General features: G+C 37.3%; 1 protein-coding gene and 2 long non-coding RNA genes across 8 annotated transcripts; 1 reads left to right on the forward strand and 2 right to left on the reverse strand.

Moving 5' to 3' along the window:
• Nucleotides 1-4,711: 4,711 nt before the first annotated feature.
• LOC137032259 (hemopexin-like) lies at nucleotides 4,712-14,487 on the reverse strand. 2 transcript variants are annotated; one of them, XM_067403964.1, is made up of 10 exons: nucleotides 14,353-14,487; nucleotides 10,870-10,892; nucleotides 10,489-10,614; nucleotides 10,212-10,369; nucleotides 9,829-9,982; nucleotides 9,426-9,638; nucleotides 9,191-9,283; nucleotides 8,956-9,086; nucleotides 8,693-8,840; nucleotides 4,712-5,038 (listed from the first exon to the last, which is right to left on the reverse strand). In XM_067403964.1, the coding sequence occupies exons 1-10, from the start codon at nucleotides 14,415-14,417 to the stop codon at nucleotides 4,812-4,814; spliced, it is 1,338 nt and encodes a 445-aa protein (XP_067260065.1). In that variant the 5' UTR covers nucleotides 14,418-14,487; the 3' UTR covers nucleotides 4,712-4,811. The 2 variants fall into 2 exon arrangements, with proteins under 2 accessions (XP_067260065.1, XP_067260066.1); XM_067403965.1 differs by having other exon boundaries at nucleotides 4,978-7,953.
• Nucleotides 14,488-21,171: 6,684 nt separating this feature from the next.
• Nucleotides 21,172-23,038, reverse strand: LOC137032564 (uncharacterized). Of its 2 annotated transcripts, XR_010896712.1 has the most exons (5): nucleotides 22,912-23,038; nucleotides 22,334-22,390; nucleotides 22,122-22,205; nucleotides 21,823-22,029; nucleotides 21,172-21,688 (listed from the first exon to the last, which is right to left on the reverse strand). It is a non-coding gene; the product is annotated as an uncharacterized lncRNA (long non-coding RNA). The 2 variants fall into 2 exon arrangements; XR_010896711.1 differs by having other exon boundaries at nucleotides 21,823-22,205.
• A 3,644-nt stretch (nucleotides 23,039-26,682) lies between these two features.
• On the forward strand, nucleotides 26,683-33,113 carry LOC137032515 (uncharacterized). Of its 4 annotated transcripts, none has more exons than XR_010896689.1 (7): nucleotides 26,683-27,105; nucleotides 27,218-27,369; nucleotides 31,223-31,531; nucleotides 31,660-31,717; nucleotides 31,815-31,893; nucleotides 32,104-32,156; nucleotides 32,283-33,113. It is a non-coding gene; the product is annotated as an uncharacterized lncRNA (long non-coding RNA). The 4 variants fall into 4 exon arrangements; XR_010896688.1 differs by having other exon boundaries at nucleotides 31,223-31,276; nucleotides 31,367-31,717; XR_010896686.1 differs by having other exon boundaries at nucleotides 31,223-31,717.
• The last annotated feature ends 38,976 nt before the right edge of the window (nucleotides 33,114-72,089 follow it).

Genomic DNA, 72,089 nt, shown 5'->3' on the forward strand with positions numbered 1-72,089 from the left:
GTGTATTAAAAAATAATGTATTTATTTATTCTTATTTTTATTGTATTATATAATCATAATTTTGTTTATTGCTCATTTAAAGGCAGTACTGTACAAGTCATGCCAATTAAACTAATTTGAAGTTGAATTAGAGAGAGAGATAAACGGACAGTAAGTAGGCTTTTGAGTAAATTAGGCTGTTTCATTGGCAAAGTGACATTTAAATAATATTCATATCGACACATTTTTTTTACCCATTTTACGCACTATTCTGTTCTTAAGAAAAGTGGGGGGAAAGCGGACTTTGAAGTGCGATTCACCCCGGCGCGAGGAGGGCTGACGTAATTGGAGAGCGACTTCAAGTGCACCCTCTCCGTTTCCCAGTGGAATGAAGCTCCCATCTCAAGACACTTCGCGGTCTACACTAACCCACAATTCATTGCGCGCCGGTGACTACAGGAGTTCAGGTGTGAATTCACAAAAATGTAAGATATGCCCCGTGTTCACCAGTATCTAAATCAAACTGTAATATCCGTGATGTCCAAAACCTCAGTTTTTCATAAATAGGCCTACAATATTTGTCTCTGAGATGGAGTGCAGTTGAATAAAATCCTAAAGAGCTATACTTTTAAATGTATACTTAAATACAGCTTAAATACAGAGTAAATGTATAAATATTAATGTATTTTCACAGTTAACGTTTCATTTAACATAAAAAAACAAACAAACAAACAAACAAGGTTAACTAGTTGCAGACGATATAAAGTTTAACCATACATATTTTGGTCCAGTGTCCCGTCGTGAAGCATGTCAAAACCCAATAGAAAGTCATAAAACTTTAAAATGCACACACAAACATCAACTGTCAGCTGCTGTCACACAGCCGCTAGCCATGTAAGGATGTTCGGCTCATTGTTTCCACGTCTGGGATTGGGATACTTACACTTGTGCTCTGATACACTACTTTTGGGATGGCTTTGTTGTGCAGACCTGGCAACCCTCCTCTCCAAAACCCCACCCCTTTCATGCACTTCGAAGTGCGCGGCCCCTGAATTGGGACACAGCTTTTGTGACAACTATTCCCGGGAAAAGACAACAGCTGTCTGGCGATGAGAAGCGAAAAAGAAAAAAGCCCTAGATGAATCCCGTGCGTCTCTTTCAGGTATGTTCACAAACATGAAATTTTTGGCTATTTAAGTTTGACATACGTTTAACGCAGCGTTAATATTTTGACCACCAGCAACGCATCTGCCTGATTTGATACTAATGCAATTTATGTCATATTATAATTTCAATTATTTTAATGTGCTATTGCGTTTTTTTTAACCATGGTAACGATATCTGTAGGGATACAGGAAGAGGCGCATTCCACGAACGCGGATCCATGAATCCATTATTAGACAGTTTTCAAAGGATGCACGATTCATTAAAACCATTTAAAAATAATAATACAGCATTGCAGTCATTCTTAAATCTACACTTACACAGGAGAATACATAAATAAAAGTTTAAACCCTCGCTCTGAGTGTGCATGCTTAGATGTCCACATATTCATGTTGAAGAAATTGCAGTGGCTGTAGCATTTCTATCATAAAGAAGTGGCTGATTATTATTATTATTATTATATTATATTTTTAATTTTGCTGGTTGGCCAAAAACAAGGATTTGATCATGCTGTGTAACAACAACAATCACAAGGCTTTTGGCGCCCTCTGCAGGCATTTGTTATACAATATTATGTCTTCTAACATTTCAGGGGAAAAAACGCGATGCATTTAAATATACAGTTTAGCTTGTTTTGGTTAATTTAGAAGAAATCTACAAATGCAAACAGACGGAGGGTAGGCTTAAAACAAACACCATCTAAATGTGTATTTTTTCTTCTATTAGAGTAAAAGACATGGAAGAAAAAATAGACCAAAATCTTGAAATTGTCCACTGCATGAAAGAAGTATTCCAATAACACCAAAAGAATTAAAACGATTTACTGGTTTGTGAAAAATAAACAAATTATTAATGAAAATGTCCCTCTCCTCGGTGTAGTCATTTATTCTAAATATATATAGCTACTTGAAAATAGTAGAAAACATGCTCTTGTGATAAACCTAGTGAATACCAAAGAAGACCCTGGTCTCTGTGTGAACTGATTATTTTGTACAAATCTGTGAAGTATGAAGCAATTGCGTAATGTATACGAGGCGTGGCCTCGTAATTCCTGTAGTTACAAGATTCTAGCTTGTAAAAAGCGTTCACGTCCTCGTAGAGCTCGTAATTACAGCTTGTAAGATGTGAGTTTTCTGAAAGCTCCCAGATGTACCACGTGGCCGCTGTACCACCTGACCGCTGTAGATTGATTTATTAGACATTGATAGTGGTGCCATGGAAATGCATAATTCCCAGTCCAAGGACCAAAAGGACATGAAGAGCTCCGAATGTAACGTCACGTGTTGTCATTTCAAGATTCCGGTTAAATACGAGGTGACGTGAATGCAGCTTTCAATACATGATCCATGACGTCATCAGTCGCTGCCCAAGTACTGTTCCAATAAAGTGCCCCAGGGATGACGCGTTTTTGTAGGCCAACCCGGAAGTTAGCGGCGCACGGGTTCCCTCGATCGAAAGCCTATTCATTTTCCCCATAGACTTTTGGAAAATCACAGAAAATAAGCTCTGTGTTTAACAAAGGGTTATGACACTTACACGTTTTGTCTATAAAGATAATCTTTACAAGTTAACACAACATTTATAGATTTTAAAGCCTAAATAAAGTCGTCAGATATAAAAGGCTAACAGTAGGCTATAAACGGACTACAGCACACCATGGTCGCGGATCAACGTCGTCACCACCAAGCGTCCTCAAACTTTATTTAGAAAACAACTCTATTTAAAAACATGCTCGCTGATTATGATCTGCGCTGTGTATAAATACTGTCCAAATGTCCTGTTTGTCATGATGACGTCTAAAGTCCCCGCCAAAGGAAGTAGTCCCTTTTAGCAATTTGTTAGCAACCGCCGATTTTAAGACACAGTAAAAGTTAAAAAAAAATCACAAGTGGGTTATAACAGGTGTGTTTTATGTCATAGATCAAAACGTGAAAGTATTTAGAGGCTTTGTTAACCACAGACCTTATTTCAGGTGATTTAGCAAAAACCCATTCAAAAAACCCATAGACTTTACGGCGTTGGAACCGGAAGTCCTAAAATGCTAACTCGCTTCCGGGTTTTGCCTACAAAAACGCGTCATCCCTGGGGCACTCTATTCAAAGTTCGCATCTAGCCAAGTAAAGTTCAAATCCCCGGATGTGTTCTTGATCCACCCCTTTTATCGAGGATGCACTGAGAAGTGACTTGTGCAGACTTGAGACAGCCAGGTATCCCAGAATGCGTCTCGCACTAACCAGCAAGCATCAATAGTAAAGGAGAAAACCCACATAATTTAAACATATTACTGTTATTATGTCATGATATGTAGTTTTAAGAGTTGTGTGCTGGTTTAAAGCTCAAATTTGTGGTTTATTAATAAAGATAGCGCCTTTTTAAAAAATTTAATCTGACATTGTCGGAGTTGTGAAATCCAGGCGATCACCGGACGCTCAGCGCTCATGAACCCAGCCGAGAGCAGCTTTACCTCGGCTAATCCTTCTGATGTTTGCTGCTGACTCCGTTTTGGCTGAGGGCAACGTGACGTTTCGTAACTTTATATATGGCTTTTTAACTTTTGTATCCTACTAAAGTGCTGATTTTGTACGCTTGACTGAATTGTTTGCTTTATTTCTTATTTCAGTGAAATATATTTCGTGTAGTCCTATTTTTTTTTTTTAATTCCTAAATTATTCTGTTTTTTTCCTGTGTTGCAGGTGCATGATGTGTGAATCCTAATGTTTTGTTGATGCAGCCATTTGCGCATACAAAGCGAAATCCCTGGGAAAAAAACAAACAAACAAACAAAAAACATTTGTGGTATTTTAAGACACGCATCTATTCTAATTTAATTTTAATTTGACATTTTAATAGTGTTGTTTAATGGTTAATTATCGGTTAGTGAGTGATTGTCGGTCAGGAAAATAATCTAGATGTTCTCATAACAGTTCTCCACCAGATTTACTATGCTGCACACGCAAGTTCCCGCTGACTAAAATGCTTTCGTACACGAGCTGAGACCTGACGTGAGATTTGCCACCACTCACGCTCATGTTGATAAATGCCAAATTTTGCGTGGAAATGAGCGTTCGCACAGTTTTCTGGCGTACGATCTTTTGATGAATGAGGGCCATGAAGTTAAACTTGTATGAAGTTCTTTGTCTACCGGTTGAACGGGAACAAACTCAATTGCATTTGCAATATTTTGCGTTCATATTTTTTGTATATATTTTATAGTTTTCACAAGATAGTTTTTTTTCACATATTCATTTTACATGATTTTATATAATTTTATTCACTGGTTTGTTAAATACACACAATATTGATTGTTATTGTGATTGTTATTACTGTATTATGTTTAATACAGTATCTCTTCAGTTAAAAGCAAAAACGCATACTGTCCACTTAAGTGGACAATCTCTTTGAAAAATATGTGTAAAAAAAATAAAAATTTCCTATGTTGTTTTACATGCACTAAGAGCAAATCCTGACTGAGGTTGTCATAATTCATGCATGAGAGGGTTAATTTTCATTTTGTGTTGTTTTTGGCCATGCTAACACCCTGAGTGGACAATGAAGATTCAAAGAGATATGCAAGACAAGTATCATTTTTATTAGTACAATAATAGATGCAGCAAAATCATTAGCTTATAAAAATGACTTGTCATCAGAAGCTGTTGCCTTGCCTAGCCTCAGGCTTCACAGCCAAATTTTTCTGGAGAGATCTTATGAGGTTCAGGTCTGATTTTGCTTAGAGCTAGAATCATTGGGGTTTCATATGAATAGTATTCTGGACCAATAAACACCTTCACACCATCAGTATCACAGAAGCCAGCATCAATTTTAGGGAAGGGAATAGGTCTCTCCTTTTTAACGACTCGGGGTGTGGCCACAAGATCAACTTCATACATATTATGACCTGAGGAGAAAAAATCATGCAATTATCATGTTGGAAACTCAGAGACACAAGAGAGCAGGATCTTAGGTTACTTATGTAACCCCAGTTCTCTGATAACAGAAGTGAAGTATCACACTATGGGAAACGCCTCAGGTGTGACCAATCCTGAAAGCACGGATTACACCACTTCTGTCAGCTGACAGACCAATCATGACAGTGATGTGGGAGTCCCCCCTCCCTAATATATATAGCTGCTAGCGGTCACCAGTTCATTCTTATCATATCTCTTCTCTGTGCCGCTGCAAGGAGGGAAATGTGGTGAGATGCCTCACTTCTGTTATCAGAGAAATGGGGTTATGTAAGTAACCTAAAGTTCTCTTTCAAACATTTGTTCGGTATCTCACTATGGGATATAATAAACTCCTGTATTGCAGACATGCTGTCTGAAGCAGACATGTCAACCAACTCAGTGATGTATGTAACAAACACGAAGTCCGTAACTATTCTCTAAATAGAAGGGGAACCTATGTGAACAAAAACAAAAAACACCTCAGAAACAAGTGTTTTTTTTTTTTTTTTACACACTTTGGATGGAATGAGACAGTGATGACTCTGTGACAATAAGTCTATAAAATTGAAGAAGTGTGAGGCGAATCCCAACTTGGTGCCGCACATATGTCCTGAACTGACACACCCCTAAATAGTGTTCATGAGGTAGCCATATTCCTGGTAGAATGAGCCCTCAGCCCCTCCGGAGGACCGAGTCCCATGCATTATAACCTAATATAATAGCTTCCACTAACCACTGGGACCAACGCTGACGTGAACTAGATTTACCCTTATGAGAATAAGCCCATGAAACAGATAATTGTTGAAACAAATAACTGATTACTCTTCCTTAGTGATTTTGTTCTGTCCACATAGTGACGCAATGCACAGACAGGGCCATGAAGCTGCTCACTCGGCGGATGGAAGGCCAATAAATCCGTCCGTTTCCAGGGGAGAGCTGATTTGCTTACTTTAGGCACAAACGCTGGATTAGTTTTGAGAGTTACTCTCGAGTAATCCATAGCAAACTGCATACAGGAGTTATGAACCAACAAAGCATGAAGTTCAATAACCCGCTTTGCGGTCGAAAGAGCCAGTAATAAAGCAGCCTTTAGCGAAAGGAGCTTTAAAGCAATACTATCTATAGGCTCAAAAGGGGACTGAGATAGTGCATTTAGGACCAGAGACAGACCCTACGGCAGAATCAGTGGCTTTGAAACCCTGTTCAAATGCAGCTAGGCTGAACCTCTCCCACAACTCACTCACCACCCTAAAGAAGGAGAGTCTATTCTCCGTAAAGAGGATTCCCTCTGGAAATGAGATCCACCCCCACATTCATTATTCCTGGGACATGTGTTGCCAGTAATGTATGGAAATGAGTTTTTCCTCCATTAATCCTCCGTTAATCCTCCATGAGTTTAGGTTAATATGTTTAATTTGATATGCTGTGAGCAGTGAGGTGGCATTCAGGGCTCTGACAGCCAGGGCAGATGAGCGGTAACTCTTTTGAAAAAGCATGCTGGGACAGCTGGAATCAGCTAGACTCTTTCATAGACTGTGATGAAGTGTTTCCACAGTTATCAACATTGCAAATCTAGTGAAGTTTTTCATATTTTCATTTTTTAAATGAATATACATTTATAAGGCTATATTTTGTGTTATATTACCTTGTCAGTAGATTATAAAGAATAAATTAAAACTGCCGCATGAGAGTTTCTAATACAACGGCTGAGGAAGTGGTGACAAGTTTCACATCCTCTCTTCTGACTGCTGTAATCAATCTCTCTATATTTTTCCTTCTTTTGGAAAGTCATGGAAATGCTGTCATGGATTTTATCTTTTGCTATTGGAGCAAATGGCAACACAAGAATTATATTTGCTGTCATCTCCTATTCACCACCACACAAGGCCTGTCAGAGCCACTCTGGCATGTATTATGGTTGTGCTTTGGGGGACCTGATGCATAGACTTCAGCCCTGCCAGCACCCCCATGTTTCCCTGTTCCCCTATGACTCTGTGGTCCCTTGCTTCGCCACATCCACATGTCATGTTCTGCCTGTCTTTGCTGTTGTTTTAAGAATTTTAGTTTGTTTCTTGTTCTTGTTTCCCCTCTTGTTAATTCTTGATTGTTTACAGGTGTGTCTTGTTAGTCTATTACCCTTTGTGTATCCACCTTTTTTATTCAGGTAAGAACACACACCGCCATTTGTAAAATGAACATGTCTGGTTTCCGGTTACTTTTTTAGTTTTACAAAACAGCTCTTTATGCTGCTTGATACTGCAAACTGGTATTTCTTACTGTTGCAAGCAGGATGAGGCTGAGGGCCGTGAGAATGGAGCGAGGCTGGTGTCATGATTGATAATGAGCTTCACCTGCACGCCACATCGGTCTCGTATCACATGGAGGAACTTCGGCCAATGCAACGTGGATTGTGTTCTTTATACTTCAGAAGCTCCTCTGTGAGATACAAGACCGTCATTATCAATCACGCCACCGGCCTCGCACCGTTCTCACAGCCCTCTGCCTCGTCCTGCTTGTCACATACCCTATCACCCCTTGCAGGCCGGGGGGTACACAAGACTGCGCTCTACACCCCACAAGACTGCTCTCTACATCCTCCTCCGCTCCCTCATGGATGGCAGCCGCCTCCACAACCCAGGCGGCCGGCATTGAGTTTGTCCGTCCCCCTGGCAACTCACTCCAGCCCACCGCCTCAAGCGTCCATGGCGGCAGACTCTGCTCAGTCAAGCTCGATGGCACCACGGATTCCCCACAGCAGCGAGGGCTTTTTGACAGCGCATTTATCCTTCCTCCCAGGGTTTGGCACCAATGTAAGAAGGTATGTTGATAAGGAAGAAGGAAGCGGGAACCGTCGAACGTTCAAACACTTTAATATCAAAATAAACAAACACAAAACGAATGTAAAGCGGCAGCCCCTCACAGACGACTGTCGCACAAACATAAAAGTAAATCCCAGGCATGATCCCCTCTCATCCTTCACTGTCGTCACATCTTCTTTTATCCTCCGTGAGATACGAGACCAGTGTGGAGTGCAGGTGAAGCTCATTATCAATCACCTCATCCTGCTTGCCACACTTACCATATTATTTTAATGTATTGTCTTAATTATAAATACGCTGGTTTGTACCACAAAGTTTTACAGTTTACTGCACTTTAATATTCTGCTCGTTATTTCCCTATAGCGGCTAATAAATTGGAAATCTTGCACATTCACAGAAAACACCTTACTTCCATGTTGAAAAATAAGGTGGATATAAACCATTGTGTCCTGTGTTCATTGTCTGGTCTTGTCCATTCATAATTGTTTAGAGGTACTCTGTTCTGTTTACGTGGTTTCCTTGTTTCCTGATTACTGTAGTTTTGTTATTTGATTATTAAAGTACATTCCTGCATTTGGATCCTCTCTCTCATCTCTGAGAATGTTACAGAATTATTGCATGACACAGTAAAGCTGTAGATAGAAATCACTGTAGGAAGTGAAGGGGACATTACCTTTAAATGCTTATTAGTATTACATTCTTCGCTCATTTTGTCTTCACAACATCTATGTACTGTATATATAAATGCTGATAAATGATCTGAGGAAAATCACATATTGTTCCTACCTTGTACAAATTGTACAGTGTGCTGTTTTGGACACAAAAATGCTGCATCCACAGGACCACTGATGCCTAGTTCTTCCTTCAAAGGTTTAGGGTAGCCCTCTATGAGAGTATAATGGGCTGCTGACTTGTAGATATAGACTTGATCACCCTATTCACATAAAACAAAAACAAAAAAAATCTGTCACCACATGCTGAACACTGCCTCTTTGAAATTGTGAAAAAAAACTATTTAATCATTAGATTCTTTTGCGTATTGATTTTACCTGTATGATGTACATATTATCACCATAAGTAAAAACAGCATCCACTCCACCAGAAATTTCCTTCCATAACCTTGAAATAGGGAAATGGTGACTGCCATCTCTGTGTGTGTCCAAACGCAAGTACATTGCATCTGTAAGTATAGTATAGTTGAAGTTCTAAAGTGTTTAAAGTTTTGCATATTAATAAGAAAAAAAAATTGATAAATGATACTGTATTTAACAAAAGCTGAATTACCACGGAATGCATATGATCTCCCTTTATCATCTGTGGTGAGAGCATTCAGCTTGACCTCACTGCAGAGTAGTCTTCTTGCACCACCTCCATGACCTAAGGAACAATTTCGACTACACATTGAGTCAAAAATTCAAGATAAAATGTAATCTTTAAAAGCAGAACATATAATAGAGATATACTTTGTGAGTAAGAGGAAAGCTCAGAATGTACATGAAAACAGAGCTAAGTGGCTCACCAAATCCTTTACACCTCATGAAGTAGTTTCGAACATCCTTAGGATATGTTCCTGTCATCTCCCCAGAAACAGGATGGAATCTAGTGAAGTTGTAACCATGGAAACAGTAATAGTGCTCTAGCCAGCGAAAGGCAGATGTGCAGTTTGGCAAGTGTGTCCACATCTTCTTCTTAACTGTCTTTGTCTTGATATCAAAGCTGTAAGTTTCATTTCCTGAAGATGTTTGTGTTATATATTAATGGGCAAATCACATATAAGCAAAGTAACAAATTCTGAGCACACAATGCTAAGGTATACACATAATTATATACTAATTATTTAATAGATTGTTAAAGCCACCCAATCTTTAAAGAATTCAATTGTCATTGTTGATGTGAATGTAGAGCATATATGATTCAATAACCTTTGAAGAACAGCACTGAATCAGTAATGCACTCTCCTTTGGGACACTCTACAGCAGCATCTAAGTGGCTGGGGATACCAGGAAACTCCTGCTGTATCTCTAAAGGGTAGCCATTCTCAAGGGTGTAGTTGTAAAAGCTAAAGACTTTGTCATCCTTAATAGAAAATTAAAAACACTCATCAGCATTGAACTGTGTGCCTGTGGTTATTATATTATAAACTGTAGGCTTGGGTTTGCACTGTGTAAGCAAATATTTGAAAAGTTCTTAGCTGTGCAAAGAAAAAATTAAAGTTGATTTCAAATTGTTTTGATAAAGGTACTTTCTTTACAGAAACAGTCATGAGACAGCTATTGAGGTACTATATGTAACTCATGAAAAGCACCAGAAAAAAGTAGATGTGGTCATGGACATTGGCATCATCTTGATGGTGCATGCGGAAGGCTGCATCAACATGACCCAGGTGATGATAGTCATCCAGTTCTTTGAAAATACTGCTTGAGATCTCAGCTGATCCCGAGAAACCTTTCCATAAATGGTCACCTGAATTTGAAAAATCAGAATCAAGAATGCAGAAAAGAAAAACTTGACCTGGAATGGTCATGTAAGGACATTTCTAAAATATGGTTAGGAATAATAAAATATGTATTATCAAAGTAGACCTTTGAAAAAGAAAGTGTTTCCTTTTTCATCGGGAGTGATGGCATCAAACTCAATGCCTTTACACCGGTCAAGTTTGGCATCATGGTGGTCCTCTCCTTTAGGATCTGAATGTCTCTCAGGGGCATCTAAGATGATATGATTACATGATTACGTGATTTTTTCATTCATGACATCTAAAGCATGCAGTAGATCAAGAGTAATTATACTGCTGTTATGTTTGTCTATAAATTGATGGACAACACATTTAACCCTTAACATACCATCAGCATAATAATATAATAGTAAAAACTCCAGTGTGGTGAGAAGAATTTAGCAATTTTTCAAAATATCACCAATGTCAGAAAATCTGAAAAAATGCAGTGGTAGATTTTCAGGCTTACCTTTTATCATGGCATCATGGTGGCTGAAATAAAGAAAACAATTAAAATGCTTTAAACTTTTAAGCTAAAACTATAGGTTATATGACATTACCCATAAAACAAACATGGATTAAGCAAGGACAAGCTAAATTGCATGCTTTTGCAAATTGCTGTCTACTGATCAAATATTAAAGGATTAGTTCACTTTCAAATGAAAATTACCTCAAGCTTTTCTCACCCTCAAGCCATTCTAGGTGTATCTGACTTTCTTCTTTCAGAGTTATAGCCTATTAATAAATATCCTGATGCATCTAAGGCAGTGGTTCTCAAACTTTTTTCCCCAGTGGGCCGCACAATGGTCCAAGTGCAAGTCTCACGGTCCGCATATAATTTACATATGACGTCACCAATGCAAACTAATCAGATTTAATGTTATGGTATTAGCAGATAATACTATTATTATACCAAGATGTTGCACACAATAGATAACAATTAAAAACTAACTTACTGACATTAGCTTTACAATAATAATCAGTAATGCTCAATGAACACACAAACTGTATATACATCACTTTAAGTTGCTATTTAATTCTGTATGACTGTATTCTCTTCAACAGCATCGCAATAGTCACCAAACAATCACATAAACGCCTTAATAAGCAAATGTTACTCAGCTCTTTTTACAAACAACACTGAGCGCACTGTAGGCTAATTACAATCTCTGACGATATCAAGTATTCTGTCATGTCGCAATCCCTCGCGCAGCATCGGATCCGCGAGCACGCGCAGAGTTGGGCTCATTCCAGCCGCGGGTGCGATGATGCGGTTATTTTTACAGATTTAAAATACATCAAACAAACACATCGAATTCACAGTTCAGTCTTTTGAAATTGTAGGTTTTGCTTGTCAAGTACTTTACTACAGAGCAAACAGGAAGGCTGCCCATCTTGCTCATTTGGCCTAACAGCAAACTGATTCTTCCATTCTTCTTACCTTTGCTGCTGTTGCTGCGACTCTTCTTGTTCGCATGTGTTCCTTCATTTTATCTTCCACATTTAGCTTTTCTCCTTTAATAACAAATTTGACCATTTTGAGGCTTAAATTTACAAAATTAATGGCTACTGTTTGAATTCTTCCTAAGCGCGCACTTGTGTTTGTTTTGTTAACTGAGTGATTGCATCATTAGCCTACATTGCCTGATGTCTGAAAATAATGAATGCTCACCAAAATTATTTTATATGACAAATAAAGCATTATAGCTAATTTATATTTATTTAATTCACTTTAATTTAAATTTTAAAACAAAAATAAATTGTATGCTATTTTTTATTATTATTATTATTATTATTATTATTATTATTATTGTGGTTGGCATATCGCGGGCCGCATTTACATTTGTGACGGGCCGCAGGTTGAGAACCACTGCTTCACACCCATTCAAACGCTGCGTCCAGTTACATCAAAAGTATATGCTCACTGGATGTCATGGCAACTGAATCATGGAGGAAAACTTTAAATATCTCGCCTTCACTTTAATTTCGGACCATCTCCAAAAAGACATAAAACACTAAACAAAAGATTTTGACATGTGTTTATCAAAGTAGGAAATCCAGATTTTTAATCCCTTACACACAATTACTGCTGTTGAAATATGAAATGGAGGTGGGTCCGGATTGAATTCCCTCCGGGTCCGGATCCGGACCGGAGTCCGGACTTTGAGAAATGCTGATCTAAGGTTTATAATGGAAGTGAACAATGGATGGATGCACTTTCTTGAGCTTTATACTCAAAGCAAAACGTATTCCACACAGCTCCAGGGGTTTAATAAAGGCCTTATGAAGTGAAGCGATTCATTTGTGTAAGAAAAATATCCATATTTAACAAGTTATAAAGTAAAATATCTAGCTTCTGCCAGACCGCCTTCCGTATTCAACTTAGGAAGAAAGCATAACTGACGTTGTGTCAGTTAAGCTTTCTTCGTAAGTTGAATATGGAAGGCGTAGGACGTAGCGTAAGTGTGTTGAACTGTGAGAGGCATTACACTTTTGAATATGGAAGGTTGTCTGTCAGAAGCTAGATATTTTACTTTATAATACACAAATGCATTGCTTCGCTTCAGAAGGCCTTTAACCCCCCAGAGCTGTGTGGAGTATATTTTGCTTCAATCCTTTAAAGGGTTAGTTCACCCAAAAATGAAAATTCTGTCATTTATTATTAACCCTCATGTCGTTTCACACCCGTAAGACCTTCGTTAATCTTCAGAAAACAAATTAATATATTTTTGTTTAAATCCGATGGCTCCGCGAGGCCTCCATAGGGAGCAATGTCACTTCCTCTCTCAAGATCCATAAAGGTACTAAAAACATCTTTAAATCAGTTCATGTGAGTACAGTGGCCCAATATTAATATTATAAAGCGACGAGAATACTTTTGGTGCAGCAAAAAAACAAAATAACAACTTATTTAGTGATGGCTGATTTCAAAACAATGCTTCAGAAAGCATTGGAGCATTGTGAATCTGTGTGTCGAATCTGCAGTTCGGAGCGCCAAAGTCACGTGATTTCAGCAGTTTGGCGGTTTGACCCGCGATCCGATTCATGATTCGTTACACTGATTCATTTATGCTCCGAATCTTCATGAAGCAGTGTTTTGAAATCGGCCATCACTAAATAAGTTGTTATTTTGTTTTTTTGCTGCACCAAAAGTATTCTCGTCGCTTTATAATATTAATATTGAGCCACTGTACTCACATGAACTGATTTAAATATGTTTTTAGTACCTTTATTGATCTTGAGAGAGGAAGTGACATTGCTCCCTATGGAGGCCTTACGGAGCTATCGGATTTAAACAAAAATATATTAATTTGTGTTCCAAAGATTAACGAAGGTCTTACGGGTGTGAAATGACATGAGGGTAAATAATAAATGACAGAATTTTCATTTTTGGGTGAACTAACCCTTTAAGGTATTTGTGCACTGGGCTCTGAAGTGAAGGCAGCAACATAAATAAAAATGCTGATGTGAACTTTAATCAGTCAGTATCTGTGTTATTGATTGTTCTTTGTAGTGTTCTAGACCAAATTTAAACTTATAAGCAAACAGAGGTTCATGGAAATAGACTGGTCACATATGAACTAAAATAGTTTTTCATAATCAGATTTATGCATCACAAACAATGATAGGCCAAATTTTAAACTTACAAGCAAACAGAGGTTTATGAAAATATACTGGTCAAATATGAACTAAAATAGTTTTTCATAATCAGATTTATACCACAGAAAGCTAAGCGTTGTACTGTATGTAAGAGCATGGATAAAATGTTTTCTAAAGGCTATAAATAACGCATAAACAAGTTTTGAAAAAGATTTAAAACCCTAAGGATACAGTACAAGAGTGCTGTGATTAAGGTAATACTTGTTATGTTTGTACCAATGCATTTGAGAATCTTTAGAAAACTATTTGCAGTCTTTTCTAGATAGAATGTGATATTGTATCAGATACTCACACTGGAGCTGCGTTGCTCAAAGCTAGAGCCAAGCATACATACAGAGAAAGAAACACCACTGCCATAATGAGCTGTTCACTTTATCCAGGCTAGCTGAAAAGGCACTGAAGTCAAAGGCACTGAAGCAGGGACTGCAGTAGGCCTTTATAGTGGTGCTTTCAGTGGGTGGATGCAATGAATGTTGGAGTGTGAGCTGTAATTTTTTGGTAAACATGACGAAATTTACTGACAGAGCTGGCCAAAACAGGGGAGAAGATTCCATTATTACAAAATCCCCATTTTAGATAATCAATCATTAACCCTATTAAGTAATAAAATAAATACAAACATGGCATGTGTCCCCCAAGACAAAGCAGCTTACAGTAAATGCAGTCTTTGCAGCAGCCCAAATTATTATCCAATATAATCTGAAAATCGGGCTTTTGAATAAGAAACTTGACCCTTGTCTGACAATAGACAGTTCTTTGGAAACCTCTGTCCCATATAAACATTTTTTTCCCCCCTTTTATATCTTTGTTTTTTGTTTTTCAATTCTTTAGACTTCAACACACACACACACACACACACATACTTGTTTTTGTGAAATGTGGGGACATTCCATAGGCGTAATGGTTTTTATACTGTACAAACCGTATTTTCTATCCCCCTACACTACCCCTATCCCTAAACCTAACCCTCACAGGAAACTGTGCACACTTTTACTTTGTCACAAAAACTCATTCTGTATGATTTATAAGCCTTTTGAAAAGTGGGGACATGCTGAATGTCCTCATATTTCACCTCTTTTTGTAATACCTATGTCATACCCATGTCATTATACACATTTGTGTCCTGATATTTCACAAAAACAAGTACACACACACACACACACACACACACAGGTTTGTTTTGCTTTCTTAGTGAGGACATTGCATAGACTTACAATGATTTTATATCAGGTCAATTATATTTTCTATTACCTAACCCAACCCACTCCTAAACCTACCCATCACAGAAACATCACAGAAACCACTAGATTTGAATAAAAACATATTTTGGTTGATTTTAAACTAGTGAGGACCAGTCAATGTCCACACTGGTAGGTTGTGAAAGTATTTCACAATATAAGTAAGGACATTTGGTCCTCACAAGTTTAGCCAAAACAAGTTTTTTTCCCCATTTTGTCATTATACAATGAAACAGGCTACCTGTTGTTTTACAATTTGCTATATTTGCTGTAATTTAAATCTCCACTATTAAATTTACAGGGAATTGCTTGTATAAGTTGTTACACTCTTCATAACTCCAAAACTAGAGGCTCTATCTCAAAAATCAAATAGCCACTTTGTGTGACTTCTTCTTCCATAGTCAACTTCCTGGTCACATGGGGTCACGCTCTAATCTGAGGTTATCACAATTTTCTTCTTTTTTAGCTTAAAAAGTAAAAAAAATGCACTTTAAATTTTATGCAATACAACTTTGTTAGGTATGAATGTTAAAATGTATTATTTTGCACAACATAGAGGAGACAATAACGTGTCTTTTGATACTTTAGCTGAAGTGCTATGTTGAGCGAACCATGAGATTTAGCCAACATTAGCACACATGTCAGTTTGAGGCAAGTCGTCACATGTGACAACTTGCCCCAGTACAAATAAACACATAGAACATGCTCAAAAAAGAGGTTCATCATGTTAAGTCAGTTATGAGATGTTAAGTCAGTTATCAGAGAAAGTTTGAGTTTAAAGTTCAAAGTAAAGTGGTCTTGCCACTTAATGTGTTTTGATTGAAATATGTATTGTTTGGATTGAAATAATTGTTTTTCCAAATTCTCTAGGCATGATTGTTCTGGTTTGAATTTAAAAATTAAAATCAATAATAACAATTAAGTAGTTGTGTTCTTATTTTTAGACAATCTAGTATGACAACTTACCCACCAATGGGGCAAACTGTCACAAGTGCACATTCTCTATTCAACAGTCTACAACTGAAAATGTATGTAATGAATACAACATATGTGCCCAAGACTTCTTTCTTTCAGTTGCTAATGTATTTGGGCTAATTGCTAAGGTGTTGCTAGGCAGTTGCTAGGGTGTTCTGGGTGGTTGCTAGGCAGTTGCTATGGTAACCTGGGTGGTTGCTAGGGTGTTGCAGGGCAGTTGCTAAGGTACTTGGGGTTGTTGCTAGGCAGTTGCTAGGGTGTTCTGGGTGGTTGCTATGCGGTTGCTATGGTAACCTGGGTGGTTGCTAGGGTGTTGCTAGGCAGTTGCTAAGGTATTTGGGCTAATTGCTATGGTGTTGCTAGGGTGTTCTGGGTGGTTGCTAGGCGGTTGCTATGGTAACCTGGGTTGTTGCTAAGGTGTTGCTAGGCAGTTGCTATGGTAACCTGAGTGGTTGATAGGGTGTTGCTAGGCAGTTGCTAAGGTACTTGGGGTAGTTGCTAAGGTGTTGCTAGGCGGTTGCTAGGGTGTTCTGGGTGGTTGCTAAGGTGTTGCTAGGCAGTTGTTAAGGTACTTGGAGTGGTTGCAACGGTGTTGCTAGGCAGCTGCTAAGGTGTTCTGGGTGGTTGCTAGGCAGTTGCTAAGGTACTTGGGGTGGTCACTACGGTGTTGCTAGGTGGTTGCCAGGGTGTTCTGGGTGGTTGTTAGGCGGTTGCTATGGTAACCTGGGTTGTTGCTAGGGTGTTGCTAGGCAGTTGCTAAGGTACTTGGGGTGGTTGCTAAGGTGTTGCTAGGCAGTTGCTAGGGTGTTCTGGGTGGTTGCTATGCGGTTGCTATGGTAACCTGGGTTGTTGCTAGGGTGTTGCTAGGCAGTTGCTAAGGTACCTGGGGTGGTCGCTATGGTGTTGCTAGGCGGTTGCTAGGGTGTTCTGGGTGGTTGCTATGGTAACCTGGGTGGTTGCTAGGGTGTTGCTAGGCAGTTGCTAAGGTACCTGGGGTGGTCACTATGGTGTTGCTAGGCGGTTGCTAGGGTGTTCTGGATGGTTGCTAGGCGGTTGCTATGGTAACCAGGGTGGTTGCTATGGTGTTACTAGGTGGTTGGTAGTTGTCACAGATAGTTACTATGGAGTTTCTATAGAGTTCCTGGCGTGTTCTCAGCCCACTTTAGCACTTAGCTAATCACTATTAGCATGTAGCTATTCACTGCTAGCATGTGTAGCATGTTGGAGGTCCAGTTTGCTAGCATTAGTCAAAAGAGCCAACCACCATGTCTCTATGATGCTCTGATGCAGAGATATAGGTCTCGCTAAACGGTTGCTAGGGTACTCTGTTTGGTTGCTAGGGAGTGGCTTGGCAGTTATCAATGATGATGATACTCCAAAGTCTGCTTGACAATATAAACCAACCCCCATGTCTTTACGATGTTCTGATGCAGAGATATAGGTCTTGCTAAACGGTTGCTAGGGTACTCTGTTTGGTTGCTAGGGAGTGGCTTGGCAGCTGCCAATGATGATACACCAAAGGATGCTTGCCAGTAGGAATGATATAAACCAACCCCCATGCCTTTATGATATTCAGATTTGAAGATATCCCTCTATGCTTTGGGTTGCTAGGGTGCTCTAAATGGTTGCTAGGGCGTGGCTATGAAGTCTTTTAGGTGATTTGTGATTGGCCATTTGCTACCTAGAGTCAAATGAGCCCACCCTCATGTTTCTATGACACTTTTATCCAAAGATATTCCTTTGATCTTTTTCAATGGAAGTCTATGGAACTTGTTGCTATGGTGCTTAATATGGTTGCTAGGGCGTGGCTTGATAGCTTAACACTAGAACTACCAAGGCAGTCATTTTGACCGTTTTAAAGATTTGCAATGTAATAACTTTGTTGAAATAAAACCCATATAACTACAGTTCCATGACTTTTCTTAAATTAATGTAAATTTTATTTTAACATTGTTATTTTATTAAAATTACAAAACACAAAAGAGTTCTGAGTATTTCTACCTTGAATGGCCATAGCGGTCAATTTGACCACACATATTACAGGCGTTGTATCTCCTCAGTGCTTTTTCCCGCCGTTAAAGATGTGCGTAGCCGTTGCCTAGCAACCTTTCTCTGGCAGTTTTGTGTGCTTTTGCTAAGCTAAAACTTAGCTTTACCGTCAAAATGGCAACAAGAAAGAAAATGACTGTCACTGAGGTTTTATCCTTGCTTGAGAACATTGATGATGCAGAGTCTGATGGAGGAGCAGAGAGCGATGTCTCTTGGTCTCTTGACAGTTCGTCTGACACTGATTCTGAGAGTGATTCAGAGATAATTCCGGTTCGTAAAAAAAGATTTTCTAGATTTCATTAGAGGCTGCATAAAATTGTTTCCGATTCGTGTGGTCCAAACATTTCCGATAATGCTAAAGCATTGTAAACTCCAAAAGTCAAAATGTATTGAATAAAGACAGATGTAATCATTTCCAAAATTCACAATATGTTTTTATCTAACGAAATATTCTGCTTCATTTTATATTTGTTGACATTTTGACTTTCAAAAACAACATTTTAACTGCGGTGAAAAACTTTGATCTCCAGCTTGCCGGATGCAAACTGCGGAAAGCAAATTGCGGCATGCACTTTTGTGGGAGGTCTAGTAGCTCTTACACAATAATATCACATACATATTATATTATGTATGCTTAAATTACCCCACATTTTTCATAAAACATGACCATAGAAGCTTTGAAGTAAATATAACATGACAAAAATGACATTCACTGCTGTCTGGTATGAACAGTCAAAATGACCGCTATTGGCAGTTCTAGTAGTTATAGAATTCTGGTAGTGCTAGTGTTAACAGTGATCCTGAGAAACTGATTGGTTGTCTGAGTGAAATGAGCCCGCCCCCTTGTCTCTATAACACTGTGATCAATAGTGAGTGAGTGAGAGAGGGCCTGCGTGTGTGCGTGTGTGTGAGAAAGTGACAGCTGAAATTCAAATTTCTGAAGATTCCGCCATTGAAAGTAAATGGGACTTTTTTGGCCGCTTTTTCGCCCCCTGTGCGAACATCGTTGGTCCAATCGCTTATAAAAGTCATAGCACACCTCTCCTCAATGAGCCGGTCGATTTGATACCTCCTCATTCATGGGTCTAGGACAAACGCTGCGGGAGGAGTAGCGCGCAGAAATAAAAGTGGAAGAAAATGAGTGTGTGTGAGTGAGAGAGAAAGGCTTCTAAGGGCCTGCGTGTGTGAGTATGTGTGAGAAAGTGACAGTTGAGAGAGACGGAATGTTCGTGAATTTGAATTTTTCAATGTAAGTCAATGGGACTTTTTTGGCCGCTTTTCCGTCCGCTGTGCGAATAAAAGTCAGAGCACACCACTCCTCAATGAGCCGGTCGATTTGACACCTCATTCGTGGGTCTAGGACAAAAACTGCGGGACGAGTTACGCGCCGATGAAAGTGTCCAGAAGAAGAAGAATAATAAGTATGCAGAAGAATAAGAATGGAGCTTTGCCTTTGGCAAGCACCATTAATAATAAGTATGCAGGGGCCAGTTGCACCAGGGTAGGGTTGCACCAGCCGTTCGTAAGTTCTTTCTTAAATTGGAACGTAAAGTCCACACTAGTGGCTTAGTAACTACTAACTAGTTTGTAACTAACTCTGTACTTTATTCGGTTGCACCATTTGTTCTTAAGGCAGAACGTAGCTAGTAGCTCGTAAGGTCTCCGTAAAGTAATGCGTAGTCGCATAATATGACGTTTACCTTCAGTGATCCTTCAAATACAGGGGCAGAAGTTGTTGAAATTCTGTGAATTTCAGTTTATCCTTCATTCTGACTTATTTTGCCTCACGTAGCTAACAGTAAAAATAAGTTCCCATTAAATATAATAGCCTAGTACTTAATCATAAATGTTTTTATATGTAAATAACATTCAGAAACTGTATTTAAAACTAAATTAATAAGGATCAATAAAAAACATAAGAAATTACATTTATTGATTATGACTGATTTTATTTGACATGCACAACACGGAGTGATAGGACCAATGCACACAGCGGCGCACTGTTTAACGGGTTCGTGTTGAAGAGTGTCTAACAAAGTAATATTTTCACATGATCATCTGTCTCTTAAAATTTAAGAGAGTGTAAATGTCAGCAGCATCATATAGGCTATGTGTAAAGAATGAAGTCTGTCAGGTAAAACAAGAGCTTATTGATGCAGTTCAATCAGTCTGCTATTTTATTCCAACCGTTACTCCTGATAGGAGGCTTCCGTAAATATTTAGTGTATACGTAGAGTTACGCTTCAACTAAGTTTAATGGTGCAACACAAAAATATTTAGTAGTGCGCAAGTTGTAACTTAGTGCCCATTTACGTCAAAACTAGTCTACGTTGTAACTTGCGCACAGCTGGTGCAACTGGCCCCAGCTGTGTGCAAGTTTATAAATTAAACAAATAAATAACTTTTATGCATTAGGATGTATTCAAAATATTTAATCTTGTCATGTTTTATGTGTATATAATCTCAAACTATCATGTATACAAACCCATATTTTTTTTGTTTTTTGTCATTATTATTTTTCATTGTTTAAGATACAACCATGGTATTTTCCCTGATCTTGTAATTGTAGATCCTGCAATAAAAATAAAGATATGAGTGACAGGTGCACTAACACCTCACAGCACCAGTAACTCAACCCTACCTAGAGCAGTTTTCCTCAGTGTTAGCAATGTCTGAAGCCAAAGAAGACATCAGCAGCTGCTCGAAGATCTCGCCTTTGGAGAAGACTGATTTTATACTCAAAAAATTTAAGTATAACTACTTAAAATTAAGATTACTCCAGAATGAATTGCTCTGCTAGCACATCCCAACACTTATACACAATAACAATGATAAATGCTGACCAAAACTTAATTATATAACTTTTCATTTTACTTCTTTAGTAAAACAAGCAAAATGTAATGTTTTGTCATATGACAGCTGTGCATGAACACACACTAGACAAATACAGCTGATATGAATATATCTCAATTTACAGTTAATTCATGCATTAATTCATTGCTTGATAAAATATATACATCTAAATGATAATAATAGCATAATTAATAAAAAAAAAGTGAAATACAAGTAATAAATACATATACAAGACAACAACACACAAAACAAAGCTTTATTCAAATATATTGATCTAACAATCAGGTATTTACAGTCCTGTTGTCATCTCAACACAGCTGTGCCAATTCTGCAGCTTTATTCTGATGAAGCAGCTGGTGAACACCTTCATCATCATGTCCCTCACTGCTGCTCTTCTCAATGGGGACATTGTTGATCCAGAGGATGAGGAAAATGATGATGATGATGATGATGGACCCCTAAACCCTCAACCTTGAAGCAGGAGTGGGAGAAGATGTGCGGGACAATCTGCTGCTGCAAACATTCATGTGTTCTCCATCAGCAGATTAAAACATTTTACAATTAATTCATGTCAGCATTCTGTTTCTTGACATATTTCATTTCATATTTTTACAATTACTTGCTAATTTTTGTTGTAGCTTCATTACATTTGTGGTGTGGTGGGCTAAACCACTGAGCTGGTCAGCAGAAGGTTTGCTGGTTTGATCTGTGCAGCGTCTCCTCCAGTGTGCCCTTGATTGAGTCACTTGAAAGGAGGAGTGATGGAGGATCTCGTCAATGACACTGAACCATTCCCAGGATCTGCTGTGGCTCTCCATCCTCAGTGCTCACACCAGTCTGAGGACATTCACATCCTACAATAATGCACAAATATAATACAAAAGCAGCCATTTTAACAGCACAGTGTTATTTGATTTCTGTTTTAGAAATAACAAAATTATCTGACTTTATATTTTGTTTCAGGCTTTCCTCTTTATTTCTAACAAATGCCGTCATCAGCTTTCCTTGCAGGTCCTGCTCCACAAAAGCTCTGCAGCAAACATACAGACATCAAGAACCAGAAAAGTGCTGTAATAAGTCCATTTAAATTCCAATAATTAAAATAAAATAGACCTTAGATTTAAATAGACTTTGTATTCATTTCTGTAGTATCCTCACCCAAAGCTTTTGATGGCATCATTCCTCTACCTGATAAACACACGTGATCATCTGTCCCTGTAACATCAGACACAAGTTTCCTGAGATTTATGTGCTCAAATCTACATTTACATGTTGATGTGTTAACTCACTTCTTATCCAACACAAATGTTCCTTAATGTATGAACAGTACTAATGGACACATAAAATAAATTAAACTTATTTGTAGTTACTGTAGATTTATTTATTTACATTATTTTCATTCATGTAATGTAAGCAGTGTTGACAACAGTGAATAACAGCACAAACACATCACTCATAATACATAATCCATCACTCATAAGTCATAATACTTAAATATGTTCCTGTCAGAGGTTAAATAAACATTTAATAAGCATCTTTAAGATGTATGGTTTAGAATATGTAATTCCACTTCGGAGAATTAAGTTATGTGTGTTTACTAGTTCCCGTTATCTACATAATACATAATAAATCGTGTTTTACAGTAAAGTCACAACTATAGTGTCTAGCATCTTCACACATTCAGCAGTTTACTCTACAGTAGTTCAACAAATGTGTTTTTGGTTTTCAATACTCACATTTAACAGCATCCGCGTCACTTTTCTCAAGTGTTTGATTATGACGTGTCCTCTCCCGTGGCCTCCTGGGATAGAAAAGTATCTGTCGAGGAATACTTCTTCTTCTTCTTCTTCTTCTTGTTTTATGGCGGGTGACAGCCAACGTTATTGGTGTATTACCGCCACCTACTATACTGGAGTGTGGACCAGAATTCTTACCCTCTGCTAAACACATATTAATGTTAAATGAAATAAATAAACCAAATATACATATATACACATACACATATATACATATATATATATATATATATATATATATATATATATATATATATATATATATATAAAAAAAAACTTTACAACCTATTTATCAGCCCTGTTTCCTTCAAGAATACAATTAATGAATTATAATTTCCTGTTTGACTGAGAATTTGTTTTATTTCTATCTGCTGTGATGTCCTTCTAAATATTTCCCTTTCTGTGGCATATTTCTGACAGTGAATTAATACATGCTCAACTGTTTCTATTCCCTGACCACATTCACACAGCACTGTTGGATGTTTCCCCATAAGGTGCAACGTACTATTTAGTCTTGTGTGACCCAGTCTCAATCTTGATATTACATTCTCTTCCTTCGTGCTTCGTCCTGTCCTCCTCATCTTTCCCACCTCGTTCTGGATGTTGTAAAGGTGTCTGCCTGTAGTTCCCTGTTTCCATTTATCTTGCCATTTGTTAGTGATTTTGCTTTTAATCATTGCCTTTATTTCTGTTTTGCTTAATAAAATCTTCATTACATTTTCCTGTTTAATTGCTTCCTTTGCTAGTGAATCTGCTATCTCATTTCCTTTAACCCCCCTATGTGCTGGTATCCACAAAAATATAATCTCTATGTTCCAATTATGAATTCTAAAAAGTGTTTCATATATTTCATTAATTATATCTTGCTTACTCTGGGATGAAAATGATTGTATTGACATCAATGCTGAACTTGAGTCTGAACACACAATAACTTTGCTTATATTGGCTAGTATAAGAAATTGTAGGCTGCCTCGACCCAGATTCCACTCCAAAGTATATTTTAGAATGAGCTCATCCCCAAAATGGCTTAATTATCATAGAGAAGAAGGAAGTCAACTGGTATATTGTTTATGTACCATTTGGTTGATCAAATCCTGAGCAAATGGTAATCAATTGTAGAATGGGAATGGGTGTGGGACACAGGGAACCATCTCAGACAATGAGGTGTCACAACTTATTAACATACAGACCACAGCTGGTAAAACATGAGAAACTACATTTACATGAAGAGTGGTAAACTGTAACAGGATAAAAGGTTTGAGATTTGGATGTTCTGGGTTCTTTCCGACTCTGATGAACCCAAGGTGCTACGTGTACTTTGTCACTGCTACGCTGCAATAAACTTCTTCATCGAGATCTTCAACGTCCTCATCATTTTTTCTTACATTGGCGAGCCACCCAGCGAGGGATTTCCAATAAAGTGGGAAAGGTAAGAAAAAGCTGTTTTCTTTCATTTATGCTGGTTTTTGTCAGGGAACCCCCTCGTTTAAAAAAATCTAGAAAGGAAATTTTAAGGACAGAAGAGAATTGTTTATTCAGTATTAGCAGGAGGAGTTAAGCCTTAAGCCTATTCTGTACAATTTTGTTTAAGATTCTAACGGAACTGAATCAGCCCAATGCAGTGTGTTGGCAGAGTTGTATTGGAATTGTTGTTTCTAAAGTAACTGAAACAAAGTGCTTAAGTTTAAAGTTTCTAAAGTAACTGAAACAAAGTGCTTAAGTTTAAAGTTTCTAAAGTAAGTGAAACTTGGTGTTAGTCTCTTATAATTCTGTTAAGATTCTAAAGTAAATTAATTAACCCAACGCAGTGTGGTGGCAGAGTTGTATTAGAATTGTTGTTTCTAAAGTAGTTGAAACAAAGTGGTAAGTTTCTAACGTAACTGAAACTGAGTGTAGAGTTGTTATAATTCTGATGAAATTCTAAAGTAACTGAATTGACCCAATGCAGTGTGGTCACAGATTTATTTCTAACAGTTATTTGAAAGAATAACTGAAGTGCAGTGCAGGGAGTCTGACGCAAAGTGATTCTGTAAAATTTAAAACAATAACCCGAAGCAGTGTGGTTTTGCCCAACGTACTGAGGCATTGTTTTAAATTTGATAAACTGTTAAGCCGAACTACTGCGGCTGGGTATGTGGTTTTGTCCAACTTAATGTGACAGTATTGTATGTTTAACTATGTAGAGTAGTGAGATTTAAGGTCTGATGGAGTTCATTTGTGTCTGAATTAGACTAACGGTTATCTTAAAGCAACTAATTAACATATAGTTATTGAAACAAGACATTGTGAATAGTTGTTGAATTATCACAGTTCAATAAGGTTTTGAAAATGGAAGAAATTATCATTAAATACATAGCTAAGCACGGTTCACCTGGAATGTTTGACGGGATAGAGAAAGCAGATGATCCATACAATTGGGCAATGGGTCAATTTAAAAATTCCCCCAAAATGCCTAAGAACAAAGAAGGAAAAATTGCTAATGCACTACAAGCAGTTTTTGCTTCATACAAAGTAACTAGGAAGAAAGTAGATGAATTAAAAGCTGAAAATGAACAACTCGCTGTTGGGGTAATTTCTACAAAAAATTACCTACACTCTTAGAAGAGGTCGAACCTTTGGAGTTCAATAAAGAACTTTACAGTGCAAATATGAACTTCTAACTATCAAAAAGGTTCAAAGTTGAACTTACAGGTAAAATGGTTATTTGGAAGTTCTTTTTAGAACCTTTGTTGTGGTAACAGGGTTCATATTAGAACCTGTGTGTAGTTAAGGTTCGTTTATGAACCTTTTCTAATATGATTGGAGTGTACAGTCGATACAGTGTTTCATCTGTACCCCGGACCTCCCCGCACATTTCTATAAATTGCATCATAACATTGAAAGACACCATGTTTTTTGTCCATTTTTAAAGCATAAACTAAGAAGACCAAGAATAAAAATTCAGTTTTACATTCATAAATGGACAAGAAGCTGTTCAATGTTAAATGGAGAGGTGACGTGAAATTCTTAGCCCTAAAAATAGACTGTGTTCAATATCTTCCGCTTAGACAACCGTATAAATATTCCCCAATTGAAAAGGACACTATGCAGTTTTAGAGCAAAAATCATGAGTAAAGTGTGATGCACAGGCAATTTATTTTATGTTTCATCTCTCCTTCTGTTCCAACTTTATCTACTTTGTTATTAGCTCATGTTTTAGAAAACATTTCATAATTGTATTGTGTAAGGTTTCATCAGGAAGATTATTTTTTTCTTTATTTAGTTTATTATTATTATCATCATTACTACTACTACTACTACTACTATTGCTTTTACTACAGCTGTTGTTAATCATTTATGTGCTGAGATTGCTTGTGCCTAAATGTTTTTACAAAATAAGAATACTGACAAATAACTAGCAATTCAAAAGTACATTATTTTCACTCAAAGTAAACGAGATTATTAATATTGTTTCGTTTTTAAGCATGAATAAGCAAATCCTTGAAAATGCTTTAAATGTTTTCTGTATCTGGGCTTTGGTACGCAACGCAATGCACTGAATCTCCACAAGTCTCTCTCGCGCAATGATGTCAGTGGTCACGTGGAAAAAACCGTTACAAATTTTGAAGCGGCAGCAGCAGGACCGAGTGGGACTGAGCTGAACGACAAAAAAATCTGAGTTAAGACAACATAACGTCTCAAATAAACTATTAACTTTTTGAAAAGCTATGAAACACCTATTTAATGTCATAATAACTTTAAGGTGTGTGATAATGAATAAATGACGACGGGCCTAAGCAGACACGTCGTGTTAATGCGGCCACAATATTGTCAATTTAACGGCCTGGAGAAATAATTCCGGGTGTACCACTTACTACACCTTTTCCACATGTACTATTTCAAGATATTTTGCCGTTTTTTATCCTTACTGTGTGTGCGCGTGTGTTTGCGCACACACACAGAGAGAGAGAGAGAGAATTTAGTAAAAAATGAAAAGTTTATTTTTATTCATATTTTATAACGCATTGTTTTCTAAATTGCAATATTTCTCTGCATATAGAGGCAAGAATGAGCTCAGAGCTGATTCACTGGAAAATCCATGTGGCTGACTGGTTGATGGCAACAGTTTCCAGGTGATCATCCCTACATTTCAAGGTTTATCTCACAAAAATGCACACTCTGTTTAACTTCCCTATTGCAGCAAAACAGACATTTTCACAGTTAAGCAGATATGACATTCTACTATTGAATCCTGTTGTTTTAACAGACAATGGAATTGATGCAGACACTTGAATGAACCTAACTGAAAACTATGATACCTAAAATATTCCCTAAATTGAAGGATCAAGTTAAATTCATAAGATTAGAAGAAAACCTAAAGACTGAGATGCCTACCAAGACCACAAACACCATTCATGTGTAAGTTTATTACATCTACTCTTAAAGTTTTAAAAAGTATGTGGACACCTCTATTAATTATTATTAACATTTTTTAATTACTTAATAGGTTGTACTGAAGAATTCAGTGACTAGCATTTTCTCACATGTATGTATTTAGTTGACACTGTTATCCAAAACAACTTACATTGCTTTAAACTTATATTGCATTCCCGTTTTGGAATGGGATGCCCATCAACTTGTATAGGTGTGATGGTTAGGTTTCCACATACTTTTAGCTAAACTATATTGCTATCATTACAAATTACTGAGCTGTTAGTAGTACCATTATAACATGCACCTCTCTGCAGTTTTTTGTTTCTGTAGGACTTGATTTGGTATTTCACATGGATCAATCTCAACACAACGTATTGCTCAAACAGGGTGACCAGAAATTTATCAGCTACCCCACTAGCAATACAAAAAAACTTAAGGAGAGTGGAGATTTTTTTCTTTATAAAATGTATTTATTACTTTTTTTTTATCACAAAGCAAATGGAGTTAAAAAATAATCTGTTTGATCAGATGTGCACATATATATCTTAATTCCCACAGTGAAGTACAGGTAAGTGCATAATTTTAAAGAAAGATGGAGGGTAAAATTGCCTCTCTTTAATTTCAGGTAAAGCAAGCAAACAATACAACAAGGTTAGTTTAGCCCTGGTTACCAAAAACCAGTCTTAAGTGACAAGACTGGAAGAGTGTATTTAAGAACGTGTCAAAGAGCCCTGCATTATAACATAGCCCAGCCTTTTATAGTATTTTAAATAATATTATTTTTAAAGGAGTCATGGTGTCACGGACAGAAGGAGACAACGTAATACAGTTCACAAAGGTTTATTATTGCAGGTGGCAGAGATGGGGAGAATAAACAGGTTAGTAGATTGAATGATGACAGGTTGAATGAAATCAGCTGGATGATAACAGTCTCTTTGTATTTGTAGATGATGGTGAGCGGATTGGTCTGGACTGAAGACAAAGGATGATGAAGGTGAGGGATCTCAATTATGAGACGAACAGGTAAGGAACCAGGTAAGTGACACATGGCATGAGATGCTTAAAAACTAATTCAAGAAAGATCACATTTGGCTGGTATTGAAAGACTAAATTAAATTCGTAGCAGGTTTAGCAAAGTAAGGAAATGGGTTATTTTACCAAGGGTCCAAGGACTTGTGACACTAAAAATATGGCAAGTATTGTAGATGTAAGTATGCCAAATGAAATAACACCTTTTCACTTACATAGCTAATATATATAAACTGAAGGGCTCTTTGACATGTTCTTACATACACTCTTCCAGTCTTGTCTCTTAAGAACTGTGCCCGGTTGCATAAAGCACCTTAAAGGGTTAGTTCATTTATTACTGACCCTCATGCCGTTCTACACCTGTAACACCTTCATTAATCTTCGAAATGCAAATTAAGATATTTTAGTTGAAATCCGATGGCTTCATAGCCAGCAATGACATTTCCTCTCTCAAGATCCATTAATGTACTAAAAACACATTTAAATCAGTTCATGTGAGTACAGTGGTTCAATATTAATATTATAAAGTGACGAGAATATTTTTGGTGTGCCAAAAAAAACTAAATAACAACTTATTTAGTGATGGCCAAATTCAAAACACTGCTGCAGGAAGCTGGTGTAGTATTTTTGGCACAGAAATACAGTACTCCGTCATTCGTCCAACTCGTGTTTTGAAACTTTGGCCATGTTTAGCATGAGAATCCAACCCTTTAACAGTGTAAATAAGTCAGAATATAGCATTATACCCCCCTTTAAGCTTCAGAGCGTTATGAATCAGCGTGTCGAATCATGATTCGGATTGCGCGTCAAACCACCAAACTGCTGAAATCATGTGACTTTGGCGCTCCGAACTGCTGATTCGACACACTCATCATCACTATTTAAGTCCTTATTTTGTTTTTCTGGCACACCAAAAATATTCTCGTGGCTTTATAATATTAATATTGAACCACTGTACTCACATGAACTGATTTAAATATGTTTTTAGTACATTAATGGATCTTGAGAGAGGAAGTGTCATTGCTGGCTATGCAGGCCTCACTGAGCCATCGGATTTCAACAAAATATCTTAAATTAGTCCACTTTCAAATAAAATTTTCCTGATAATTTACTCACCCCCATGTCATCCAAGATGTTCATGTCTTTCTTTCAGTCGAAAAGAAATTAAGGTTTTTGATGAAAACATTCCAGGATTTTTCTCCTTATAGTGGACTTAGGTGGACCCCAAACGGTTGTGGGTCAAAATTAATTAGTTTCAGTGCAGCTTCAAAGAGCTTTAAATGATACCAGATGAGGAATAAGGGTCTTATCTAGCAAAAAGATTGGTCATTTTCTAAAAAAAATCAAATGTATATGCTTTTTTATAAACAAATGATCTCCTTCAAGTGGTTCCGGCAAAACCGCACTTCCGTATTCTTCAAAAAGCTTATGCTGTATGTCCTACGCCTTCCCTATTCTACTTACGGAAAAAACGGAACTGGTGCTGCATTCGTTCCATAAGTTGAATAGGGAAGGCGAAGGACGTATAGGGTATGCTGTTTGAAGAATACGGAAGTGGCAGAACCACTTGAAGGAGATCATTTGTTTATATAAAAGCATATACATTTTAAAAACAAATTAGAAAATGACCGATCGTTTCGCTAGATAAGACCCTTATTCCTCATCTGGTATCATTTAAAGCTCTTTGAAGCTGCACTGAAACTGTAATTTTGACCTTCAACCATTTGGGGTCCAGTGAAGTCCACTATAAGGAGAATAATCCTGGAATGTTTTCATCAAAAACCTTCATGTCTTTTCAACTGAAGAAAGAAATACATGAACATCTTGGATGACATGGAGGAGAGTAAATTATCAGGAAAATTTAAATGGAAAGTGAACTAATACTGTAAGGTGTGATTTCTCCTTAACTAAGGGAATGACTTAAGGGTGTTGTATAATACCTGTTTTCTTAGGTAAAAGAAACCGTTAAGTGTTTCACGACAGCAATCCAGGTTTTGCCATTATAAAATTCTGCTGTTGCCATGGACACGTTATTTGTTAATACTAAAATTGGGATTTCTGCCGTCATTCACTCACACTCATGTCATTGCAAACCCATAAGACATTCATTCATCTTTGGATAACAAATAAAGATATTTTTAATATTCTCTCATCATTTATGTCCATTCATTGAAAGACTGAATAAGGCTGTTTTGGAAGCTTGAATGTGCGCGCAAACACAAGAACCAATGAGATTTGTTCTTGCACGTGATGCACACATTTCCGCATCCGTTGACCATAAGAGATATAAATACGTATGTAATTCCATCAATGTTTATGTGAATAAACACCTAAATTACAATTTGTTCATCATATAAAGCAGTCGATCGTGTCTTGTTAGAATACTTGGATTGAACCTGCTCACTCCTTGTAACACTTGGGGAAAAAGGTGAAGTTTTCCAAACCTTATGTTATACTTAGGGAAATGACAGTTAAGGGGCTTTATGCAACACATCGTTTTTAAAAGGATTACTTAAGGGATATTCTTAGGGTTTATGATGTTTCGCCTAAAGAAACCCTTAAGTAACACTTAAGGGTGTTGCAGAAAATAACCGTTAAGTTTAAGGGAAACATAAGGGCGATCTTATGGGAAAATTACACTTAAGGTGCTTTATGCAACCGGGCACTGGTATTTTGTAACAATGGCTGAGCACACCTTGTTGAATTGTTCGCTTGTTGGAGACCTGGAAATATAGAGAACTGTTTTTACTCTCCACCATTCTCTAAAATTACACACTTGCTTAATAATATATTTCTTTTGTTTTTTTAGATGGACAATCTGTCTGACCAAGATGTGTATCAAAAGAGGTCAAGGGCAGTTGGGGTAAGTGTCCCAGACAGAATCAACTTAAGTTTTTTAAGAATAGCAGACATATTTTTGTGGGTAGATTTATTCAGGAGAAGATGATTACAGCATTGGGATCCACTTGGATAAAATGAAAACCAAATGCTTGGAGATCACCAAATCCTTTTAGAGGACTAAATGACACGGACAAAGAGTGAGAGGACAGACTATATGAAACATCACTCCACAAAGGAAATATTATCATTATATCCAGCCCTTAATGTCCCCTCAGTTGTGAGTAAAATTGTGTTTCAAATTGTGACTTAAAAGCAAATAATAATGGAAATTATGTATCATTTAATACGTTTATATTGAATACATACATGTTATACTGAATATAACATTATTCTCTTCTTGTTTAGGAACCACGTACACCCAACCCTGTGCTGTATATACTGTAAATGGTGCCTTGTGTAACAGGTATACAAAGTATACTAGTAAATATTGTTATAATTCACACAAAATTGTTCATATACGTTTTATGATACCTGATCTAAAGGTGCGCTTCTCCTTTAAGTGATGCGAGGTCACAGTATGACCTAATTTCCTGTCCTGTCTCCTCCTCTTCCCTTTTGAAATGTGATTCGATGGAAGAGGTAGGTTTCTTTTGTCATCCTGTTAATTTTATTTAATCCTAATGTTAATTATATCTTTTATATCTTTATTTCAACCCAATATGTATATGTAAAGTACTGTTTTATCTATCATTGGGATTATTTTTGATATTTTACATTCTTTGAGATATATTTCTGTCTTTATGTGAGACCAGCACATGGTAATGGAGGCGCACCATATTTGTTTTATAGAGTGTTATAAGGGCCACTCGATCTGAGGCTGCTTATTTGTCTCTGTTAAACAGGTATGTTTTCTATATTATTTTCCTTATGTTCATGTTTTCTTCCGCCCTTTTGAAATGTGATTCGATGGAAGAGAGTGTTATAAGGGCCACTCAGTCTGAGGCTGCTTATTTTTCTCTTTTACTCAGTAAAAAGATCCAGTGAATCGACTGCTTGCTGTCCCGTGTCTGTTTCTGCATCCACACAACGTAACAACGCAGACCAAGTTTTAATACCCGGTGTCGCTGGCCGCACATCACGCTGGGCATAAGCGAGCCGCACGGGTTACACTTGGATGCAGTCTGTTTTAGAAATAATGATGCAAGGGGAGAAGGTCTGTGAAGTAGACGATATGACCAGGTCATATGACCATGTTATTCTAATGACAATGTACTTCATCTTCAACCTTGAATATGCTTCAAAGCCGAGAAACACTCTAACATTATTTGAAAAATAAAAATGTCCTGTTTAATGTCCTGTTTAAACATTATCTTAAAAATTATATATAAATGAAAAATTTAATAATATAAAAATGATAGATATTCAGCTACATTCTGTTAAAAGTTGATGGAAATGTATAGATTAATGAATGAATTAATTTATTTATTTGATTGTTTATTTATTTATTTATTTGAATTATAAAAAACAATATTCCTTTTTTCTCTGTCCATTGGTGCCTGTGCTCACATTTTATATTTATGTATTAAACATTTTATAGACAATCATTGTGTTCTGTATTCAGTGTTTTGAAATGGGATTAAGATATAGTTATACAAGTTATATATAAGACATATAGTTAATGTATAATTTATATTATATTTTAATAATTATTATTAATATATGTTATTGCTATCTAAAAGGAAAAGGTTCAAAATGGAACCTTAATGGGGCTTTAATGCACCTTTAAGTGAAGGTTCCAATTAGAACCTTTTTAAAAAGGTTCAAAAATGAACCTTTAAGGTTCCCCCACAGTTGCAATCGCCAGGAACCTCAAAAGGTTCATTTTTGAACCTTTTCTTCTTAGAGTGTAGCTAGTGAAACGATATGGAAAGAAGAAAAGATCAGAATGCAGAATGAGATTGCATTTCTTAAAACTAACATTGACATGCTTAAATCATCTGTGGAAAAATTGGCCAGCAATTTGGAGGAAACGAAGACAGCTTTTGAGTTTATGATCAAGAATGGCATAAATGACAAAAACACCAGTAAGACATTGTTAGGTGTCACGTTGTGTGACCCAGTTCCAGAAATGCCAGATTTGCAGGGACATAGCTCTGAGGGTTGGGAAAGAGATTTTCGGTCATTCAGTAGTCAAGACTCTGACTGTACAGTTAGATTTCCCATGGCACCAGTTAATACTACTACAACTGTGCGTGCTATTGAAGGAAGGGAAGAGCAAATGACCACTACCATGGTCAGAGGATTTAATCCAACTGAACTAGAAACTGTGATCAAGAATGTTGGGAAATTTGATCCTGCTAAACAAGATCCATTAGATTTTCTGAAAAATTTGGAGGAATATGCAGAGATTTATCAATTTACAGACAGTGATGCATGTGTTTTGTTAAGAATGTGCTTGCCTGACACTTTGTCTGGAGCCTTAACTCAGAAAGTAAAAGACAGAACTGCAAATAAGTCAGAGAGGAAACAGGCACTGCTTGAAGTTTTAGGTGTATTGTCAGTTAATTGGGATAAAATATCTGAGATGCACATGAGGAAAGAAGAGCACCCAGCAGCATTTTCAGAACGCTTATTGGAGGTGTTTAAAACTTTCAGTGGAAATTCTGGTATCACTAAGAATGATGTCAGTTTCAAGTCTGCCTTGATTAACAAATGTGACCCACTCACTCGTTCTGCTGTGTCAATGTTTGTGACACCTCTCTCTGAGTATAATGACATTATTGCTAAAATGACACAGTTTTACAACAATAATGTGAATGCAAATAATCAAATGAAAGATGCCAAATCTAGACATCCAGCTGCTGCCTTTGGCAGAAGAGAATGTTCTAGATTTTCTGATGATTTCCATCATAGAACAAGGGGAGTAAATTCAGAAGGTGTTATTCTTTGCTATGCATGTGGAAAAGCTGGTCACATTGCTAGACATTGTCAAGACGATGAGAGACCTCATCAAAGCTTTGTCTGTCATGCATGTGGAAAGCATGGTCACATTGCAAGGCATTGTTTGGAGAAAAGGAGGGAAGATAAGGAGGTTGTTTGTTATGCATGTGGAAAAGCTGGTCACATCGCTAGACATTGTCAAGACAATGAGAGATCTCTTCAAAGCTTTGTCTGTCATGTATGTGGAAGGGATGGTCACATTGCAAGGCACTGTTTGCAGAAAAGAAGGAACGATCAGGAAGTTGTTTGTTTTGCATGTGGAAAGACAGGACACAAGGCAAGAGATTGTCACTTTTCACACAAAAGAAAGGTGGGCTATCACAATTTGCTTAAGCAAATAGGCAATTTAGAAACCCAGTTGGCACTGCTGAAAGGAAATAAAGAAGAAAACAATCACACTTTGCCAGACACATCACTGCATGAACGACATGACTGTAACTCAGTCACAAGCAGATGCTTGTTAATTAGAAGTGTTTTATGATAGTAGCACATTTTCAAAAAGAATGTTTACTATCAAAAGGGGGGTGATTCTTAATAATTTATGAAAAATATTTTATTGGCATTGATATGTACATGTAATTTATAAGAAATGTTTTAATGGCATTCATTTTAAAATGAATTTAAGACATTACTGATGTTTGATGTTTTGAGATGAAATGTCTGTGACTTTGATGTGTAAATGTGAAAAGATTCTTGTGGGGGAAAGGGGGCAATCTTTTCTGATTATTGTTTCAGATATGCATTGAGATGTTTGTCTGGAATGGGTAACCTCCTGGAGAAAGATGATCTGGTCATTTGAGGAACGACAAGGAGTGTTGAACCAGTGGAGCCATGGGACATTCTCAAGAAAAAGAACAGTGATCTATGATCCAGAAACCCAGAGATTTCCAGACCGGCAAGATCCAGAACCCCAGTGCCCGGTTGCATAAAGCACCTTAAGTGTAATTTTCCCTTAAGATCGCCCTTATGTTTCCCTTAAACTTAAGGGTGTTGCAGAAAATAACCGTTAAGTGTTACTTAAGGGTTTCTTTAGGCGAAACGTCATAAACCCTTAAGAATTTCCCTTAAGTATATATTTTTCACTTAAGTAATGCGTAAGTGTTGCATAAAGCCCCTTAACCTTCATTTCCCTAAGTATATCGTAAGGTTCGTAAAACTTCACCTTAAGTGTTACACAGAGTGAGCAGGTTCAATCCAAGTCATATAACGTGCCACGATCGGCCGCTTTATATGATAGACAAATTGTACTTTAGCGGTTTATTCACATAAACATTGATGAAATATAACATATCTTATAACATATCTTATATGGTCAACGGAAGCGCAAACGTGCGTGCATCACACGCAAAAACAAACCTCATTTGTTCTTGCGCGCACATTTGAGCTTCCGACACAGCCGTAATCATATGGATGTCTTTCAATAAATGGACATAAATGATGAGAGAATATTAAAAATATCTTTATTTGTTGTCCAAAGATGAATGAAAGTCTTATGGGTTTGGAACGACATGAGGGTTGTCAGGGTGAGTGAATGACGGCAGAAATCTCAATTTTGAGTAAACAATCAATTTGAGTTTCTCGTCTCTTTCATATTTGGTTTTCTTTTTTGTTTTCCTTATCCATATTATGTTGTTTTCTGTGAAAACTTACCACGATACGTATTAACAAATAACGTGTCCATGGCAACAGTAGAATTTTTTAACGGCAAAACCTGGGATGCTGTCGTTAAACACTTAACGGTTTCCCTTACCTAAGAGAACAGTTTAAGAGATTATATGCAACACCCTTAAGTCATTCCCTTAGTTAAGGGGAAATCACGCCTTAAGTGTCATACTTAAGGGAAAAACTTAAGGTGCTTTATGCAACCGGGCACAGGCCTACAAGTTCTAGAAACCCTGAGAACGACCATGGGATGAATGGAACTGATGGAGTGACACAGACTCGAACAACAACAGTGACTGCTTCTTCTAGAAGGACTAATGGTCCTGGTGGAAAAGAACAGACAATGAGAAGAGAAACAAGAGAAGATCAAACAGCTTCAGAGACTATGGACAGACATCCTTCCACCTAGATGGAAAACAAGTGGTTAAAAGAACATACCCACACTAAGAAATGCACAACGACAGACTCACTGCACATGACACAAGAATGAGACAAATATATGCATACTTGGATGCAGAAAATGTATTATTGAATGCTGAACGCACGCATGTGGATAAAGGATGTCCACACTGAGAAAATGGACACAATACACAGGACAAAATGAAAAAGCACACGCACACACACATAGACACACACATTATATTGTCTGTTGATTTTTGATTAGTTAATAAAAACTAAACAATTTGCTATTATTACTGATGCAAAGGAAAGATTATGAAAGCCCAACAAGGTTTTTAAAAAAAAAAAAAAAAAAAAGACAAGATTTTGGTAAAACAAATGCACTTTGGAGACTTAGCTATTGCCTATTCTGGTTTCATTTGGGATGTAACCTTTAAAACAGCTGTATGTGCATGTATCTTCCTTGTTATTATGTTTAAACGTCAAATTTCAAATAACTCTAACTTTAGGACACTCCCACTGGCTGTGATGGTCCTTGAATGTCTTCTCACCCAAACCCAAGATGTTTGTATTTCATTTTGCCAAATTTTAGAAGAGTCTCTTTGATAATTCTGCCCAATTGGATGGAGCTGTAACCAGTGTGCATGAGGTGTCGACCCAATGACGGGTAAGATTCTCTTTTGGCCAGCAGAGGACAACCTAAGGCAGGGCTTCACCGCCACTGGGCACCTGCCCAATAGAGAATGGGAGGTGTAATCTGTGAAAATGGAGTGGTTGTGATGCTTCTTTTGGGCCAAGAGCATCAAAGAGGGGACTATAAGAAATTGTAGGCTGCCTCGACCCAGATTCCACTCCAAAGTATATTTTAGAATGAGCTCATCCCCAAAATGGCTTAATTATCATAGAGAAGAAGGAAGTCAACTGGTATATTGTTTATGTACCATTTGGTTGATCAAATCCTGAGCAAATGGTAATCAATTGTAGAATGGGAATGGGTGTGGGACACAGGGAACCATCTCAGACAATGAGGTGTCACAACTTATTAACATACAGACCACAGCTGGTAAAACATGAGAAACTACATTTACATGAAGAGTGGTAAACTGTAACAGGATAAAAGGTTTGAGATTTGGATGTTCTGGGTTCTTTCCGACTCTGATGAACCCAAGGTGCTACGTGTACTTTGTCACTGCTACGCTGCAATAAACTTCTTCATCGAGATCTTCAACGTCCTCATCATTTTTTCTTACACTAGTTCTATCCAATTCAGGGCTGACACAATTGCTACTAACTCGACTGTATAAACTGCCAGATGATCTGTTGTTCTCCTATTATTAGATATCTGTAGGGATGGTATAGTAAATGCATATGATGTTCTCCCCGTAGGGTCTTTAGATCCATCTGTATATATTGCTACATAATTCTGGTATACTGTGTGAATTCTGTCCTCTACCACCGCTGCTAGATTTCCTATGTCTTTGAATAAATGATAATTTTCCAGTAAATACAAGTCGACAAACACTTGAGGAAATATCCACGGAGGCGTTACCGTTATTGGTACTGTAGGAATATAAACTTCTTGATTTAACCTCATTTCCCTTGCTATAGTTCCTGAGATCCAGGCAAAACACTTACTTTTCGCTCTCTCACTTTCCCAGCAAGGGATAATTACCTTACTAGCTGGATTTTTCCCTTCTGACTGTCCTTTTAAGTTTACCCAGTAGTTCATCATAAGCTGTACCCTTCGAAGGCATAGTGGCATTTCTCCCATTTCCACATGTAGAGCATCAACAGAAGTTGATTTAATCGCCCCACAACATAGTCTCAGAGCTTGAGAATTCATTATTTCTAATTTCTTTAAGGATGTTTTAGCCGCTGATCCATACACCAAGCTTCCATAATCCAATACTGACCTTATTAATGCTGTATATACATTTTTCAATGCCTCTCTACTTGCTCCCCATTCAGATCCTGTCAGACATCTCATAACATTTACCACTTTCTTACATTTACTGAGTATTTTATTGATATGTTCATTCCAGTTTAATTTAGAGTCAAACCACAACCCTAAAAATTTAAACACTTTAACTTGCTCAATTATTTGTCCATACAATTTAACCTCCATTCCATTACTGTCTTTTTTCTTTCTAGTGAATATAATTGATTTTGTTTTTTCCACTGAGAATTTAAAACCCCACAAGTATGACCATTTTTCTACCATATTAACTGACTCTTGTATCCTTTTCCTTATATGATCAACATTCCTTCCCCATTTCCATAATGCTCCATCATCTGCAAATAATGAACGATTAATATCTGATGGAACTTGAGAGAACACATCATTTATCATAATAGAAAATAATAATGGACTAATGACACTCCCCTGGGGGGTGCCATTATCCACCAAATACTTCCTGGATACAACTGCACCAATTTTAACCCGAATAGATCTTTCAAATAAAAAACTTTTAACCCAGTTAAAAACTCTTCCTGAAATTCCTATATTATGTAATTTAATCATTAATCCCTCCTTCCAAACCATATCGTAAGCTTTCTCAACATCGAAGAAAACTGCCATCACTGATTCTTTGTTCACCTGTGCTTTCTTGATTTCTGTTTCCAGACATATAATTGGATCCGTTGTTCCTCTCCCTCTCCTAAACCCACTCTGATATGGTGATAGGAGTTCCCTTGACTCGAAATAAAACGTTAATCTCTCAGTAACCATTCTTTCCATTATTTTGCCTAAATGTGACGTTTACGCTATCGGCCTATAATTCTCAGGCTTTGAAGGGTCTTTCCCTGGTTTTCTAATAGGAATAATTACCGCTTCTTTCCATGCAGTGGGTAGTTTTCCCTTATCCCAGACTTTATTATAAAGGCCTAGAAGATTCATCATTGCTAATGGACCTAGATGTTTCAACATTATATAACAAATTCCATCATCTCCCGGTGCTGTTATTCCAGATCTTGCTATTGCTCTTCTCATCTCACTTATAGTAAACGGAACGTCCAACACACTATTTCCTACCTGTCTTTCCACCAGCACCCCAGGATAAGCCTCTCTTGTCCTTATTCTTCCTCTTCTAGCATCTTCAGTCAAATTATAAGAACTATAAATTTTGACCAGCTCTTTTGCAATCATTTCTGCCTTTTCTCCATCAGAAATTGCAGCTTCCTCTCCCTTCTTTAAAACTGGATATTGGTATTCCTTTCTTATACCTCTCATTTTTTTAATCATTTCCCATACCTCCCCAACTGGCGTTACTCTGCCTATTTTATTACAAAACCATTGCCAGCTAACTCTTTTTGCATTTCGTATTATTTTCTTAACCTTAGCTTGTGCATTCTTATATACAATTAAATTCTGCAAACTATGAGTTCTTCTTAATATTCTGAATGCTTTATTCCTATCTTTAACTGCTTTTGCACACTCATCTGACCACCAAGGGACCGCTTTTCTCTTCATCTTACCTTTACTTTTTGAAATAGCTTGATTTGCTGCTTCTATAAAAATTTCCCTAATTTTCCCCTCAACAACTTCAATGTCTTCTTTTAAATCTATGGTGCTCATCTCTGTTTCACAAATGTAAGTAAATAATTCCCATCTTGCACTACTAAAAATCCACCTCCCCAACATTCCACCATTTCTCTTACTTTTCCCCAATTGTAATTGACAGAATACTGGAAAATGATCACTACCGATTGTGGTGTCTTCATCTACATCCCACTCACATCTACCCCCTAAATTTCTAGAAACTAATGTTAAGTCTAACACTGAGGTGTTTCCTGTGTACACATCTATTCTAGTCCCTCTTCCATCATTTAAACAAACCATTTGTTTTTCTTCTAGTAATTCTTCTATAATCCCCCCATTTGCATCTGTTTTAGTTCCTCCCCATAACGTGCTATGTGCATTAAAATCCCCACAAATCACCACTCTATCATTTTCCATCCCGTCAATTTCAACTAAACTGTTTAAAGATAACCTTTTACAAGGATTGTAAAAATTAACAATTACAACCTTCCCCTCACCTGTCCATATTTCCACAACTACATACTCACTTCCCTTATTCACCTCTCTAAATGCCATATCATCCTGAATAAACGTAGCACACCCCCCACCAACTCCCTCTTCCCTATCACTTCTTACAGATGAATAACCAACTATTCTAAATTCTAAATTTGATTTCAACCAAGTTTCTTTCACACATATCACATCTGGCTTGATTGGCAACTCATCTACAAATTTTTTAAACTCCTGTCCATTGGCCAATAAGCTTCTTGCATTCCATTGCAGAAATAAAACCATTATCCAATTGAGTGATCTTGATCTTGGTTGTATACATTGCGATGAGTAATAAAGCGCCTCGATTTCGCGGTGTTCGTTCCTGCGTTTTTGGAGCAGTTTTAAAGAAGTTTATCATGCTCTTACGTCACGCTCACAAACCACGCCCACGTTCACATGGGACACTAGTTTCGATATGTCAAACTTGTCAACTTGAGCGATTACATATATTAAGGGGGAAAAACAGACACTTTCACTTGTGTTTGTTCTAGGTGATTTTATTGATTTTGTTGATTTTATTTTCTGAGATCTCTTGCTTAGGTTTCAATTACAACCTCTGTATCCTAAAACAACTATGTTTCATTCTGGATTCATGACTGAGTTAAACTCAACATTTGCTTTGGCTTAGGAATTATAATAACACATTGTTTAATTATTTTTCTAAATGATTCAAATAGCAGAACAGAACTCTTGTTTATAATAATTCTGTATTTATTACTGAAGTTTCTTAGAATCATAGCCTAATCAATTAAAATAATTAATTTTAATGCTAGTAATGGTATGTATGTATCGTACATTCAGTTAGGTGCTTGAAATTAATTGATAACCTGTTATTCTGTGAACACTGAAGAACACTGCCATGTTTACATTTTAAAGATGACACTGTGTTTAAACAGTGTTTAACAACTAAAAATGAACTATGCTGTAATATCTTTCTTACTGTCTCATAGGTTCTTTTTCCAGTTTCCATACTGTCTTTTGTATGAACGTCCTGTGACAACCAATCAGTGGCAACAAAAGTTTCTCATGACTTACATAAGCAGGACATATTATACTGTATTACAAAATATTACACATTTTGCTTATTCCAAAAGACAGTATACATCACTAAACTCATAATCATTTGGCACCACACACAAATACAATGCTTCTCTCTCAAACAATTAGAATAGGAAACTGAATATATGACACAATAGACTGTCAGTTTTATAAATACAAATAAATGAGCGTAGGCCTCTTTATATGTAATATAAATTTGAATTATGCCAGTTATCTTTATTTGGTACCGACCTCACTAACATTGGGATTCAGCCTTTGTGAAGATTTTAAGTGAACCCAACACCTGTGAAGAGATGAGGACAACACCTGCGAGGACATCACCTACTTCAGATGACACCAACTCTGAATCACCATGCAAAATTATCCTTATATTATAATCATTATTGCCTTAATGTTTCTGCTTAACTGAATGATGTTAACCATACTTCTGTTATCAAAGAACAATACATTTTTGCCATATGAACATTACATTGAGAATAATTTCTGACATTACAGATTTCTCTTCATAATGTACACATGCATTTTATGTAGCCTAATGCTGCTTTGAAGCTAGGCCTTTATGTATTGTTAAAATGGCTTTTTGTGGTTTTGCACCTGTTAACTATGCATATATTTGTTGATCATTCCCTTAAATAAATAAATATTCCCTTAAATAAATAACATATTTAAAATATTAAAAAAAAATGCTTGACATCCTTTTTAAACCATGGATATATTGCTGCTGAAATGTATAATAATAATAAATATAAAAACATAAACAAGTGCTTTAAAAAACGTAAATAGCTTTTTTATTTAATGCACCTACAAAATTGTTGTCAGAAACGAACTCCATTGAAACGAATGTAAACAAAATAATCTGGGCGTGGTCTGTGAGATGCGACATGAAAGCGCATTAAAACTTCCCTTAAACAGCGTCTGATACATTTGAAGAGCGACGGGAAACAACAAAGTCCAATAATAATACAAACATTCACAAATAATGTGGTAAGCGTTTAAATCTCCTCCGTAGAAAATTCCCTGTGACGAATCTAGTGCTGAGCAACATCTGCTGGAAAGTCAGGTAAAACTATCTGCGTGCACGCGCATGTCTCCAGTTGACATGATCCCCAGTTGATCCGTAACACCGGGAACTCTTCGACTACTCATTAGGCTTGTTTGAGATGAGCAAATTCTGCGCAGAACCGATCAACGGTGATCACCGCGAGATGCATGCCGGTTAGAAATGTGTCCGAGGGTGGTCCGCCTTGCTCTGATGTCATGCTGACATGTGTCAAAAACCTCTCTCGAGGGCGAGGCGGACGTGTCGGATTCAAGCGGCAACCTCCCCCTTTCTCTCGTGAAGCCAATACGGAAGTAACTTAAACTGCGATTCATCGACTGGCCGCTAGGGACAGGCTCCAAAAGAGAGCAGAATCTCATAGAGTCCCATGTTAAATTGGCCAAGTTTATAGCAGAAAAAAACATGTTTACAAGTTGGTACAAATTGTGGTTTTGGTCTATACTGCTATTTTTGCCCTTCATGACAACTCTGAGGGGGGTGAATTTTTTTTATAACTTATCCGTTTAAATTATATTAAGCCTTAAAAGTTCTGCATAATTAAGGGCGTGGTCACTTGAGTGACAGGTAGAGTGCGCTGCTGTCTGTGAGCTGTCACCCCAGATAGCAAACTGACATAGAATCAACGTAGAAACGACGTTTCTCGTGACATCGAAACGACGTTGATCTCCGACGTTGATCCGGCATCAGTTTGCTCATCGGGGTAATGTTGAATCAACGTCAGACACTCCATTCAAATCTAACGGAAAATCGACGCAATTGGTTTGGTTACCGAACGTTGAAACGATGTTGATTTTCGGATGGTTGAAACGACGTTGTAGAATCAACACATATTCAACATAAAATCGATCTAATTGGTTTGCTTACCTAACGTCGAAACGATGTTGATTTCAGCTGAGTGAAACGACGTTGTAGATCAACACGAATTCAACATGAAATCGATCTAACTGGTTTGCTTACCCAACGCTGATGTTGATTTCATTTGGGTGAAATAACTCTATACAATTAACACATTTTCTACTTATTTTAAAAATCTCAAACACTTAATACTAAAAGATAAGCCTGTTTACAAAATAATCACACATCACATTCAGTTAACATTGCTTTAATATTTACAAAATACAGGTACAAATAGCCTACATCGTTAGAGCATACAAACCTTCTATACAAGACTAACATAGAAAAGGCATTTACTCTCAAATACACACAAAGAGGTATACAAGTTAATTATTAGCTATTATAAATAGTCTCAAGCTACAAATTAAAAGCAATATTTACTCAAGTATAAAACTGGTCATGTTCTTTTGTACCAAATGTGTTATTTTTATTGGAGCACAAAAGGAGATGTAAGGCAGAACATCAAGAGACTGACAGCCTGAGTCAGAATACACTATCACTGCTTCTTTTCTAACTGTGACTGAGACTATATGACTCTCTCCTTTTGTGTTCAACAAAAATAAAGACATATGGGTCACTAGATGATTTATAAAGAAATCTTACCCTTAAAAATGGAGGACAGAAGAATATAGACGATGAATTGGTTTTCCTTTGCAATTAAAATGTAAGTTCCTTGCTCTTGTAACAGGGATGTAAACTCATCAGGGATGAAAAGGGTGACAAAGATGTAACCCACAATTTCAATACAATGGACAATAAAATATATATTTTTAATTACTTTTTTAATTTCAAGGTTTATGAATATTTAAATTTATTTCATAATTATTATTGACATTTATATCAAAATTAAAATATTTCATCTTTATCTAAATGTAAACCAGTGTCAATTCATGAAGTGCCCCAATGATTTAACGGATTCACTCCTGTAATTGGATAAGTGCGAATGTCACTCCTGAAAATTTGCAGTGCAGGTGGTTCTCTATAGCCCCCAGCTGTTAGAACAGTGACTCAATTATGCACATGCTGTATTGTATCTGGCATTATTGTAGTGAAACTGAGCAACTGACAGTGGAAGGTGTAGACAATATTTCAGTGAAGTCATCAAAATGTTTTAGTAGTTGAAAACTTAGTTCCTTTCTCTCTCAAAAACACAACACAACAGTTACACCTTTTAAATTTCAGAGTGTCTATTTACATAAAGTGCAAATAGCGTCCCTTGTTGGCAAACGCTATTTACACTAGCTTTTGGGCCACTCAAGTTTTAAAAAAGAAGCACAGAAGGCAACGTCTTCAGTGACACAGCAGTAGAGAGTAGGGAGTTCTGGCTTTTGATGCAGGTTCAAATCTGCCTTTTGCTAAGCTCACATTTATTTTCAATAAAAATGAAAATAATGTTCTAAAAGCGGAACTAAACTGAACGAGTGTTTAATAATATTAAAAATGTTTATTGGGTAGGGTTAGGAGAAGGTGTAGGGAGGGTTTTATTCTACCAATAAGGCAGCATCCATTTAATCATTTTAATAAATACAATCATTTACACTCTATATTATTGCATCCTGTTAATGTACAAAAATACTGAGGTGCAAATAGTATCTGCCAATATTAAGTAGGCCTATAGATAGCATCTATTTACTCTTATTGCAAAGAACTGATACTTTACATGGTGTAAATAGAATCTATCACTATTTTCACCTAGTGTAAGAAAATGTGCTATTTTCACTTAGTGCAAATAGCCGCTGCCTTTAATCTTTTTCATTGCAGGTGCACTAAACCTATTCTACAAATCACAAATTAAGAAATTCATAAGCTCAATTTGTTTGTAGATCAGTAAAACTTTGGCCAATCATGCACATTTCTTTGTGTATGATTTTGTGAATCACCTACACTGTTTGGCTATTCTCATGTGGTAACATTAAAGAAATATTAAGTGCTAGCTAAAAACAAACAAACAAACAAACAAACAAAAACAGTTTGTAATAAAAAAAAAATCATACATAAAAGAGACTTGTATCCCTTTAATATAGACTAAAATACTGAATGTCAAATAGTAGCATTTATAATAAATATTTAGCTACTGTTCATTTCTTGCCAAAACCATACTTCTACAGTGCATGTAATTTCGGGGTGGTGCAGTGTTGATTACTGATTGATTAATAATGACAAGATCAGATTGTCAGATTGTATATCTTTACATTTTGAATATATTTGTTAAAATTTGAATTCATGTTAATAAAAAAGATACTGCAAAGTGTGACATCATATCAGGACTGTTACAGTGTCTGAAGAGCACGGCTTAAATGTGAGCATATGAATTTCTTAATTTGTGAAATAGGATTTGTGCACCCCCAATGAAGAATTTGAAAAGGTGTAGCTGTTTTTGTAACTGGAGAAAAAAGTTTGCAACTTTTAAAAATCCTTTCAAATTTTTAAATAAAAAAATAAAAAAATAATTTACTGATGTATGACTATTCTTTAAAATTAGAAATCCCACTGTCACAGGTGCTCAGTTTTGCTATAATAATACCCGCACAGAACATGGTAGTAATCAGCCATCCATTTAAAAGCAGAGGTCTTTGTGGTGTACTGTTGGTACATCTGTCCAGGCCAACATCTGATGTCCTGATGCCTTCAACTGGGGATCCCTGAGAACCTGAAACAGAAATAGTACAGATCAAAATCATACATCATACATACCCATTACAAAGTATCTCATCTGGTAACACAAATTATCATTCCAGGTTTAGTTTTAGTGGGCATGATAATGCCCAAAAGAAATTATTTCAATTCGCCCCTCTGAATATTCCTCTAACGTGGCATTTTGTGAGAAGACCAATGACCTTGTCACGTCTTCTTTTACATTGTAATTTTCATATAATGCAAAATATGAAACATCCATGCATTTACAAACCTCATTTGGATAAATACAATGGTGGAAAACTTGAATCAGTGTTACACAGGAAAGCCTGTCAGTGATGTGCTATAAAGTAAAAGGAAAGACACGAATAACACTGTAAAACTGTATTTTCATAGTGGGTCCTTTTATAATAAAGTCATTATATTATGTTTTTAACCCTTGTGCGGTCTTCGTTTGGGAAGTACACTCAGGGTCTTCGGGGTCTCCACAGACCCCAGGCAACAAAATGCAATTTTGTAACAAAATACTTGTTTTTTAAAAAAACATTTAATTTTACTCTGTTTATTAATGTTTTTACTCCATGTTTGTACAGTTTTTGGAGGATTTATCATATTTTTTAAATTTATATAAATAAATTAAAAAATATTTTTTTAAAATAGGTTTTTATACAAAAACAGCTTTTTATGTAAAATTCACTTTATAAAAGACCCACATTTCTAAATTTCATTCATGGGGATAACATGGATAATTTGACATGGTTTAGTGTGAGATTTTTGCCCATCTTTTGGAAAATGCAGTTTTAAAAGTAAAAAAACTATCATTTTTACCAGTAGATGGCTGCAGAGCTCCACTATATGCTATGTGCTATTTGAATGACTGAAAGACATCTTTTCATAAGTTTTTTTCAGTTGGATTCATATATAAATATTATGAAATCACAATTATAACAATAAAGGGTACTTTTTGTCAAAGTTTAGTATTTTTTGTAATGAAAAAAAATAGTTTTTCAATATTGTTACATTATGATGAGACTCCACTGTGAAAATGGACAAAATTCATCCTCAAAATCAACATTTTGGAAAAATTAATTTTTTTCAGTACAAAAAATGCTAAACTTTGACAAAAAGTATTTTTTATTGTTATAATTGTGATTTCATAACATTTAGATATGAATCCAACAAAAAAACTTATGAAAAGATGTCTTTCAGTCAGTCAGATAGCACATAGCAAATAGTGGAGCTCTGCAGCCGTCTACTGGTAAAAGTGATTTTTTTTTACTTTTAAAACGGCATTTTCCAAAAAGATGGGCAAAAATCTCACACTAAACCATGTCAAATTATCCATGTTATCCCCATGAATGAAAGTTAGAAATGTGGGTCTTTTATAAAGTGAATTTTACATAAAAAGCTGTTTTTGTAAAAATATTAATTAATTTATTTATTTATTTAAATTTAAAAGATACGAGAAATCCTCCAAAAACTGCACAAATATGAAGTAAAAACATTAATAAACAGAGTAAAATTACATTTCTTTTTTAAAAAGCAGTTATTTTATAACAAAATTACATTTTATTGCCTGGGGTCTGTGGAGACCCCGAAGACCCTGAGTGTGACCCTTTTCTTTACACTAACATAAAAACAAGATATCACTCCGATTTTTTTTTTCTTTGTAGATCTAGAAAGTGTTAACAACGGTACAAAGTTTCATGTCATTTGGACAAAGAGAATATTTTTTTTATTTGAGCAAACGTCGTTTGGGGTCTGTGCAGACCCCAAAGACCCTATAAGGGTTAAAAGATCTTGTTAATTTTGTTTAATAATATGAACAATATTAATAGTAGTAGTATATATAAATGCTAGAAAAATTTCACCATGAGCTGTTTGCATGTAAATGAACATAATGGGAACAGAAAGTAAAAAACAGCTCCATCTGAAACTTTTCAATCAAATCAAAGGAGTACAAGCTCCTGTTCTAAAATTATAGTACACAAGACACACAAATGAGAGGTACAGTCTCTCCCTAATCTTACAAAATAACAACCATCCTGACAAACACGTTGTATGAAGACTAGAGTTGGAATAAAACACCCCTCCTTATCCTCACATATCATATAAAGTATTTCCCCTCCTCAAGTCCATATTGTCCTTTCATCTTCAGGAAGCCATCTTTCAGCCTCCATGCAGTGGTTGGGTAGAGCTACATTAGGTTAGGACAGCCTTAAGAAGTTATTTCATGTGACTCATAGAAGTTATGTCAGTTATGTCCTATGGGTAGGGATAAGTATCGTTACAGTTCTAACGGTATTGCTACTGTTACTTATTGATCGGGTACTTCAACGGTATTCTTATCGGTTCTTTTTATTATATACAAATTAAGAACATAATTAACATTGCTTTATAGATGAAATCAACTGAAGATAAAAGACATTAAATCTCTCAAGATCTCAGCAGAGGAGGATTAAACAACTCTAAACAACAACTAACACCGTGTCTACACCAGACATGACTTTTTTTGTGTCGCGCCTCAACAGCTAAAAGCTGACCGACTGTTGAAAATAGAACGCGGAGCCCGCTTACTGTCAGGAATTTGTTGTGTTGCGTCACTCCTCATCCAGTGTAGACAAAATCACAGATTATAACAGGTTCTATTATTAAACATGCTGAGAAGATGTTACTGTTTATGTGATCACAGATATTCCGTGCATCACAGCACATATGAGCTTTGAAGCAGTCTGTCTCAATCGAGATGTGTTATAGGCTGCCCACAATATGCGCGGCAATATCCATCGGCAACTGTAACAGATTTTAGATTTTTGAATTTCATCTTGGGATTTCAAACAGAAACAAGATTTTTCTTACCCCCCCCCCCCCCCCCAGAAAACAAGAAATATTTTATGTAATTTTAATTATCTAGAAAAGGCATCTTGATTTAACAATTTCTAGATATTTGGAATATAAACAATACAAAAATACTAAGTAAGAAAATTTTTTTGTAGTGCAGGACATTTTTAAATATATCTCCGATTGTGTTTGTTTAAAAGAAGAAAGTCATATACATCTAGGATGGCTTGAGGGTGAGTAAATCATGGGATAATTCTCATTTTTGGGTGAACTAACCCTTTAAGGTCTTTTTTTTATCTTTGGTTGATTTCATCTAAGGCTGTGCCTGGAAGTTTTTCACTTTTTCTGTTGTTGTTTCTTTCCTTCAGTAATTCTGCTCGTTAACAGCAGGACTGGTTTACGTCACGTGACAAGCATTGATAATGACACAAGAGTGGGTAACTTCTGTCCACCTCGTCTATAGGCAAGGACTAAAATAGAGAAATTTCATATGAATTAATATTGATTCTGGAATAAATTATTTATTTTTTTTTAAATCATAAACAAATTGCGATAGGTGAATCGATTTTTTTTCCCCAGCCCTAACATCTATATAGCAATAATGAATAGTGCGTGTAATTTCTCCAGTACCGACGGCAGAACCAATATTGTTCAAGCTTATCGATACTCTGGTCTTTCAGAATTTAGCCCCGGGGCCTGTTTAATACCATGTTTCGGTACCCATCCCTACATATGGGTGAGCTCATAAGGATGAAAGCTTGAGTCAGTCTCTTGATTTGTGACTGTGCAGCTATTGTGAAACTCACCATCTTCATGTATCAAGTGTGAATGGCATCTTGTCCTGAAGAATCACAGCTCCAAACGCTAGAGATTACATCTCATCTGGTAACAAGAGCATAGTACAGCCATAACTGTAAGAACTCTAATGATATCTTTACCCCCTGATATTGCATTGATGATATAAATTCAAACACATTAGAGGCTAAGAGTATGAGCAATGAGTAAGCTGCCCAGATTTCTGTCGAAAATAACTTACTTGCCTAAAGTTGTCGACCCCCTGGACCACAATCAGCATTTATAAGTAAAAATATTTAAGAATATATCATTAAAAAATGCATGCACGTATACAAATAAATAAATACCTTTGAGTGGAACAGTATGGCGTCTGTCACTGGCAAACATAACTACAAATAGACAGAGAAATACAATAAAATAGATTAATGACCATGATATCCTGTTATCATAATAGTTAAATAAATGATTATAACTACAAGCATTATAACATTATACTTGTCACGTATGTTACCTCTTTTAGCTGATTATTTAGCCTACAGGCCTTTCAAGAACAACCTCACTGAAACAACCTGGGGTTAATGATTTTAAAATGTGAGACTTCTTTCAAAGACATGTAAAAATCTTACAGACCCACAACTTTTCAACAGTAGTGTAGTGAATGATTGAGGTTTTGCTTACAATAGTCATCTGGTTCATGGCCTTTGACAGGAGGTCGCTCAGCTCTGCTGGGGTGCAGGAGGCCATCCTCATGGAAGGATCTAGGAACATAACATTCAATTTGTCACAGAGCCAACCACATTTATTACAGGTTTATTACAAGGAACCAAGCTAGAGCAGAGGTGGAAAGAATAAAATACATAATATTAAAAAAATAATTTCTTAAGTTAACAGAATTTATATTTTTAGTATTAGAATTCACTATTGTACATACAGTGTCACTTACGTTTGGATGTCAAAGCCTTCTTAACTAATGCATTAAAAATAATTTTACAAAAGAAAACTGCAGATGCATGGTGATATAGGTAAAATATATTGTGGAATAAATGCATTTTAAAATATTTAATGAGCTTTCTCAGTTCACCTGTGTTTCCTCCAGAAATGCTGCAAACTTTGGAATTTACCCTTTGTTGGAGGGGGTTTTCTGTCGTCCCTGAAATTACAGAACAATTTTTATCAATATTTGTTTACCATTAGAGATCAAACCGTGTTTGAAATAGTTTCAGCTAATATTCGCGCTCATGTAAGTGACGTCACCGATTAACGGTACAGCCAGCGCATACTTTTAGGTTAAATAAATAAGTAAGTTTACCATCATTCATTGATAATATGCCAGCAAAACTTTAACAAAGCTATCAAAACATCTCATCTACACATAACGATGAGATTAAAAGCCCAAACTTTCATTAAACAAGGGCTCAAAATATAGAGTTAGCCAACCGCTTCTGAAAACGGTTGAGATGCTAACGGACTTTTTCAAAGACACTAAATCATTTCTTTTAAGTAAATATTCAACAGAAGTGTGTCAGTTACACTTAAGAAAAGTGTCAGGAACAGTTTTATATATTATGTGTGTGATTTTGTGGACTAAACTTACCTAAAATCAGTGAAAACAACAGCGAGACGGAGGCTTGCTGCTTGACGTTTCCCCGTTTCCATGGCAACTCAGATCCGCTACAGCATTTGAAAGCGATTCGAACGTTCAACGCGCACGCGCATTAAAACACGTCACAGTCATGCAGCATTTACAAACATAAACATATAGAATTATAACATTACATACAATTATTAAATCATGAAATTAAAATGCATTTTGTAGTTCTATCGACCCATTGTGCAAAATGAGAAAGTGAAACTTTAAAAGAACTTCTTTATATTTTTGGAAAACGTGCTTGGAGTATTTTTATACCAACACTTTACTTTTGTTATATATATATATATATATATATATATATATATATATATATATATATATATATATATAAAGCCAGTTTGTGCTTTTCAGATTCTCTTTAACTGTAAAAAAATAAATAAAATAAATGTACAATATATTAGATTTATTCATGTCCACTACAATGGGCACCAGGACGGAAGCAACAACAACAACAACAACAACAACAAAAAAACATATTTTAACCATACAGCATTATGAGCTAGAGTTCAAACACAGTATGTGAACTAGCGTTGAAGATTTTGAACTTAACACATACTGAAACAATGAGCAATGGCAATCAGAATGAAAAAATGTAAGATAGATGGAGTCTCAAAAGACATTTTGATTCTTTTTGTTGGTCGAGTGGGTGAATTGAAGTATATGTACTTGCTGGTTTTGATAAATATGTGTTTGTGTGATTGATTGCATATAGCATCCAGGCATCAGTGTGTGTGTGTGTGTGTGTGTGTGTGTGTGTGTGTGTGTGTTGCTTTGTGTACACTCATAGTCATTTCACATTCGTTGTTTCACAATATTGTCTCTTGTTAAAAACTATACATAACATGATTCATGAATAGGCTATATTTTTAAAATATATTTTTACATATGTACACAGGCCTATTTATGCATGTAACATGAAGATCAATTTTTAAGCTTTATGTTCTATGCATTTTTACATTTTTAAAATATAAACAGTATACATATATATATATACATATATATATGGAAAAAATTAAGAGACCACTTAATATTGATTTCTGAACTTGGAGTGGTCTCTTAATTTTTTCCAGAGCTGTATATGAAGACTTCAGATGCAAAAGCCTCTAAGTGCCATCTGAAATTCTTCTAAAATGAGCATTTTTATCAAGCTTATATGTTTATGTTCAGTTATTTCACTTTAATGGCAATGAAAAGGACCTATTAATTGCCATTCAAGTGAAATTACTGAACCTACGAGCTTGATAAAAATTTCAGACGGTACTTAGAGGCTTTTGCATCTTAAGTCTTCATATTAACAGTGTTTCACATATATGTTGCATTCATGGTTTTCATTAACGCTCCTTCTCGTGTGTTTATGACCTGCCGATACCGTTTGAGCAATCTTCGGTAGGCTATGCTTTCATTTAATTTTAAAATGGATGCATCGGACAAGAAATCACGGAAACTTGAGGACTGCTCATTTTATCAGTGTCAGAGTAAGAGCCTGCTATAGATTTTGCTGCTCATTTATGTGGATTTATTATAAATAACCACTGCTATAAACTTGTTTAATTTACTTAAATAGGGTTTTTATAACGAATTAAAATTATATCAGTAAATAAGTCAAAAGACATGCACGTCCTAATAGTGCACGCAATGTCCGATTCCTCTAACCAAGTTTCAACATATATTAGACGTTATGATTTCGATCATATGCGTCGGCGTAGGTATCTGTTGATGAAACAACCTCATTTCGACATTGAATCGATGTCATATTTTCGACGTAATAACGTTCTGATGTACCGATCAAATAGTGAACGTTGAATCAACATTGAAATTTGATCGGCGACTGATACTGATCTTTACAACCAAAAATAAACGTTGAATCGACGTCCGTTTGCTATCTGGGACTTTACCTCAGCTGCCGCTGAATTTGGCATCTCAGCCGTTTTTGTGCTTTTTTTCTCGATTATTTTATACAATTATAAAATATGGCTTGCTGCATAATATTCGAGACTGATGTGTGTCTGTGTAGATGTGCATGCATGCGGAAGAGACAGAACACACGTTGTTGGATCGTGGCATTGGCTGAAAGTTTTGATTGCGAGATTTAACGTTACTACAATGACAAAACCAGGAGGAAATACAACTCTGACAGCACTGCTTGGATATTATATCTAAAACTGCTGCACTATTTTGAAAAAAATATACTTTGGACACAGGCTCATTTGTAGATACGATCGCTGCTCAGATTGCATCCTTTCTTGAAGAACGATGACAGAGAGCAGATCATTAAGAAGAAATGTGAAATGTTTTTTTTTTGTTTTGCAATGGACATTTATATTTTACCCAAGTGCCACAGATTGGATTCATCTCGCAATCTCTATTATAAAGGTATGAAGTCCCATTTGATGTTCCATCCCAGCTAACCAAAATACGTGACGTAACTGCAACGTAATTTGGTGACCAAACTTTCGTCGTGGCGACGTAACTAGTTACGTCGTGGCAACCGGAAAAGTGAAAGGTGCCTACCCAGCTAACAAAAAAAGGTCCCCAGGACGTCCCCTGAATGGCCTGTGCGAACGTCCCCCGAACGTCCATGTGTAGGGTCCTCTGGCTGTCCCGGGGACGTCCGCAAAGACGTCCTCCGGACGTTCACGGGGACGTTCACAGGACGTTCAGCGGCCATTCGGGACGTTTAGGGGACTTTCGATTAAGTCCTCTTATTGTTTTTTATTTTACTTCTAGGTTAACAAAAGAACACAAACACGTTGTAAGGAGAAAAATACATTTATTTATTTATAATAAATGAGCAGTTTCATAATTGTTGTGCTCTTTCCGTGTGTGTGTGTCATGCAGTTGTGCACGCGCGTCTCTCGTCAGCTGTGGTAGTCCGATGGCAGTTTTTTTCGATGGCTTCTAACCTAAAACGACAAAATTAACACATTCAATAATGTTTCAGGTATCGTTTGTCTATTAAGAAACATTTGTTACTGACAATTTGGATCGTGAGACAAAGATTAGCGTACATTTGAAGATAGGCCGTAACGGTCAGCCGCGACGGACAACAACTTCAGCAAACGTTTGTAAATGTAATCATATAATTTAAACTTTACAAGATAAACAGTGGTTATGGTAGGTAATGTCTGCTAAACTAAAATTTAAAATACCTTTTCGACCGTCGAAAGAGAAAACTCAAGGCCTCATCTGAGAAAACCACCGGCAGGACCGTTAACTGTCGACGCAGCCGAGCGTTGCCATGGCTACATGCGCGTAACCTAAAGAATGGCGTCACTCGATCGTCACTTGCTTGTATCTCACAGTGTGGCTATATTACACTTTTTGCCACATGCTATACCTTTCTTATGTGTAAAAATTAAAGTATTTTTTTTTAACCTGTTAACTGTCACGGGCCCACCGGTGGGCCCACAGCCATTACATATTTAAAACAGTAATATTCTATACTAAACCTAAACTAATCTTGACAAACTATATATCATTTGAAAGCTTAGAATCTTTAGTTTACATATTTGGTGATTGATTTTCAAAATAAATTACAGAGGAGCAGTAATTTATCAATTTGCAACAAGCATATTTTCATACTCATAAGGCATGTTCAGACCTTTATTTTGAAATAGCGATGAACATGAAAAATCATTAAAGATTGGTTGAAACATGTTTGTTTTCATGCCAAGAGTTCAAAAGATAACATCCATTCAATTTTTTGAGAAAAAAAGGTCTGAAAATGTTTTTAATAGAAAAAAAAAAATACATGTATGATTGTGGCGGTAATCTATAACCCACATACATGTTATTTTTATGTTTATTAGAGGCTGAATTCATATCAAATTCTGCCAAAACTTCCCATACTACTTCTATATAGGATGTCTACTTCATAAATTGTATGAAAATAATGTAAATATATGGTTCAGATCACTCAAACCATATATAGAAATGGAGGCGCCTTTATATGGTCACCAATGGAGCTTGGTTGTCATCTAGTGAAAAAGTGTGGTACTGCGCCCAAACAAAATCTTACTGAAAGCTCATTTTTTGAGATATCAACCTGAAATTTGGAACACAACTTGTTCAGATTTTTGGCTTTGATTTCCTTGCAGTTTTAAGGTAAAAATTGTTTTGTAAAATATATATTTTATATAAAATATAAAATATTATATTTTTACATTTTACATTTTCATAAACTTAAACTTTTATAACTTTTTTTCTGTTTCACTTATATAAGCAATTTCACTTCTACAATAATCTGCCAAATGTCTTCTTTAAAACAAGACCAGCCTTATGTCTATACTCCAAAGTGTTCTTGAATTACAACCATTTAAGTTTGGATAGTGCATTTTCTTGTCTAAAAAAAAAGTGGGGGTGACAGTTAACAGGTTAAATAACTTTTCTTTAATAAAACCATGTTTGACAGGTATTTATGGGTATAGGAATTGTCTTACCTGTGTTATTTTCCAATTTATTTGCCAGCAAAGTGCTTTTCCATTCTTCATCTTTTCTTTGGCTGCATTCATCAGTTGAAGTCATTAACATTATTTTATGTCCCATTCTTATATTATCCCACATCTTATATTCAGTAACCTACTATTGGGGGGCATCATGATTTTAATGTTTAAAATGATAACTGCTGAAAGCACACATGATCTGATGACATCTTTAATTAGTTAGTAGTAGGTTGAAGTTACTGCTTCATTTTACAATGAATGGGTCAATCTACAGAAAAGTCAACTTTTCTGTCCCTTTACAGAAATATTACACTTGAAAACACTTTTTTTTATATTGAAAACATTTTTTTTTTTTTTTTATTTTAATATGAAACAATATTTGAACAATTAAACCTTCTTGCGCATCAATCTGGCAGTATTTGTTTTTTAATTATAAAAATTCCAAACAGCACAGAAGTGCTCGTCCCCACAGTCATGTGGGAAAGTGCTTTATTTTGAGCTCAGAAACAGGGTTTAAATACAATAATATGCATAACTGTCAAATGTATTATGTAAATGACATAAAAAACAAAAACAAATGCTGAATAAATATTATAAAATATATAAAAAAAAACCTGGTGTTGTGTCACTGGTGTGTTACAGATCCCTTGTTTCCCTGGACTCCATTTCCCAGAATCCTCCTGTTCTCCTCACCTGCACACACTTCCCTCGTCAGTTCCTCATCATCACGGATCACCTGCACCTGGACTCTATTGTTAGCACTCCTATATATTGCACTCACTCCCTTCACTCCTGGTCCGTTCTCTGTTGTGTTAAGCGTATGTTTGATGTCTCCTTGCCTATGTTCATTAAAGTATTGTCTATTTGTGGAAATCCGTGATCTGCCTCATCTCTACACCAGCATACCGTAACAGAAGAACGGACCAAAAACGTTGGATTTTCACAGAAAAAAAAAAAATGGAGACTTTCCCCAGCTCCCTGGATCCAGCTCCTCCAACGCCTCTCACCCTGACAGCCAGCGATCGCCTTATCGGGCTCCTGCAGATAGGACGTTCGCTGGAGAGGTATGTGGAGGAGTTCGTTGAGCTTGCTTATTTGTCTGACTGGCCTGAAGCAGTTTTGATCTCCCTGTTTTTGGATGGATTGGATGACGACACTATCCGTTTTGATGAACCTGTTTTTTGTTTCTCCTTAAGCGAAACTATCAATTTAATTTTGTGGTTAAATGGCTCCAAATTCTTTGTGGAAGAGGTTCAGGATCAGTGTTGTCGTCCGGTCCATCCAGAAACACGGTTGGCCGGGCCAGTCAGTCAACCTCCGGTTTCCTCCGCACACCTTTCCAGCGAACTCCCTGCCTGCCCCAGGCTGGACCCATATTCCGCTACTGGGCCCAGTAAGCGGAGGAGGAGGAAGAAAGCGGCCCCAATGTCTCCAGAGCCCGCTCCAGTGTCTCCAGAGCCCGCTCCAGTGTCTCCAGAGCCCGCTCCAGTGTCTCCAGAGCCCGCTCCAGTGTCTCCAGAGCCCGCTCCAGTGTCTCCAGAGCCCGCTCCAGTGTCTCCAGAGCCCGCTCCAGTGTCTCCAGAGCCCGCTCCAGTGTCTCCAGAGCCCGCTCCAGTGTCTCCAGAGCCCGCTCCAGTGTCTCCAGAGCCCGCTCCAGTGTCTCCAGAGCCCGCTCCAGTGTCTCCAGAGCCCGCTCCAGTGCCTGTGGGGATTTTAATTGTATTTGAGGGGATGAAATGGCCCTCAACCCCAGTCTCCTCCGAGCCAAGTTCTCCAGTCTCCGCCGAGCCAAGTTCTCCAGTCTCCGCCTCCGAGCAAGCAGCGCCTCCAGTCTCCGCCTCCGAGCAAGCAGCGCCTCCAGTCTCCGCCTCCGAGCAAGCAGCGCCTCCAGTCTCCGCCTCCGAGCAAGCAGCGCCTCCAGTCTCCGCCTCCGAGCAAGCAGCGCCTCCAGTCTCCGCCTCCGAGCAAGCAGCGCCTCCAGTCTCCGCCTCCGAGCAAGCAGCGCCTCCAGTCTCCGCCTCCGAGCAAGCAGCGCCTCCAGTCTCCGCCTCCGAGCAAGCAGCGCCTCCAGTCTCCGCCTCCGAGCAAGCAGCGCCTCCAGTCTCCGCCTCCGAGCAAGCAGCGCCTCCAGTCTCCGCCTCCGAGCAAGCAGCGCCTCCAGTCTCCGCCTCCGAGCAAGCAGCGCCTCCAGTCTCCGCCTCCGAGCAAGCAGCGCCTCCAGTCTCCGCCTCCGAGCAAGCAGCGCCTCCAGTCTCCGCCTCCGAGCAAGCAGCGCCTCCAGTCTCCGCCTCCGAGCAAGCAGCGCCTCCAGTCTCCGCCTCCGAGCAAGCAGCGCCTCCAGTCTCCGCCTCCGAGCAAGCAGCGCCTCCAGTCTCCGCCTCCGAGCAAGCAGCGCCTCCAGTCTCCGCCTCCGAGCAAGCAGCGCCTCCAGTCTCCGCCTCCGAGCAAGCAGCGCCTCCAGTCTCCGCCTCCGAGCAAGCAGCGCCTCCAGTCTCCGCCTCCGAGCAAGCAGCGCCTCCAGTCTCCGCCTCCGAGCAAGCAGCGCCTCCAGTCTCCGCCTCCGAGCAAGCAGCGCCTCCAGTCTCCGCCTCCGAGCAAGCAGCGCCTCCAGTCTCCGCCTCCGAGCAAGCAGCGCCTCCAGTCTCCGCCTCCGAGCAAGCAGCGCCTCCAGTCTCCGCCGCCGAGCAAGCAGCGCCTCCAGTCTCCGCCGCCGAGCAAGCAGCGCCTCCAGTCTCCGCCGCCGAGCAAGCAGCGCCTCCAGTCTCCGCCGCCGAGCAAGCAGCGCCTCCAGTCTCCGCCGCCGAGCAAGCAGCGCCTCCAGTCTCCGCCGCCGAGCAAGCAGCGCCTCCAGTCTCCGCCGCCGAGCAAGCAGCGCCTCCAGTCTCCGCCGCCGAGCAAGCAGCGCCTCCAGTCTCCGCCGGCGAGCAAGCAGCGCCTCCAGTCTCCGCCGGCGAGCAAGCAGCGCCTCCAGTCTCCGCCGCCGAGCAAGCAGCGCCTCCAGTCTCCGCCGCCGAGCAAGCAGCGCCTCCAGTCTCCGCCGCCGAGCAAGCAGCGCCTCCAGTCTCCGCCGCCGAGCAAGCAGCGCCTCCAGTCTCCGCCGCCGAGCAAGCAGCGCCTCCAGTCTCCGCCGCCGAGCAAGCAGCGCCTCCAGTCTCCGCCGCCGAGCAAGCAGCGCCTCCAGTCTCCGCCGCCGAGCAAGCAGCGCCTCCAGTCTCCGCCGCCGAGCAAGCAGCGCCTCCAGTCTCCGCCGCCGAGCAAGCAGCGCCACCAGTCTCCGCCGCCGAGCAAGCAGCGCCTCCAGTCTCCGCCGCCGAGCAAGCAGCGCCTCCAGTCTCCGCCGCCGAGCAAGCAGCGCCTCCAGTCTCCGCCGCCGAGCAAGCAGCGCCTCCAGTCTCCGCCGCCGAGCAAGCAGCGCCTCCAGTCTCCGCCGCCGAGCAAGCAGCGCCTCCAGTCTCCGCCGCCGAGCAAGCAGCGCCTCCAGTCTCCGCCGCCGAGCAAGCAGCGCCTCCAGTCTCCGCCGCCGCCGAGCAAGCAGCGCCTCCAGTCTCCGCCGCCGCCGAGCAAGCAGCGCCTCCAGTCTCCGCCGCCGCCGAGCAAGCAGCGCCTCCAGTCTCCGCCGCCGCCGAGCAAGCAGCGCCTCCAGTCTCCGCCGCCGCCGAGCCAGCAGCGCCTCCAGTCTCCGCCGCCGCCGAGCCAGCCCCTATTATGAACTTTGTGGTTGAAACAACATACAGCCCTAAGACTGTTTACCCTTTACCCTGTTTACCCCATGTCTGCCCGCTGCATGTCTGCCCGCTGCACCTGACCCGCCATGGCTGCCCGCTGCACCTGACCCGCCATGGCTGCCCACGGCTCCTGACCCGCCAGGGTCACCTTCGGCCCCTGACCCTCCATGGCCGCCTTCGGCTCCTGATCCACCATGGCTGCCCACGGCTCCTGACCCGCCATGGTTTTTGGACCTGCCCTGGAGACCTCCACTCCAGTCTACTCCTCCCCCTGCTCCGGTTTGAGGTCTCCAGGGCGCCCGGGAGAGGTACTGTTACAGATCCCTTGTTTCCCTGGACTCCATTTCCCAGAATCCTCCTGTTCTCCTCACCTGCACACACTTCCCTCGTCAGTTCCTCATCATCACGGATCACCTGCACCTGGACTCTATTGTTAGCACTCCTATATATTGCACTCACTCCCTTCACTCCTGGTCCGTTCTCTGTTGTGTTAAGCGTATGTTTGATGTCTCCTTGCCTATGTTCATTAAAGTATTGTCTATTTGTGGAAATCCGTGAGCTGCCTCATCTCTACACCAGCATACCGTAACATGGTGTTACCTTTAACAAAAATCTCTTATTTTGAAATAAAAATCACACTGTTGACATCAATTGACTACCTTCTTCCCATTTCCTGAAGATCCATGAAGAAAGACACATGGAAAGTGCACTATCTCTTTTCAGTTATCAGAAATTTTAATTAGAAAATCATAATTTCATATGAAGCTTTTAGTTGAAGTCACTGGTGTGACCTACTTTATTATTAGTGAATTTTAAAAAACTAGAATACAAATGGATTAAACTACTTAATTTAGTGAATATATCATGATTGACAACATGTGGATTGATACCTTGCAGCAGCCATAAAATGCATTTTTCATGAAAAATGTCACTGGTGTTACTGTCACTGGTGTTGTTTATAGAAAAAAAAAAAACTTTATTCAAAGCTATTTATTTAGTTATTTTGCATAAAATAGCACTAAATAATGTGATTCTAACTTTTTTTTTTCCTATTGTTAATCCTCCTTTGGTCAGATATGGCTAAATTGAGGGTATTTGGCTAAACTGAGAAGCAGCGACTTTATGGACCGCGTATATTACAGACATTTTTAAAATGTTATTTATGATCTTTTACTGACTGCTTTCACTAAGTGTCAATAAAGTCTTTGATTGTATAAAAAATGTAAAAAATTTAGTCTCCTCTCCTTGATTTAGTTGAAGAATAAGTAGGCTATCTTTGGTCCTATGTATCTGTCACTGGTGATTCATTGTGTCACTGTTGTTACTGCTTTTTGTCTGTCTCATTACATAAAATGTGTCATATGTGACATGATAATACTTTTACATTCATTGAATTCTGCTAAACTCAAGAATTAAGATGTAAAGGATTGCATTACTTGTTTATAACTGTTTTTCAAATATTTCCATTGTTATAGCAAATACATGCATAATAAATTAGCATAATTCAATCACTTTGAACTAACCTGATTAAAAAAAAAAAAAAAACCCACAATCTCCTTATTTTTTTCATTATCTTTTTTTCTGTAACTCTGACTGCATGTGCTGAAAAAAAATTGAGAAATATAATTTCATAAAAATGTTTAAAATGCCAGAGAAGTATGGTAACACCAGTGACAAAAAAATGGTACATGCTGTCTTTAAATGCACAAAATAATAATAATAATAAATCATAAAGCTGTCATTTGTATTCATAAAGTCAATGTGTAATATAATAATGTGGTCTAAGTTTAAACGTTAGAAAAAGAAATACATTTTAAGACATTTTGTCATACCAAAAGTGGACTTTTCTGTGGAATGACCCGAATTCAACTACTATTTTTACTTGAAGTAAAACCATAATATCAACCTGCACAACAAAACAATCATTCTGTAAATCCATTATCATGTTTAAAGGGATATTTAAGGAACACAACCTCCTTTAAATCCAGTAGGTTTAGTTTCATTTGCCTTTTGTCTGAGTTTCAAGGTGTCAGGTCTGTTGATAAAAGGCAACGCTGTTTTTTTTTTTTTTTTTTTTTTTTTTACAAGTGTTGTTATGGAAATACCAGATGAGGGACGTCAGTAGGACTTTCGCAAACTGGCAAGGACTTGAATGTCCTCCGAACGTCCGTCAGTGAACGTTACAAAGCGGACCAAACGCGGACGTCCCCCGAACGTCCGGCGAACGTCCGCCAGCGAACGTTAAAAAGCGGACCAAACGCGGACGTCCCCCGAACGTCCGCCAGCGGACGTTACAAAGCGGACCAAACGCGGACGTCCCCCGAACGTCCGTCAGCGAACGTTACAAAGCGGACCAAACGCGGACCTTAACGGACGTTCACAACGTCCGGGGGACGTCCCTTGTTTGCTGGGTATACGTCGCCACAACGTAACTTTGTGACGTTGCCAGTTGGTAACTGCGACGTCGTGGCAACGTTGTGTATCAATAGTTGTGTGTTGGTCATCAGTTGGTAATTATTATATTTATTTATTTTTCTATGGGCGGACATGCAGTACACTGTTAAAAATAAATGTATATTTACAGGTATTGGTCTGTATTTTTTTACAGATTTTTTCTGTTTTCCCATTATACATTGAAATACCTGTTGTTTTACAGATATTTGCTGTAATTTTCAGCTATTAAATTTACAGGGAATTGCATGTATTTTAGCATTACATTAAATTTCTGTTTTTTAAAAGAAATGTTCTGTATTTTTTACAGAAAAATGTGTAATTTTACATAAAATGTTGATTAATATTTTACAGATTTTTTCTGTAAAAATAGAAAAAAGGGAATGAATGTATAACTACAGAAATATGCAGTCATTCAACATGTTTTTTTTTCTTCTTTCATTTAAGAGTAGCTAATGTGTTGGTTAAAGTTAGTTTTTTAAGGTTCAGTTATAGTATTGGTACATACAGTAGGTGTGTAGGCCTTCTATATATTATGCATTGTATTTACTAAAATTTTAACCTCATCTTGCAAATATGCTTATTTTGAAACTTCTGATTGGCCTTGACTTATTCTCCCCTAAATTTTCTGAACACATCTATTATTGATATGTACATTTTATGTTTTTCCAAATCGAGTTGCAAATGCGCAGCTTTGTGTGTGTGTGTGTGTGTGTGTGTGTGTGTGTGTGTACGTACGTACGTGCGTGCGCGCGCGCGGGGGGGCGTCTGCGAGCACGCGCGACGCAGATTCAAATTTGCCGCCGATAACTTTTCCGTTAGTCCCGCCTACAACAGTTCCTGGAGTAGTGAAGTGATGCAGTGATGGAAGGGCGAGCGCGTTATTTGAATTTATTTCAGGCTACGCTTGTGTGTCGTGAGATTAAACAGTAGTGTAAAGCAATCCTAAAGAGCAGTCGTGAGCAGGAGTATTTATTTGAACTCATCCGTCAATCCATTCTTCGGGAACAGTGTTAGGAAAAACTATCACGTCCTTTCAGCGAGAAGACCACAGCGAACATCATACCAACCGATCACTGGCTGAGGTAAGAGTTTCATTCTAACGTTACGTGTGTGTGATATTTTATGTAGTGTGGCTACACCTTTGTATTGTTTATAGTTTCGAAGCTAATATAAGTATTTCTAAACGGTGTTCACACAAATGACGTAAGGTAACTGCCGTTGAAAGCAAAACAACTGCAGCAGGTATCTGTCAATTTTCCATCTGTTTTAAACCAAGAAAGATTAACGTTAGTTATTAATAAAGTCCATTCAGTGTTTGTCTTCGTTCAGATGTGGTAGTACCGCCATTATTTAAATCTCTTTTTATAAACTCTGCAGCCTGTATACTCATACTATAGGCCTATACAGGAAAGCAGATAAGAGTACAATATGAACAACATAATAAATATTATGAGTGCATCTGCTTGCAAACGCGAATAGTATGCATATATTAGTGTAATAATAAAGTATAATAATAAAAAAATCTTACATGACCTGAGTAAATTGTCATTACTGAATCATAAGATACATTGGATAGTTGGATATAAAAATTTCAGATCAAACAAGGTTGAGGTTTTGCATTGTCTCAGTAAAACATATGCTGGCATGTTTGAATGAATGTAATAGCCAACTAATTTTTATTTCTTTATTATTTCAGGTAATGTGGAAAGACTGGAGATCTACAGCAGCATTACAGTACAGGTGTGGAAAGATTACTATTCTTATACAACAAATTCTTTGTTTACATCTTTTTATGCTGCTATTCTGAACAGTATTTTTTGTTGTAATTGTAACTAGAATCATTCAGAAACATGGCTTTTCCTATCACTGCTATCCTCACACACATCTCTACTTTTCATTCCAGCCAGATGATCAACCAGTAGCTGCTCGCATCTCAGCCTGCTTGATGGAAATGTCCGACTTTCACCTGGATGACCTTTACCTTCAACTCCACCTTGCCAAGACAGAAGTGCTCGTGGTTTCAGCCACCCATCCTTTGTGTTATAATTGATCAGTTAAACTTCACAGACTACAGTGCTGGAACTGCCCAATCTTGCATATTTGCCCAGTACAACATTGGGAAGATCAAGCCATTCTGTATGCTACACAACAGAACAACAACTGGCTCTCCAAGCCTGTACCTAAACTCTCTGCTTCAGACTTATTATACGCCCTCCAGAAGCTTGCTTTCTGGAAGTGAACAGCATCTTGTGGTGCCATCCCAAAGGGGCACAAACTCACTTTAACTGACCTTTACCTGGACTGTTCCATGCTGGTGGAATAACCTGACTAACTCAAACCATTTTCAAGAGACTGATAAGAGAGAATGCATCTTTTTTGTGAACAATTGACTGGTTAAGACTATCTTTCTGTTTAACTGAAAAAAAAAAAAAAAAATAATAATAATTTCTATGCATACTGTGCTAGACTAACTGGAAATTGTCATTGTACTTATTGTTGCTTCCATTGTACTCCTTGTAGTCACATATACTGTATGTAAGAGTCATCATATATGCATAAAATAACAGCAATATTACAGTACAGAAGTATACAGTAATTGTCTTTTAATGTAGATGTTCTATATACTACGCTTGTATTTCCTATAATTTAAGTAAGTTGACATACAATGTCTTATATACAATGACTAATACTGTATGTGCATGCTTTGATTAAATGTATTCTGTACTATATTTTGTTAATTTAACAGAAATTGGTTGTAAAGGTTGCTATTATGCATTTCTAAGTAATTAATTCATAGATTGAAGTTGTGAGTGGTTCTGTAAAAATAAAGATTAATACTGTAAATTGCAAACATTTGTTTTGAATTTATGTGCTAATTACATTTTTATAAATAATTTCTTAGTTATTTTACATGGAAAATCTATATTTTAAAAGTAAATAACTGTAGATGGACAGAGCAGCTTGATAAAATAACTCATAAAAACCTTCAATTTGCAGAGATTAACCTGAAAATTAGTTGTTTTCTATGTAATCTGACATAAGTTATCAGTTTTTTCATGGTTTAATAAATGATTATCAACAGTAAAATACTGTAATTTTACGAATTTTGACTGTAAAGTCTGTTCTGTATTTTTACAGTTTTTGCATGTAATTTTGTGAAATGGTTATTTGCTGTAATTTTATGGGATTTCTCTGGAAACTCTGCTGCCAGACTTTTTACCGTTTTTTTACAGGATTTTTTTTTACAGTGTAGTTTAACCTAAGTCCTCATTTGCCCAAACTAATGTAAAGGCTATTCCAACAGCTGTGAACGATGAATGCAGACTCGAAATGAATTCAATTCATTTATTTTGAAAAACACACAGAACAAGAACAAAACTCCAAATAAAAATAATGAAATACACTCAAACTATAAATAAAAACATATAGCCTACAGCGAAACATAAAATAAAAGCATTCAAGACGTTTTGCTCTCAGTATCATTAAAAACGCTAACGTAACATTTTGTTAACATATATTTCAGATGATCAAGGAAATCACAGAGGTAAAAATAGTAACAAAAGTACTTAAAGTAGACTGTGGGTAATGTTACTTAACCAATCTGACGCAGTTGTTGAACTTTATTGCTATAAAACTGACGAGAAACACGGAGAAACGTCGACGCTGTCCTCTCCAGCAGCTTGAATGTTTTCCCGGTTGCCATGGCAACTCTAACGGCCACCTGAACTAACGTAAACATAACAATAAAAAAAGGTTTTGCGTCTTTCCAAAGTTAACTTTATACATTTTTATAAAAGCCATGTTGTCACCTCGGAAAAATAAATTCTTCCCTCAGAAAAATTAACTTTACACTCTTATCAACATACTGTGGGCACGCGCGCACTCCATTTGTGGAGGCGCGCGCTGTATGTCACGTCACTATATATAAAAAGCAGTCATCCATACTCTGATTTGGTGAAAAGAAACATTTTTTTTTTCTTAAGGGGACATTTCAGTCTTGTGTCTGATATTTAATTACACGTTTTATATTGCAAATTCTGGTAATAATAACATATAAAGAATGTGTAATGACGTTGCTGTTACGTTGCCAGTAAGTCATGGAATGACCATTATATTACGAATAGAGGACGTATCTGGAACGTCCTTGGTAATCTTGTAACGTTAGGAGAACGTACTGACGACGTTGTGATATGGTAATTTGATGGTAATATTATTACGGGCATACAACGTTGTAGTTACGTTACTAGTAAGTCATGGAATTACCAATATATTACGAATAGAGGACGTATCTGGAACGTTCTTGGTAATCTTAAAACGTTATGAGAACGTACTGACGACGTTGTGAGATGGTAATCTGAAGGTAAATTACTGGCATGCGACGTCGTAGTTACGTTGTCAGTTAGTAAGTCCCCAGCTAACCAAAATACGTGACTGTTACGTAACTGCAACGTAATTTGGTGACCAAACTTTCGTCGTGGCGACGTAACTAGTTACGTCGTGGCAACCGGAAAAGTGAAAGGTGCCTATACGTCGCCACAACGTAACTTTGTGACGTTGCCAGTTAGTAACTGCGACGTCGTGGCAACGTTGTGTATCAATAGTTGTGTGTTGGTCATCAGTTGGTAATTCTTATATTTATTTATTTTTCTATGGGCGGACATGCAGTAGTTTAACCTAATTTATGTCCTCATTTGCCCAAACTAATGTAAAGGCTATTCCAACAGCTGTGAACGATGAATGCAGACTCGAAATGAATTCAATTCATTTATTTTGAAAAACACACAGAACATGAACAAAACTCCAAATAAAAATAATGAAATACACTCAAACTATAAATAAAAACATATAGCCTACAACGAAACATAAAATAAAAGCATTCAAGACGTTTTGCTCTCAGTATCATTAAAAACATATGCTATGCTAACGTAACATTTTGCTAACATATATTTCAGACGATCAAGGAAATCACAGAGGTAAAAATATTAACAAAAGTACTTAAAGTAGACTGTGGGTAATGTTACTTAACCAATCTGACGCAGTTGTTGAACTTTATTGCTATAAAACTGACGAGAAACACGGAGAAACGTCGACGCTGTCCTCTCCAGCAGCTTGAATGTTTTCCCGGTTGCCATGGCAACTCTAACGGCCACCTGCACTAACGTAAACATAACAATAAAAAAAGGTTTTGCGTCTTTCCAAAGTTAACTTTATACATTTTTATAAAAGCCATTTATTCGTTGTCACCTCGGAAAAATAAATTCTTCTCTCAGAAAAATTAACTTTACACTCTTATTAACATACTGTGGGCACGCGCGCACTACATTTGTGGAGGCGCGCACTACATTTGTGGAGGCGCGCGCTGTATGTCACGTCACTATATATAAAAAGCAGTCATCCATACTCTGATTTGGTGAAAAGAAACATTTTTTTTTCTTAAGGGGACATTTCAGTCTTGTGTCTGACATTTAATTACACGTTTTATATTGCAAATTCTGGTAATAATAACATATAAAGAATGTGTAAATGATGGTAATGAAATTACGAGCACATGACGTTGCTGCTACGTTGCCAGTAAGTCATGGAATGACCATTATATTACGAATAGAGGACGTATCTGGAACGTCCTTGGTAATCTTGTAACGTTTGGAGAACGTACTGACGACGTTGTGATATGGTAATTTGATGGTAATATTATTACGGGCATACAACGTTGTAGTTACGTTACTAGTAAGTCATGGAATTACCAATATATCACGAATAGAGGACGTATCTGGAACGTTCTTGGTAATCTTATAACGTTAGGAGAACGTACTGACGACGTTGTGAGATGGTAATCTGAAGGTAATGAAATTACTGGCATGCGACGTCGTAGTTACGTTGTCAGTTAGTAAGTCATGACATTACCAAAAAGTACGAATACATTACGTAACTGTTACGTCGTGTGTTAGCTGGGTCATGACATTACCAAAAAGTACGAATACATTACGTAACTGTTACGTCGTGTGTTAGCTGGCATGTTGTTATTTGCACACCCAACACAAATTACTGGTGTTGGAGCATCTATATCTTAAAAAAACACCGTAAATTGACAGTAAACCTTTATAACTTTCTGATGTTAACTTATCTTTATTAATAATTTATCTAGATAGATAGCTCCTTTGCTTGCTAACGTGGTCACGTCGAGCTAGGCAGGCGTGGTTTCAGCAACCAATCACATCAGCTCAAACCACCTCCCCGCCTCTTTGCCCATTTTCAGTTATCCGGGAGTGACGTGCGGTGACACGTAGCTAAGATGGCCGCGTCCTCATTTTCGCTTCAAAACTGCTGTTCAGAACTCTATGGGTGACGTCACGGACGCTACGTCCATATTTTTTTACAGTCTATGGTCGGATTCTGCAGTCGAGCGCAGTTCCTCTCCGGCTCAGTCTAAATACTTGGGGTTTCGAGTCTGACGACAGCACGAAGGCGTGGCTTATTCGCAAGGTCAAGGAACATGCGCCGTTTACATGCTCCCGGAAGACCGCAAACTTCAGTAGTAATCACGCAGAAGCCCTCGTTGTTTGTTTAATTTTTACTCAGTTGAAACAAGAATGATATTACTGTGTTAAACGTTGAAAAAAAGCTAATTTGGCATTTGGGAATAATGTTTTATAATACTGTAAAATCATGTGACACTGCTGCTTGGTGTCAAGGGCACGTACTAACAGTGAAAAGTTTGGAAAAATCACTATTTTTTAATGTTTTTGAACGAAGTCTCTTATGCTAATTAAGGCTGCATTTATTTCATAATAAATACAGAATAAACAATAATATTGTGAAATATTACAATTTAAAATTGTGGTTTTCTATTTTAATGTACTTTAAAATATAATTCATATCAGTATATCATTCTAATATGCTGATTTATTATCAATGTTGGAAACAGTTGTGTTGCTTAATATTTTTTTTGGAACCTGTGATACATTTTTCAGGATTCATTGATGAATAAAAGGTTAAAAAGAACAGCATTTATTCATAATATAAATATTTTCTAACAATATAAATCTTTACTATCACTTTTTATCAATTTAACACATCCGTGCTGAATAAAAGTATTAATTTATTTCAAAAAAAAAAAAAAAAAAAAAAAGGGCTGACCCAATGCTGATATTTTTTTTAAACTTTATTCATCAAAGAATCCTGAAAATGTCTCACAGGTTATAAAATAATATTAAGCAGCACAACTGTTAAATCATCATATTAAAATGATTTCTGAAAGATCATGTGTCACTGAAGATAATGATGTAATAAAGTAATGATGCTGAAAAATCATCTTTACCATCACAGGAATAAATTATATTTTAAAGTATAGTAAAATAGAAAACCATAATTTTAAATTGTAATAATATTTCACAATGTTATTGTTTTTTCTGTATTTATTATGAAATAAATGCAGCCTTAATGAGCATAAGAGACTTTGTTAAAAAAAAGTCAAAGTAGTTTCCAAAGACACACATATACACACACATTATATATATATATATAGAGAGAGAGAGAGAGAGAGAGAGAGAGAGAGAGACACTTGCTTAAAGGCATAGTTTACCCAAAAAATGAAAATGTAAACACCTTTAAACCTGTGACTTTATTTCTTCTGTTGAACAAGAATGTTGGTAACCCATTTTCTCTTGTGTTCAACAAAAGAAACTCTTACACAGGTTTAGAACAACTTGAGGGTGATTAACCCTTATAGGGTCTTTGGGGTCTGCACAGACCCCAAACGACGTTTGCTCAAATAAAAAAAAATATTCTCTTTGTCCAAATGACATGAAACTTTGTACCGTTGTTAACACTTTCTAGATCTACAAAGAAAAAAAAAATCAGAGTGATATCTTGTTTTTATGTTAGTGTAAAAAAAAGGGTCACACTCAGGGTCTTCGGGGTCTCCACAGACCCCAGGCAATAAAATTTAATTTTGTTATAAAATAACTGCTTTTTAAAAAACAAATGTAATTTTACTCTGTTTATTAATGTTTTTACTTCATATTTGTGCAGTTTTTGGAGGATTTCTCGTATCTTTTAAATTTATATAAATAAATAAATAAATTAATATTTTTACAAAAACAGCTTTTTATGTAAAATTCCCTTTATAAAAGACCCACATTTCTAACTTTCATTCATGGGGATAACATGGATAATTTGACATGGTTTAGTGTAAGATTTTTGCCCATCTTTTGAAAAATGCAGTTTTAAAAGTAAAAAAAAATCACTTTTACCAGTAGATGGCTGCAGAGCTCCACTATTTGTTATGTGCTATTTGACTGACTGAAAGACATCTTTTCATAAGTTTTTTTTTGTTGGATTCATATCTAAATGTTATGAAATCACAATTATAACAATAAAAAATACTTTTTGTCAAAGTTTAGCATTTTTTGTACTGAAAAAAATAAATTTTTCCAAAATGTTGATTTTGAGGATGAATTTTGTCCATTTTCACAGTGGAGTCTCATCATAATGTAACAATATTGAAAAACTATTTTTTTTCATTACAAAAAATGCTAAACTTTGACAAAAAGTACCCTTTATTGTTATAATTGTGATTTCATAATATTTAGATATGAATCCAACTGAAAAAAACTTATGAAAAGATGTCTTTCAGTCAGTCAGATAGCACATAGCATATAGTGGAGCTCTGCAGCCATCTACTGGTAAAAACGATAGTTTTTTTACTTTTAAAACTGCATTTTCCAAAAGATGGGCAAAAATCTTACACTAAACCATGTCAAATTATCCATGTTATCCCCATGAATGAAATTTAGAAATGTGGGTCTTTTATAAAGTGAATTTTACATAAAAAGCTGTTTTTGTATAAAAACCTATTTTAAAAAAATATTTTTTAATTTATTTATATAAATTTAAAAAATATGATAAATCCTCCAAAAACTGTACAAACATGGAGTAAAAACATTAATAAAAAGAGTAAAATTAAATGTTTTTTAAAAAAACAAGTATTTTGTTACAAAATTGCATTTTGTTGCCTGGGGTCTGTGGAGACCCCGAAGACCCTGAGTGTACTTCCCAAACGAAGACCGCATAAGGGTTAAATGACAATTTTATATTTGGGTGAACTATCCCTTTAACACAGCTTACATTTTTTTATAGTGTAATTTGAGATCAATTGTATTTCACTGGTGTGATGTCTTCAAATGACAGTGTAATAAATCTTAACTATATTACAAATTTATTTCTAAAAAGGACTGTTTATTCAAAAGTAAAAGTTTATATAAAGCAGTTAAATGTGTCAAGTACATCTATTAGCTTAGGAGGCATTTATAGATGTTTAAATAAAATGTTAAACATGCACTCTTCACTGGTCTCTCATACAAATTCATAGTACAAAATAATACATGGTGTTCAGTAACATATCTAAAGGTAATCAAGTTTACACAATTTGCATGTTAATACAAACACAAGAGCATTTTGTGTGGTTAAATTGTTATTTGGAATGCAATTCATTTATATGCACCCAGAGAACAAACAAAAATGAAACTTAAGTAACCCTCTGCTATTCCTGGAACACAAAACCAACTGTTACGACCCCGATGGTGATGAATCAAAGGATAAAGGGTTGTAACATTAAACTTGGGAGGAGACACATACACAAATATGTCATAACCAGGTGATGTGTACAAGGAAAGGACACAAGTCTGAATAAGCAAATTATTTATTTACAATATGCAAGGGTATGAAAATAGCATGAGAAGGGAAAAATATGTTTAAAATAAAAAAATATAAATAAGAATATATACAATTTACACATATGCAAAAAAGTTATAACACATTACAAATGAGTAAAAAATTGGAAGGTACCTAGAAAACACAGATAGAGGCTATAACACAACAGAAGGCCTTGCGAGTTGCGTCTTGACTCCAATTTTATGCCACGTTACAGCAAACACATTGGAGACTGGGTCAATGACGAAACAGGAAACACAGGGTCAGGTGCAGTGACACTATGAAAGTGAAAGTAAAAAGTAGGAAAAGCACTCAAGGGCAGAAAAGAACAAATATTAAAGGGTTAGTTCACCCAAAAATGAAATTTCTGTCATTAATTATAAAGACAGTTGTAATGACAGTGCAGCGCTTTCAGGTTCTACATCAGTTCTTCACATTA

Source organism: Chanodichthys erythropterus, chromosome 12 (genome assembly GCF_024489055.1).
Source record: "Chanodichthys erythropterus isolate Z2021 chromosome 12, ASM2448905v1, whole genome shotgun sequence".
NCBI classification, from domain to species: domain Eukaryota; kingdom Metazoa; phylum Chordata; class Actinopteri; order Cypriniformes; family Xenocyprididae; genus Chanodichthys; species Chanodichthys erythropterus.

Coding starts and splice junctions, on each gene's coding strand:
- LOC137032259 (XM_067403964.1), bottom strand. CDS start 14,417: ATGGCAGTGGTGTTTCTTTCTCTGTATGTATGCTTGGCTCTAGCTTTG. Junction 9,284..9,425: donor CATGAGGTGTAAAGGATTTG/GTGAGCCACTTA, acceptor ATTGTTCCTTAG/GTCATGGAGGTGGTGCAAGA. Junction 5,039..8,692: donor CACTGTACAATTTGTACAAG/GTAGGAACAATA, acceptor TTTTCTCCTCAG/GTCATAATATGTATGAAGTT.